At 45.7% G+C, this 71,786-nt stretch overlaps 1 protein-coding gene across 4 annotated transcripts; it reads right to left on the reverse strand.

The window, feature by feature from the left end:
* Positions 1 to 7,402: 7,402 nt before the first annotated feature.
* On the reverse strand, positions 7,403 to 58,866 carry LOC139385944 (high affinity cationic amino acid transporter 1-like). 4 transcript variants are annotated; one of them, XM_071131249.1, is made up of 12 exons: positions 58,674 to 58,866; positions 27,433 to 27,862; positions 26,045 to 26,203; positions 20,483 to 20,654; positions 20,215 to 20,348; positions 19,184 to 19,406; positions 18,178 to 18,317; positions 14,099 to 14,201; positions 13,039 to 13,244; positions 12,769 to 12,920; positions 12,030 to 12,138; positions 7,403 to 8,572 (listed from the first exon to the last, which is right to left on the reverse strand). In XM_071131249.1, the coding sequence occupies exons 2-12, from the start codon at positions 27,800 to 27,802 to the stop codon at positions 8,379 to 8,381; spliced, it is 1,962 nt and encodes a 653-aa protein (XP_070987350.1). In that variant the 5' UTR covers positions 27,803 to 27,862; positions 58,674 to 58,866; the 3' UTR covers positions 7,403 to 8,378. The 4 variants fall into 4 exon arrangements, with proteins under 4 accessions (XP_070987350.1, XP_070987351.1, XP_070987349.1 ...); XM_071131250.1 differs by lacking the exons at positions 18,178 to 18,317; positions 58,674 to 58,866 and adding exons at positions 15,135 to 15,271; positions 34,573 to 34,808; XM_071131248.1 differs by lacking the exon at positions 58,674 to 58,866 and adding an exon at positions 34,573 to 34,808.
* Between the last annotated feature and the right edge of the window lie 12,920 nt (positions 58,867 to 71,786).

A 71,786-nucleotide genomic window follows, 5' to 3' on the forward strand; every position in this document is an offset into this window, starting at 1 on the left:
GTGCCATTTTTGGACGCGCAAACAAACTGTCATATAGCAGCTGGCAATGACATCATCTCTCTCCTTTCTTCTGTCCCAGTCAAACAATGGTCATCTAGCTTAAACCACAGATGTTCTGTGATGATAGAGATACTTAGGGTTGTTTTCGTGTTTTGAAGGTTTAACCGTCTCGTCGCCATGTGACAGTGCATTGCGAGTGACAAATAAAAAAAAACTGGAATTGGTTTCTCTGTTATTGTTCCCGGTGCTGCAATAATCTGTTTGAAAAGAACGAATCAAACAAGTACATTCACAAACCCACGTAGAGTATTGTTCACAAAGGCAGATGTTTGATAGCTGATAGCTTTCTATATGGTAAAGAAGGAAACACAGGACATCCAGCTCTAACATCTAGTAAAGTTTCTGTAAAAATAAATAAATACTGTCATTGTTAAAGGTAAGAACACTTTAGTTACCCAGGTTGATCCCACACAATGAAATACACGCTATCCTAAGGAGGTTGGAACTACAACAGCATATTAGCAAATTGCACATTCAACCTTTATTGTAACAAACAAACAGCAACAAACGACATCACTTCCTGGTACGGCCTTCTGCTCGACCTCCGACCCCCAAGGCACTACAGGCGGTAGTGAGAACGCTCCCAGTGATGTACTTTTTTTGTTTTGTTTTGTTTCTTATCCGTTTTTTAAATTTTATTAAAATATTATCATTATTTTATTTTTATTGTTGGTTAGGGGCTCGTAAGTAAGCATTTCACTGTAAGGTCTACTACACCTGTTGTATTCAGCATTTCACTGTAAGGTCTACTACACCTGTTGTATTCAGCATTTCACTGTGAGGTCTACTACACCTGTTGTATTCGGCATTTCACTGTAAGGTCTACTACACCTGTTGTATTCAGCATTTCACTGTAAGGTCTACTACACCTGTTGTATTCAGCATTTCACTGTAAGGTCTACTACACCTGTTGTATTCGGCATTTCACTGTGAGGTCTACTACACCTGTTGTATTCGGCATTTCACTGTGAGGTCTACTACACCTGCTGTATTCGGCATTTCACTGTAAGGTCTACTACACCTGCTGTATTCGGCATTTCACTGTAAGGTCTATTACACCTGCTGTATTCGGCATTTCACTGTAAGGTCTACTACACCTGCTGTATTCGGCATTTCACTGTAAGGTCTACTACACCTGTTGTATTCGGCATTTCACTGTGAGGTCTACTACACCTGTTGTATTCAGCATTTCACTGTGAGGTCTACTACACCTGTTGTATTCGGCATTTCACTGTGAGGTCTACTACACCTGTTGTATTCAGCATTTCACTGTGAGGTCTACTACACCTGTTGTATTCGGCATTTCACTGTAAGGTCTACTACACCTGTTGTATTCAGCATTTCACTGTAAGGTCTACTACACCTGTTGTATTCAGCATTTCACTGTGAGGTCTACTACACCTGTTGTATTCAGCATTTCACTGTGAGGTCTACTACACCTGTTGTATTCGGCATTTCACTGTAAGGTCTACTACACCTGTTGTATTCAGCATTTCACTGTAAGGTCTACTACACCTGTTGTATTCAGCATTTCACTGTAAGGTCTACTACACCTGTTGTATTCAGCATTTCACTGTAAGGTCTACTACACCTGTTGTATTCGGCATTTCACTGTGAGGTCTACTACACCTGTTGTATTCAGCATTTCACTGTAAGGTCTACTACGCCTGTTGTATTCAGCATTTCACTGTAAGGTCTACTACACCTGCTGTATTCAGCATTTCACTGTAAGGTCTACTACACCTGCTGTATTCAGCATTTCACTGTAAGGTCTACTACATCTGTTGTATTCAGCATTTCACTGTAAGGTCTACTACGCCTGTTGTATTCAGCATTTCACTGTAAGGTCTACTACACCTGCTGTATTCAGCATTTCACTGTAAGGTCTACTACACCTGCTGTATTCAGCATTTCACTGTAAGGTCTACTACACCTGTTGTATTCAGCATTTCACTGTAAGGTCTACTACACCTGTTGTATTCGGCACATGTGACTCATTAAATTGGATTTGATTTCTACCTAGTTTGCTGGTGGTAGTCTATCTAAATGGGATCTTTGCAAAGGTGTGAAAGTAGCCCACCTCCACTAGGTTATAGGGCCTGGCATTTAGTTCACAGTCATTATATTTAACACTCAACCCTATCTAATAGCCATGTTTTCTATGTCAAAATGGCTGTGTTATTCCCTATATAGTGTACAACCTTTTGGGACTGACAGACAAATGGGTTTGTATGAAAACCTTCGATAAAGACAGAATGAGTGACAATAGGCACGTCTGATTTAAATTCATGACATTGAGAAACACACACACACACACACACACACCTCTACCCTCCATAGCCATGAACGAGACAGCAGCACATCTCTTGGGATTCAACCATATAATCCTCTCTTCTGTGTAACCCGTCTGGAGAAAACTGTATCAAGGAAGATTAATTTGTTACATAACAAAATATAAAGACAAATTCATAATATGGTGTCCCACATAGCACCCTATTCCATACAGGGGACTACATTTAGGGCTCCGGCCCAAGTGTACACTACGTAATACATAGGGAACCCATTAGAGATACTGCTCATATCATAAAGATAACGGAACAAAACATACTGAAATTCAAGATCATTTTCTGGAATGAGGACGTGTCTTGGTTTATAGAATAAAAAAATAATGAACAACGAGACATAAACGTTTTAAAGTTGGTTTTATTTACAGCAGCTGTTAAACAGATGGCAGAAGCCAGACGATTCATTACAGTATCAAAATACAGTAATAGACCTGACACAGTTTGTCTAGGGACTCAATCCAAGGCGCGTTATAGTACAGCCCACTAGAACAGACATGTAGCAAAGGTCATGGACGCTTAAGCCGAAATGCACAGCGATCTCAGCGAACGCTGTGGAAAAGGTGAATTGTGTAGTGAGACACACTACAATACGTCTTGCATTGAATACCGGCCTTCAAATGAATGGTCAAAAAAAAAACAGACACAAGCAGATTAAAAAACAAACAGATTCAGAGATTTGCCTCTCCTCTATGAAACCTGAACTCACAGCCATATCTATAAACGTCTATGACTCTTCCTGAATCGAACCCTTACGTAGAGTCCCAAATTGAACCCTATCCCCTATATAGTGCACTACTTTTGACCAAAGTCCTATGGAGCCTGGTAAAGTAGTGCACTATGTAGGCAATAGGATGCCATTTGGGATGCAGATTAGATTGTCAGTAGCCTGTGGATCCAGCAGGGTAAAGCTAGCTCTGGGACACACATTTCAAAAGGCCAGAACAATTACATCCATATGTCTAGGATTCAGATTTAGGACGGAGAACCTGGTTTTCAAAGCTTCTTTAAACTTTCTTTGTTTTTAGCACACATTAAAATAAATACTTATAGCAATACACAGCCTCCAAATATACACCTACAATAATACACAACTATATTTCAATTCAACCAATTCACCATTATTTCATCAGAGCACTGCCCTCTACTGGCAGACTGTTGTCATTACTAGAACACTGCCCTCTACTGGCAGACTGTTGTCATTACCAGAACACTGCCCTCTACTGGCAGACTGTTGTCATTACTACAACGCTGCCCTCTACTGGCAGACTGTTGTCATTACTACAACACTGCCCTCTACTGCCAGACTGTTGTCATTGCTAGAACACTGCCCTCTACTGGCAGACTGTTGTCATTGCTAGAACACTGCCCTCTACTGCCAGACTGTTGTCATTACCAGAACACTGCCCTCTACTGCCAGACTGTTGTCATTACCAGAACACTGCCCTCTACAGCCAGACTGTTGTCATTACTCAAATGCAATGTACAGTAGCTGTATTTCATATTAGCACCGAAAAGACAAAAACGCTGGCAGCACTCAGCCATGAAAACACACACAGTGATGACAGTAACGATCACAGTTCCAACAGGAAACACAACATTGTGCTAATAAGTTAACTCAAAGCACAGCTGAAAAAACAGACATACATATTGGCTACGTGTCCAACTTGACTTTTCGGGGGACGTATATGACAGTAACTTGCCTGTATTGGACATTTAAGAGGCACACAAAGCACCATGTCCTACATTACTTCAAATCTACGGTCATTTACACATCTGTCTGGCATCGGGCATGCATACATAGTGTTGTTTAACTAGCCTGGACCCAGATCTGGTTGTGTCGTATCGCCTCTGTGACACAATGACCATAGGAGTTGTCAAGACAGCACAGAGGTGGGACCAAGGTATTGTCCAACAAGACGTCTTAAGAGTGCATCCCAAACGGCACCCGATTCCTTATTTAGTGCACACATTTTGACCAGGGCACACTGAAGGGGAATTAGGGTGCCATTTGAGATACAACCTTAGCGGAAGAGGAAATGAGTAGCCTGGTTTAAACCAGTGTGAATGCTACATTTACCATAGTGAGTACTTCATTCAGTTTGGTTTAACCAGGCTAGGAGAGTAGCAGTCTCTTTATCTTATAAAGAGGCATACCAATGTGTTTGTAGCAGGACTGAGCAGCGTACACACATGCACAGATCTGGCTTCATAGGAGTACAAACGGACCATAAATCTACAACAAAAGGACCCAATATTTACAGAATGAATGAGGGTTGACAGGGGATTGATTGTATCATAAGTCACTAAACATTCAGAAATTAAACAAAAAAAATAACATTTCAAAGACGCTATAGTTCACGGCAATAAATGTTGTGGCGAATTTGGGGGGGTCTGATTTGGACGTGAACCGAGTTGTTTCACCAACAGGTCATTAAATATGTTGGAGACAATGAATAATTGTGGTCTTGTTCTATGAATAAACATGTTTTGGTGCACCGTCTTTGAGGAAGAAAAAAAGGATTCCACATTTCTTTTGAGGAAAATCACACAATGAAATTACTAGACAACACATTTGGCCAAACACATTATAATACTATAAATAGCAAATCACACAAGATACCATCATAATAAAAGTGGTAAGGTGGAGAAATAGTTAATCCCCAACAACAACTGTTCCCTAGACGATGGCAGCCCCTTGCACCTCTCAGATGTTGTTAAAATTTAACGAGGCAAGTCGGTTAAGAACAAATTCTTATTTACAATGACGGCCTACCAGGGAACAGTGGGTTAACTGCCTTGTTCAGGGGCAGAACGACTGATTTCGGTTCCTTGCCCAACGTTCTAACCACTAGGCTACCCAGCCACCCCTGATTCAGAGGGGGTTGGGTTAAATGCGGAAGACACATTTCAGTTCAATGCATTCAGTTGTGCAACTGACTTAGGTCTCCCCCCTTTTACCTATGTTGACTAGTCATCATTTAACATTTCATTAGGGTGATCATGATCGTCTGGCTGACAAAGTAGGCACTTAAAAGTTAACTCCTGAAGTGACTTGGGAAGCATCCCAAATAGTACCCTGTTCCTTATATAGTGCACTACTTTTAAACCGGGCCCAAAGGGCTCTGGTCAACAGTAGTACAGTATACAGGGAACAGGATGCCATTTGGGACGTAACCTAACTCAATTCCCTCACTCGTTCAGGATGTGCTCATTTATACATTTAACTTATTTTAATTTACAGTAACTGTACATGCAATATTGTACTATATTAGATGATAAACTGGGTGGTTCGAGCCCTAAATGCTGATTGGCTGACAGCCATGGTATATCAGACCCTATACCGTGGGTATAGGTTTTAACTGCTCTAGTTACGTTGGTAACCAGTTTATAATAGCAATAAGGCACCTCGGGGAGGTTGTGGTATATGGCCAATACAGGTATAGCACGGCTAAGGGCTGTATCCAGGAACTCCGCAATGCGTCGTGCACACGGACAGTCCTTAGCCGTGGTATATTGGGCCTTATTACTTAAGTTGGACATACATGTGCATTGTTTTTTTGATGCAATCAAAAAGTTGACTACGAGGAAGTTGACATAGTTGACTATGAAGAACTCTCATAGTGTGCAATAAGAAGAAGGAAGAGAAGGAGAAGAAGGAAGAGAAGAAGGAAGAGAAGAAGAAGGAAGAGAAGAAGAAGGAAGAGAAGGAGAAGAAGGAGAAGAAGGAAGAGAAGAAGAAGAAGAAGAAAGAGGAGAAGGAAGAGAAGAAGGAGGAAGAGAAGGAGAAGGAAGAGAAGAAGAAGGAGAAGAAGGAAGAGAAGAAGGAGGAAGAGAAGGAGAAGGAAGAGAAGAAGAAGGAGAAGAAGGAAGAGAAGAAGAAGAAGGAAGAGAAGAAGGAGGAAGAGAAGGAAGAGAAGAAGAAGAAGGAAGAGAAGAAGGAGGAAGAGAAGGAGAAGGAAGAGAAGAAGAAGGAGAAGAAGGAAGAGAAGAAGAAGAAGGAAGAGAGGAAGAGAAGAAGGAAGAGAAGAAGGAAGAGAAGAAGAAGGAAGAGAAGAAGAAGAAGGAAAAGGAGAAGAAGGAAGAGAAGGAGAAGGAAGAGAAGGAGAAGGAAGAGAAGAAGGAGGAAGAGAAGGAGAAGGAAGAGAAGAAGAAGGAGAAGAAGGAAGAGAAGAAGAAGAAGGAAGAGAAGAAGGAGGAAGAGAAGGAGAAGGAAGAGAAGAAGAAGGAGAAGAAGGAAGAGAAGAAGAAGAAGGAAGAGAGGAAGAGAAGAAGGAAGAGAGGAAGAGAAGAAGAAGGAAGAGAAGAAGAAGAAGGAAAAGGAGAAGAAGAAGGAAGAGAAGAAGAAGAAGGAAGAGAAGGAGAAGAAGGAAGAAAGGAAGAGAAGAAGGAAGAGAAGAAGGAAGAGAAGAAGAAGGAAGAGAAGGAAGAGAAGAAGAAGGAAGAGAAGAAGAAGGAAGAGAAGAAGAAGGAAAAGGAGAAGAAGAAGGAAGAGAAGGAGAAGGAGAAGAAGGAAGAGAAGAAGGAAGAGAAGGAGAAGAAGGAAGAGAGGAAGAGAAGAAGGAAGATAAGAAGGAAGAGAAGAAGAAGGAAGAGAAGAAGAAGAAGGAAAAGGAGAAGAAGAAGGAAGAGAAGGAGAAGGAAGAGAAGGAGAAGGAGAAGAAGGAAGAGAAGAAGAAGAAGGAAGAGAAGGAGAAGAAGGAAGAGAGGAAGAGAAGAAGGAAGAGAAGAAGGAAGAGAAGAAGAAGGAAGAGAAGGAAGAGAAGAAGAAGGAAGAGAAGAAGAAGGAAGAGAAGAAGAAGGAAAAGGAGAAGAAGAAGGAAGAGAAGGAGAAGGAGAAGAAGGAAGAGAAGAAGAAGAAGGAAGAGAAGGAGAAGAAGGAAGAGAGGAAGAGAAGAAGGAAGAGAAGAAGGAAGAGAAGAAGAAGGAAGAGAAGAAGGAAGAGAAGAAGAAGGAAGAGAAGAAGAAGAAGGAAAAGGAGAAGAAGAAGGAAGAGAAGGAGAAGAAGAAAAAGGAGGAGAAGGAGGAGGAGAAGAAGAAGGTGAAGAAGAAGGCTCGTGCAACATTCCGTAAATCATCACTCCTCTACAATGGAGGTTGGAACAATGCCAGCTTATTACCTTAAACACTCACCTCAATTCATACTGTAGTTGTAATCAATTATAATTCATTACATCCTGAATATGATGTTCAATCAAACAAGGAAGTGCAGCTGTATTGTCTCAGAGATGGCTCTGCACATATGAATGAAAAAACATCACTTGTTGTCATCAATAAGTCAATATATTTGTAGATAAGAAGCAGAGTATGTTAATTAACATTGTAAGTAATGAAATTGGGGAGGATGATGTTGACTTGACTAGTAGAGGGGACACAGCAACCAGCACTGTGCCCACTATGGTTCCTGGTCAAAAGTAGTGCACTATATAGAGAATAGGGTGCCCATGTGACACATCCTCTATCAGCATCTATCATGCAGTGACACCAGGACTCCAGCAGAGGGCGATAGACTGCATGGTAATCAACCAGTAATGCTAGTACTAGGGATGAGCCCTGCTCTTCAGAGTGAAATTCTAGACTATTCAGTATTTCCAACAAATTTCAATAAAATGTTAAGGTCCACAGATCCTTTCAAGCCCCTTTTCTTCTTCCAAGAGAAGTGTGATAGTCGTCCTGCTTTGTGCTAACAATGACAGACGGACTGGTTGGTTTGGTGCTTACTACTGACATCACTAACAGAGTCATGAGCAGTGGACGTGGAACTGGTATGGTGGACCACTGCCCAATGTGAAGAGACCCGTGTCTGGTTTGGTACTACGCATTACGAGATCCTAATAGAGCTCGTTCTGATTGTACATGATTGTCCCACTTCACGTGAAGATATTTCTGACAGTATATGGCACTAATCTGACAGTTAAAAGATAGATAAAGTAATCGGATAGTAGCATTAGGGAAGTGCACTGCACCTCCCAACCTCTAGAGGTCCCCGTCCTCCTCGTCCACTGTGTTGTCCAGGTCCAGGCCGTTGTGTAGGAACACTTCCTTCTCGATGTCCATTGGCTGCCCGCTGAGAGTGCAGTCTGGCTTGTATCTGTGCAGGTTACCGTCAGTATTGGCTAAAGCAGCTTCTACACTGTTACGGATCCCATAGCCAAAGTAGATGATGAAACCTGGGAGAAGGGTTCCAAAGGTGAAGCTAGTTGAGAGAACGCCAAGAGTGTGCAAAGCTGTGATCAAGGCGAAGGGTGGCTACTTTGAGGAATCTCAAATACAAAAAATATATTTTTATTTGTTGAACACTTTTCTGGTTACTACATGACTCCATATGTGTTATTTCATCGTGTTGATGTCTTCACTATTATTCTACAATGTAGATAATAGTAAAAAAACTAAATAAAAACCCTGGAATGAGTAGCTGTGTCCCAACTATTGTATCTATAGGTCAGATTTAATCTATAATACAGATAAATGTAGTGTATATCTATAGTACAGATAAATGTAGTGTATATATATATATAGATAGTACAGATAAATGTAGTGTATATATATATATAGTACCGATAAATGTAGTGTATATATATATATAGATAAATGTAGTGTATATATATATATATAGTACAGATAAATGTAGTGTATATCTATAGTACAGATAAATGTAGTGTATATATATATATAGATAGTACAGATAAATGTAGTGTATATATATATATAGTACCGATAAATGTAGTGTATATCTATAGTACAGAAAAATGTAGTATATATATATATATATATATATTACAGATAAATGTAGTGTATACAGTGCCTTGCGAAAGTATTCGGCCCCCTTGAACTTTGCGACCTTTTGCCACATTTCAGGCTTCAAACATAAAGATATAAAACTGTATTTTTTTGTGAAGAATCAACAACAAGTGGGACACAATCATGAAGTGGAACGACATTTATTGGATATTTCAAACTTTTTTAACAAATCAAAAACTGAAAAATTGGGCGTGCAAAATTATTCAGCCCCTTTACTTTCAGTGCAGCAAACTCTCTCCAGAAGTTCAGTGAGGATCTCTGAATGATCCAATGTTGACCTAAATGACTAATGATGATAAATACAATCCACCTGTGTGTAATCAAGTCTCCGTATAAAGGCACCTGCACTGTGATAGTCTCAGAGGTCCGTTAAAAGCGCAGAGAGCATCATGAAGAACAAGGAACACACCAGGCAGGTCCGAGATACTGTTGTGAAGAAGTTTAAAGCCGGATTTGGATACAAAAAGATTTCCCAAGCTTTAAACATCCCAAGGAGCACTGTGCAAGCGATAATATTGAAATGGAAGGAGTATCAGACCACTGCAAATCTACCAAGACCTGGCCGTCCCTCTAAACCTTCAGCTCATACAAGGAGAAGACTGATCAGAGATGCAGCCAAGAGGCCCATGATCACTCTGGATGAACTGCAGAGATCTACAGCTGAGGTGGGAGACTCTGTCCATAGGACAACAATCAGTCGTATATTGCACAAATCTGGCCTTTATGGAAGAGTGGCAAGAAGAAAGACATTTCTTAAAGATATCCATCAAAAGTGTCGTTTAAAGTTTGCCACAAGCCACCTGGGAGACACACCAAACATGTGGAAGAAGGTGCTCTGGTCAGATGAAACCAAAATTGAACTTTTTGGCAACAATGCAAAACGTTATGTTTGGCGTAAAAGCAACACAGCTCATCACCCTGAACACACCATCCCCACTGTCAAACATGGTGGTGGCAGCATCATGGTTTGGGCCTGCTTTTCTTCAGCAGGGACAAGGAAGATGGTTAAAATTGATGGGAAGATGGATGGAGCCAAATACAGGACCATTCTGGAAGAAAACCTGATGGAGTCTGCAAAAGACCTGAGACTGGGACGGAGATTTGTCTTCCAACAAGACAATGATCCAAAACATAAAGCAAAATCTACAATGGAATGGTTAAAAAATAAACATATCCAGGTGTTAGAATGGCCAAGTCAAAGTCCAGACCTGAATCCAATCGAGAATCTGTGGAAAGAACTGAAAACTGCTGTTCACAAATGCTCTCCATCCAACCTCACTGAGCTCGAGCTGTTTTGCAAGGAGGAATGGGAAAAAATGTCAGTCTCTCGATGTGCAAAACTGATAGAGACATACCCCAAGCGACTTACAGTTGTAATCGCAGCAAAAGGTGGCGCTACAAAGTATTAACTTAAGGGGGCTGAATAATTTTGCACGCCCAATTTTTTTGTTTTTGATTTGTTAAAAAAGTTTGAAATATCCGATAAATGTCGTTCCACTTCATGATTGTGTCCCACTTGTTGTTGATTCTTCACAAAAAAATACAGTTTTATATCTTTATGTTTGAAGCCTGAAATGTGGCAAAAGGTCGCAAAGTTCAAGGGGGCCGAATACTTTCGCAAGGCACTGTATATATAGTACAGATAAATGTGTATATACATATATATATATATATAGTACAGATAAATGTAGTGTACATATCAATAGTACAGATAAATGTAGTGTATAAATATATATATATATAGTACAGATAAATGTAGTGTATAAATATATATATATATAGTACAGATAAATGTAGTGTGTGTATATATATATATATATATATAGTACAGATAAATGTAGTGTATAAATATATCTATAGTACAGATAAATGTAGTGTATATATAGTACAGATAAATGTAGTGTATATATATATATATATATATATATATATATATATATATATATATAGTACAGATAAATGTAGTGTATATATATAGTACATATAAATATATATATATAGTACAGATAAATGTAGGGTATATCAGTGTATATATATAGTACAGTAAATGTAGTATATATATATAGTACAGATAAATGTAGTGTGTATATATATATATAAATAGTACAGATAAATGTAGTGTATATATATATATATAGTACAGATAAATGTGTGTATATATATATATATATATATATATATAGTACAGATAAATGTGTGTATATATATATATATATAGTACAGATAAATGTAGTGTACATATATATAGTACAGATAAATGTAGTGTATAAATATATCTATAGTACAGATAAATGTAGTATATATATATATATATATATATATATATATATATATATATAGTATAGATAAATGTAGCGTATATATAGTATAGATAAATGTAGTGTATATATATAGTACAGATAAATGTAGGGTATATCAGTGTATATAAATAGTACAGATAAATCTAGTGTATATATATAGTACAGATAAATGTAGTGTATATATAGTACAGATAAATGTAGTGTATATATATAGTACAGATAAATGTAGTGTATATATATATATATATATAGTACAGATAAATGTAGTGTATATATAGTACAGATAAATGTAGTGTATCTATAGGTCATATTTAATCTATAATACAGATTAACGTGGTGTATATCTATAGTACAGCTAAATGTAGTGTATATCTATAGTACAGATAAATGTAGTGTATATACATATATATATAGTACAGATAAATGTAGTGTATATATATATAGTACAGATAAATGTAGTGTATATATATATATATATATATATATATATATATATATAGAGATAGTACAGATAAATGTAGTGTACCTATGATCATCCAGAAAGAGAAGCGTATCCAGGTTCCTCGGCCCAGCTGACACATCAGGAAGATGTTGATAAACATACTGGCCACTGGGAGGAAGGGAAGCAGGGGCACCTGGGAGGAGAGGAGAGGTGGCATGAGGAGAGGAGGAGAGGAGGCGTGAGGAGAGGGGAGGAGGCGTGAGGAGAGGAGGAGAAGGGAGGAGTGGAGGCATGAGGAGTGAGGAGAGGGGAGGAGGGATTAGGAGAGGAGGCGTGAGGAGAGGAGGAGAGGGGAGGAGGCGTGAGGAGAGGATAAGAGGAGGCGTGAGGAGAAGAGGAGAGGGGAGGAGGCATGAGGAGAGGAGGGGAGGAGACGTGAAGAGAGGAGGTGTGAGGAGAGGAGGAGAGGGGGAGGCATGAGGAGAGGGGAGGAGGCGTGAGGAGAGGAGGAGAGGGGGAGGCATGAGGAGAGGAGGATAGGGGAGGAGAGGAGGCGTGAGGAGAGGAGGCGTGAGGAGAGGAGGCGTGAGGAGAGGGGAGGAGAGGAGGAGAGGGGAGGAGGCGTGAGGAGAGGCGAGGAGGCGTGAGGAGAGGAGGAGAGGAGGTGAGAGGAGGAGAGGGGAGGAGGCATGAGGAGAGGAGGCGTGAGGAGAGGAAGAGAAGAGAGAAGGGAGAAGAGGAGAGGGGAGAAGGAGAAGATTTCTAAACATACTGGCCCCTGGGAGGAAATGTCCCTGACCTGAGTACAGCTGAGTGAACATACCTTGAAAGAGAGATTGGTCTTGCTCTCAGGCTGTCTCCAGACCAGTAGAGTGACTGCCAGACAGGCTGTAAATATGAGGCTCAGTAGAGAGACAGACCAGGAAGCAAAGCCTCCCTGCACTGCTACCACACAGAAGATACACACCAACACTCCTGCAGGGAGAGAGACAGACAGAGACAGTAAGGACGAGACGGAGGTGACCAGAGCTAACACTCCTGCAGGGACAAAACTGAATAGGTGTGTGTGTGTGTCTGCCTGTGTGTGTCTTACCTAATGTACTGGTACAGATGTTGACTACGAAGCCAGACAGGTTGTTGGGTTCTGTGTTGTGAGGGAACAACAGGTTTTTGGCACAGAACACCTCCTCTGCTCCCGGCAGGATCCCCACACTGCCCTCGTTAATGGACTCTAAGGTGTCTGGCTCGTCCAGCGTAGAAGCCATCCGATAGGCCATACTGGATTGCTCTGGCTGGTACCTGCAGGACAGAAAGAATAGCCACATTAAAGAGGCAAAACAGTAAGCTGCCACCTATTGAAGAAATGCAACCACTCTGAAGTTCAGACAGAGCTATGGATCCAAGAACTGATCATCCATGCAGATACTAACCTGAGTACTAGAACACAGGCTGCCACTAAGGTGTAGGCTAGGAGGGTGTAGTATTTAGGGTACTAACCTGAGTACTAGAACACAGGCTGCCACCAAGGTGTAGGCTAGCAGGGTGTAGTATGTAGGGTACTAACCTGAGTACGAGAACACAGGCTGCCACCAAGGTGTAGGCTAGCAGGGTGTAGTATGTAGGGTACTAACCTGAGTATGAGAACACAGGCTGCCACTAAGGTGTAGGCTAGCAGGGTGTAGTATGTAGGGTACTAACCTGAGTACGAGAACACAGGCTGCCACCAAGGTGTAGGCTAGCAGGGTGTAGTATGTAGGGTACTAACCTGAGTACGAGAACACAGGCTGCCACCAAGGTGTAGGCTAGCAGGGTGTAGTATGTAGGGTACTAACCTGAGTACGAGAACACAGGCTGCCACCAAGGTGTAGGCTAGCAGGGTGTAGGGTACTAACTTGAGTACTAGAACACAGGCTGCCACCAAGGTGTAGGCTAGCAGGGTGTAGTATGTAGGGTACTAACCTGAGTACGAGAACACAGGCTGCCACCAAGGTGTAGGCTAGCAGGGTGTAGTATGTAGGGTACTAACCTGAGTACGAGAACACAGGCTGCCACCAAGGTGTAGGCTAGCAGGGTGTAGGGTACTAACCTGAGTACTAGAACACAGGCTGCCACCAAGGTGTAGGCTAGCAGGGTGTAGTATGTAGGGTACTAACCTGAGTACGAGAACACAGGCTGCCACCAAGGTGTAGGCTAGCAGGGTGCCGATAGACATCAGATCAACCAGGTCTTTCAGGTCAAACAGGAAGGCCATCACCGCTGTAGGAAGGAGTCAAAGACCATTAAGAAATATGACAGGATCTATCCCAGAATAACCCTGTTTAAAATACAAGCCAATGCACACATTCATGGGCGGAGTTCCTGGACACAGATATTCCTGGACTAATAAACAAGCTCAAAGGAGAATCTCCATCTAAAATAAGTTGTTTTTCAGGACTAGGTTTAAATCTGTGTCTGGAAAACCACCAAAACAAATGCCATGATTGTATTTGATTCTGGCATTAGGCATCTGTACAGTAAGAACGAACATGATGATGACTCTACAACTGCCCGTTATGATTTCATTTCCTGTGAAACATGTTACACACAATATATTCACGTCACGGTACAGTATCACAGCAACCAGTAGGCTAGACATACAGTAGTCACTTTCAATTCACATACAGAAAATAATGAAGAGAAACGGCAGCATTTTTCAAACTTTTGAAGAGTCGAGACTAATTTCACATGATGTTTTAGTTGTTCTTAACTAAATCACAGTTCTCTTTAGTCCCTTCAACCTAAGGTCTCTGTCTGCTACATCTCTCTCTGCTCCTCAGGTCCCTTCAACCTAAAGTCTCTGTCTGCTACATCTCTCTCTGCTCCTCAGGTCCCTTCAACCTAAAGTCTCTGTCTGCTACATCTCTCTCTGCTCCTCAGGTCCCTTCAACCTAAAGTCTCTGTCTGCTACATCTCTCTCTGCTCCTCAGGTCCCTTCAACCTAAAGTCTCTGTCTGCTACATCTCTCTCTCCTCCTCAGGTCCGTTCAACCTAAGGTCTCTGTCTGCTACCCCCCTCTCTCCTCCTCAGGTCCCTTCAACCTAAGGTCTCTGTCTGCTACCCCCCTCTCTCCTCCTCAGGTGGGCATAGGCTTGTTACCGCCAGATACAGATCAGCTCTGAGCTTAACCCTTGACCTCTAACACAGTCTTACCGGACATGAAACCTGACGCAATGGTGGAGTTGATTGGCGACTTCCTCTCACTGACCTTGGCCAGAAAGGAGAAGAGGAGACCATCGCGGGCCATGGCAAAGATTATACGAGGTAGAGGAAACATGGAGCCTAGAAGGCTATAGGAGGGGAGGGGGAGAGGGAGGAGGAGGTGGAGGAAGAGGCCAGGAGTAGAAGAGAGGGAGGAGTAGAGGAGAGGGAGGAGTAGAGGAGAGGGAGGAGTAGAGGAGAGGGAGGAGGAGGTGGAGGAAGAGGCCAGGAGTAGAGGAGAGGGAGGAGTAGAGGAGAGGGAGGAGGAAGAGGAGAGGCCAGGGGTGGAGGAGGAGATGGAGGAAGAGGAGAGGCCAGGGGTGTAGGAGGAGGAGAGGTCAGGGGTGGAGGAGGAAGAGGAGAGGCCAGGGGTGGAGGAGGAGGAGGTGGAGGAAGAGGAGAGGCCAGGGGTGGAAGAGGAGGAGGTGGAGGAAGAGGAGAGGCCAGGGGTGGAGGAGGAGGAGATGGAGGAAGAGGAGAGGCCAGGGGTGGAGGAGGAGGTGGAGGAAGAGGAGAGGTCAGGGGTGGAAGAGGAAGAGGAGATGGAGGAGTAGAGGAGAGGGAGGAGGAAGAGGAGAGGCCAGGGGTGGACAAGGACGAGGTGGAGGAAGAGGAGAGGCCAGGGGTGGAGGAAGAGGAGAGGCCAGGGGTGGAGGAGGAGGTGGAGGAAGAGGAGAGGCCAGGGGAGGAGGAGGAGGTGGAGGAAGAGGAGAGGCCAGGGGTGGAGGATGAGGAGGAAGAGGAGAGGCCAGGGGTGGAGGATGAGGAGGAAGAGGAGAGGCCAGGGGTGGAGGAGGAGGAAGAGGCCAGAGGTGGAGGAGGATGAGGAGGAAGAGGAGGCCAGAGGAGGAAGAGGAGAGGCCAGTGGTGGAGGAGAAGGAGGAGAGAGAAGAGGAGGTGGAGGAAGAGGAGAGGCCAGGGGAGGAGGTGGAGGAAGAGGAGAGGCCAGGGGTGGAGGAGGAGGAGGAAGAGGAGAGGCCAGGGGTGGAGGAGGAGAAAGAGGCCAGAGGTGGAGGAGGATGAGGAGGAAGAGGAGAGGCCAGGGGTGGAAGAGGAGGAGGAAGAGAAGAGGCCAGGGGTGGAGGAGGAGGAGAAGAGGGAGGAGGAGGTGGAGGAAGAGGAGAGGCCAGGGGAGGAGGTGGAGGAAGAGGAGAGGCAGGGGGGGAGGAGGAGGAGGTGGAGAAAGAGGAGAGGCCAGGGGTGGAGGAAGAAGAGAGGCCAGGGGTGGAGGAAGAAGAGAGGCCAGGGGTGGAGGAGGAGGAGGAAGAGGAGAGGGAGGAGGTGGTGGAGGAAGAGGAGAGGCCAGGGGTGGAGGAGGAGGTGGAGGAAGAGGAGAGGCCAGGGGTGGAGGAAGAGGAGAGGCCAGGGGTGGAGGAGGAGGAGGAGGAAGAAGAGGAGAGGCCAGGGGTGGAGGAGGAGGAGGAGGAAGAAGAGGAGAGGCCAGGGGTGGAGGAGGAGGAGGAAGAGGAGAGGCCAGGGGTGGAGGAGGAGGAGGAAGGGGGCAAAGATTTATAACCCAAAAACACTCCAAGTCTCTCCATGAAGTCCAGACACATGGTTTCAACTGCTGCAGTTCCCAGTGCACCTCCCAGACACACAGAACCTCAGAGCCTTATGATCTGTCTGCCCGTAATAAACATGTAGAGCAGATAAGATGAGTGTCTCTCCCATAGATATAGAATCCCCTCAAATTCAAATTCTTCCCCTTTAATTAGGGACTGGTTTAGACATGGGACACCAGCATTCTTCCCCTTTAATTAGGGACTGGTTTAGACCTGGGACACCAGCATTCTTCCCCTTTAATTAGGGACTGGTTTAGACCTGGGACACCAGCATTCTTCCCCTTTAATTAGGGACTGGTTTAGACCTGAGACACCAGCATTCTTCCCCTTTAAATAGGGACTGGTTTAGACACGGGACACCAGCATTCTTCCCCTTTAATTAGGGACTGGTTTAGACACGGGACACCAGCATTCTTCCCCTTTAAATAGGGACTGGTTTAGACCTGGGACACCAGCATTCTTCCCCTTTAATTAGGGACTGGTTTAGACACGGGACACCAGCATTCTTCCCCGTTAATTAGGGACTGGTTTAGACACGGGACACCAGCATTCTTCCCCGTTAATTAGGGACTGGTTTAGACCTGGGACACCAGCATTCTTCCCCTTTAATTAGGGACTGGTTTAGACACGGGACACCAGCATTCTTCCCCTTTAAATAGGGACTGGTTTAGACACGGGACACCAGCATTCTTCCCCTTTAAATAGGGACTGGTTTAGACCTGGGACACCAGCATTCTTCCCCGTTAATTAGGGACTGGTTTAGACACGGGACACCAGCATTCTTCCCCTTTAAATAGGGACTGGTTTAGACACGGGACACCAGCATTCTTCCCCTTTAAATAGGGACTGGTTTAGACCTGGGACACCAGCATTCTTCCACTTTAATTAGGGACTGGTTTAGACACGGGACACCAGATGGGTGCAATAAATGATCAGGGTAGAACAGAAAATCAGTAGTACTCCGTACCCCCAGGGTAATAATATCAGTAGTACTCCGTACCCCCAGGGTAATAATATCAGTAGTACTCCGTACCCCCAGGGTAATAATATCAGTAGTACTCCGTACTCCCAGGGTAATAATATCAGTAGTACTCCGTACCCCCAGGGTAATAATATCAATAATATCAGTAGTACTCCGTACCCCCAGGGTAATAATATCAGTAGTACTCCGTACCCCCAGGGTAATAAAATCTGTCATATTCCGTACCCCAAGGGTAAGATTTGAATACCCCTGGTCTATCCACAGTTTTTCTAGGTTTGGTCAGGTCTTCTAAACAGGTGCACTGTGAACAGTAGCATGTTGAGGTAACCAGGGAAACAGAGCTAGCATTGGTTGGTTCCTGTAGGGAGGGAGCTGTAAAGGGGGGGCGGGGGGGGGGGAGGTTAGCAGCCCTGTTAGTGGTTTAACTGGTTAGAAAGGGTTCTAGTCTCACCTGCCACCATTCCAGAGGTTACTGTAGCGACTAGAGGGGTTTTGGTTCGGTCGCTGATCTGGGCCAGACTCTTGAAGAGGAGTCCGTCCTGAGCCATGGCCCAGATGACACGAGGCATGGGGAACATGGAGCCTAGCAGGCTAGTAGGGAGATAGGAGAGCCGTGCCACGCGGGGAGATACACAGGGAGATACAGCGTTAAACACACACAAAGCTACTGGACACGGGAGAATGCAACACAAGACTACACTTTCCTTTGTGTACTTAATGTATTATTCACACATATTATTATATTAGCATCATTATCATCTGGAACAGTAACAACGATCAGCATCTATTCATCTAAGGCCTAGCCCATTAATCTAATAATCTAAGGCGTAGCCCATTAGTCTAATAATCTAAGGCCTAGCCCATTAATCTAATAATCTAAGGTATAGCCCATTAATCTAATAATCTAAGGCCTAGCCCATTAATCTAATAATCTAAGGTATAGCCCATTAATCTAATAATCTAAGGCCTAGCCCATTAATCTAATAATCTAAGGTATAGCCCATTAATCTAATAATCTAAGGCCTAGCCCATTAATCTAATAATCTAAGGTATAGCCCATTAATCTAATAATCTAAGGCGTAGCCCATTAGTCTAATAATCTAAGGTATAGTCCATTAATCTAATAATCTAAGGCATAACCCATGAATCTAATAATCTAAAGAATAACCCATTAATGGGGCGGCAGTGTAACCTAGTGGTTAGAGCGTTGGACTAGTAACCGAAAGGTTGCAAATTCAAATCCCCGAGCTGACAAGGTACAAATCTCCCTAAACAGGCTGTCATTGAAAATAAGAATTTGTTCTTAACTGACTTGCCTAGGTAAATTAAAAATAATCTAATAATCACAAACATATCCCGTTAATCTAGCCTAACCTGATTGTTAGGGCTTCCTCCAACTCTTGTTAAAGTCCAGGAACATAAATTGTGTGAAGCACAAACACTGTAGGCCAGCTTACCTGGTGGACAGAGCACACAGTGACCCTACAGCCACAGCGTAGGTGGCTCCCTCCCAGCCTACGTGTTTAAAGGCTACAGGCAGAGGACTGTTCTTATCCAACATATAGTAGGGCATCATCATGGTGAGGGCACCAGACACTCCGAAGTAGGCCACGAAACAGATGAGGAGAGAGGCTACGATGCCTATTGGGATGGCTCTCTGAGGGTTCTTTACCTCCTCACCTATAGGGGTTAAAGGAAACAGATGAGGAGAGAGGCTATGATGCCTATTGGGATGGCTCTCTGAGGGTTCTTTACCTCCTCACCTATAGGGGTTAAAGGAAACAGATGAGGAGAGAGGCTACGATGCCTATTGGGATGGCTCTCTGAGGGTTCTTTACCTCCTCACCTATAGGGGTTAAAGGTCAGGGGTTAAAGGAAACAGATGAGGAGAGAGGCTACGATGCCTATTGGGATGGCTCTCGGAGGGTTCTTCACCTCCTCACCTATAGGGGTTAAAGGTCAGGGGTTAAAGGAAACAGATGAGGAGAGAGGCTACGATGCCTATTGGGATGGCTCTCTGAGGGTTCTTTACCTCCTCACCTATAGGGGTTAAAGGAAACAGATGAGGAGAGAGGCTACGATGCCTATTGGGATGGCTCTCGGAGGGTTATTTACCTCCTCACCTATAGGGGTTAAAGGTCAGGGGTTAAAGGAAACATATGAGCAGAGAGGCTACGATGCCTATTGGGATGGCTCTCTGAGGGTTCTTTACCTCCTCACCTATAGGGGTTAAAGGTCAGGGGTTAAAGGAAACAGATGAAGAGAGAGTTTATGATGCCGATGGCTCTCTGAGGGTTCTCCACCTCCTCCCCTACAGGGAGAGACAGAGAGTACTGCAAACTTCTGGTAATTTTCCCCAAAATTCCCTGATATTCCTGAAATTCTGGTTGGAAGATTCCTGGATTCTGGACGGGGAAAAAAAGCAGGACATTCAGAGGTTAATGAAGACATGATGAATTCTTTATAAAGCCTTGATAAGTGTACTGACCGGTGGTGGCGATACAGTCAAAGCCCACAAAGGCATAGAAACAGGTTGCTGCTCCAGACAGGACCCCAGTAAAGCCAAACGGCATGAAGCCTCCCTGACCCAGACTCTCCTTCGATGGCAAGGACTCTGTCATACTGGAGGAGAGGAGCGCACGCACACAACCACACACACACACAACCACACACACCATCAACATGTGTGCTCAGAAGACTATCTAAAGCAAACACACAGGCATAATTGAGCAGCTGTTCCCTGATCCCTGACTCACTTCAGTGTTGCGTTGACAGTGATGTTGAGGATTTCATCAGGGTTCAGATGCCAGTTCTTTACAGTTCCTTTGACCAGCCCTGAGATGACCACGAACACCAGCACTAGAACATTAATACAAGTGAACACCTTGTTCACCATGGCTGACTCCTTCACTCCAAACGCTAGTAGGCCTGGAGGAAGTGAGGGAGAGAGAGAAATAGAGAGAGAGAGAGAGAGAGAGAGAAATAGAGAGAGAGAGAGAAATAGAGAGAGAGAAATAGAGAGAGAGAGAGAAATAGAGAGATAGAGAAATAGAGAGAGAGAAATAGAAAGAGAGAGAGAGAGAAATAGAGAGAGAGAGAGAAATAGAGAGAGAGAAATAGAGAGAGAGAGAGAGAGAAATAGAGAAATAGAGAGAGAGAGAGAGAAATAGAGAGAGAGAGAGAGAAATAGAGAGAGAGAGAGAAATAGAGAGAGAGAGAGAAATAGAGAGAGAGAGAGAGAAATAGAGAGAGAGAGAGAGAGAGAGAGAGAGAGAGAGAAAATAGAGAGAGAGAGAGAGAGAAATAGAGAGATAGAGAAATAGAGAGAGAGAAATAGAGAGAGAGAGAGAGAGAAATAGAGAAATAGAGAGAGAGAGAAATAGAGAGAGAGAGAAATAGAGAGAGAGAGAAATAGAGAGAGAGAAATAGAGAGAGAGAGAGAGAGAGAGAAATAGAGAAATAGAGAGAGAGAGAGAGAAATAGAGAGAGAGAGAAATAGAGAGAGAGAGAGAGAAATAGAGAGAGAGAGAGAGAAATAGAGAGAGAGAGAGAAATAGAGAGAGAGAGAGAGAGAGAGAGAGAGAAATAGAGAGATAGAGAAATAGAGAGAGAGAAATAGAAAGAGAGAGAGAGAGAAATAGAGAGAGAGAGAGAAATAGAGAGAGAGAAATAGAGAGAGAGAGAGAGAGAAATAGAGATATAGAGAGAGAGAGAGAGAAATAGAGAGAGAGAGAGAGAAATAGAGAGAGAGAGAGAAATAGAGAGAGAGAGAGAAATAGAGAGAGAGAGAGAGAAATAGAGAGAGAGAGAGAGAGAGAGAGAGAGAGAGAGAGAAATAGAGAGAGAGAGAGAGAGAAATAGAGAGATAGAGAAATAGAGAGAGAGAAATAGAGAGAGAGAGAGAGAGAGATAGAGAAATAGAGAGAGAGAGAAATAGAGAGAGAGAGAAATAGAGAGAGAGAGAAATAGAGAGAGAGAAATAGAGAGAGAGAGAGAGAGAGAGAAATAGAGAAATAGAGAGAGAGAGAGAGAAATAGAGAGAGAGAGAAATAGAGAGAGAGAGAGAAAATAGAGAGAGAGAGAGAGAAATAGAGAGAGAGAGAGATAGAGAGAGAGAGAGAGAGAGAGAGAGAGAAATAGAGAGAGAGAGAGAGAGAGAAATAGAGAGAGAGAGAAATAGAGAGAGAGAGAAATAGAGAGATAGAAATAGAGAGAGAGAAATAGAGAGAGAGAAATAGAGAGAGAGAAATAGAAAGAGAGAGAGAGAGAAATAGAGAGAGAGAGAAATAGAGAGAGAGAAATAGAGAGAGAGAAATAGAAAGAGAGAGAGAGAGAAATAGAGAGAGAGAGAGAGAAATAGAGAGAGAGAAATAGAGAGAGAGAAATAGAGAGAGAGAGAGAGAGAGAGAGAAATAGAGAAATAGAGAGAGAGAGAAATAGAGAGAGAGAGAGAGAAATAGAGAGAGAGAGAGAGAAATAGAGAGAGAGAGAGAAATAGAGAGAGAGAGAAAATAGAGAGAGAGAGAGAGAAATAGAGAGAGAGAGAGAAATAGAGAGAGAGAGAGAGAAATAGAGAGAGAGAGAAATAGAGAGAGAGAGAGAGAGAGAGAGAGAGAGAGAGAGAGAGAGAGAAATAGAGAGAGAGAGAGAAAGAGAGAGAGAGAGAGAAATAGAGAGAGAGAGAAATAGAGAGAGAGAGAAATAGAGAGATAGAAATAGAGAGAGAGAAATAGAGAGAGAGAAATAGAAAGAGAGAGAGAGAGAAATAGAGAGAGAGAGAGAGAGAGAGAGAGAAGATAGAGAGAGAGAGAGAGAGAAATAGAGAGAGAGAGAAATAGAGAGAGAGAAATAGAGAGAGAGAAATAGAGAGAGAGAAATAGAAAGAGAGAGAGAGAGAAATAGAGAGAGAGAGAGAGAAATAGAGAGAGAGAAATAGAGAGAGAGAGAGAGAAATAGAGAGAGAGAAATAGAGAAATAGAGAGAGAGAGAAATAGAGAGAGAGAGAGAGAAATAGAGAGAGAGAGAGAGAAATAGAGAGAGAGAAATAGAGAGAGAGAGAGAAATAGAGAGAGAGAGAGAGAAATAGAGAGAGAGAGAGAAATAGAGAGAGAGAGAGAGAAATAGAGAGAGAGAGAAATAGAGAGAGAGAGAGAGAGAGAGAGAGAGAGAGAGAGAGAGAAATAGAGAGAGAGAGAGAAAGAGAGAGAGAGAGAGAAATAGAGAGAGAGAGAAATAGAGAGAGAGAGAAATAGAGAGATAGAAATAGAGAGAGAGAAATAGAGAGAGAGAAATAGAAAGAGAGAGAGAGAGAAATAGAGAGAGAGAGAGAGAGAGAGAGAGAAATAGAGAGAGAGAGAGAGAAATAGAGAGAGAGAGAGAAATTTTTCAACATGGTTTTAACTTCTGGCTACTTCCCTGATGTCTGGAACCAGGGGCTCATCTCCCCTATCCACAAAAGTGGAGACAAATCAGACCCCAATAACTACAGGGGAATTTGCGTCAACAGTAACTTGGGAAAGATTTTCTGTAGCATTTTGAATTCAAGAATTCAAACCTTTCTTCAAGAAAAAGTAAATGTCAAATTGGCTTTCTTCCTAACCATCGCACTACTGACCATATATACACCTTACACACACTAATTAATAAACACGTCCACCAAAAAAAAGAGGGCAAAATCTTTGCTTGCTTTATTAACTTTAAAAAAGCATTTGATTCGATTTGGCACGAAGGGCTATTCTACAAAATTCTACAAAGTGGGCTTGGTGGTAAGGTGTATGACTTAATAAAATGTATGTACACAGAAAACAAGTGTGCAATAAAAATCAAAAACCAAAGAACATAATTTTTTTCACAATGTCGAGGTGTGAGACAAGGCTGCAATTTGAGTCCAAATCTTTTCAACATTTAAATGAATTAGCAGACATGTTGGACCAATCTCCAGCCCCAGGACTCACACTATTTGACACAGAGGTGAAATACCTGCTATATGCTGATGACTTGAAACTTCTATCACCAACCAAAGAAGGTCTTCAACAAAACATTAATATTCTGGAGCAATATTGCCATAATTGGGCCCTGGCAGTAAATTTCCAAAAAACTAAAATCATGATTTTCCAAAAAAAACCCAGATGTCAGAAACACAAAATGTAAATTCACCTTGAACAACACCTTAATTGAACACACAAAACATTACACCTACCTTGGTCTGACCATATCTGCATCGGGGAACTTTAATATGGCAGTGAAGGCACTCAAAGAAAAAGCCCGCAGAGCAATGTATGCAATAAAAATGAAATTATTCAAAATCAACATCCCAATTAGAATTTGGACTAAAATATTTGACAGTGTAATCCTACCAATAGCACTTTATGGAAGTGAGGTTTGGGGGCCACTCAATAAACTGGATTTTAAAATGTGGGACAAACATCCAATTGAAGCCCTACATGCAGAATTCTGTCGGAAAATTCTACAAGTCCAGAGAAATACAACAACTAATGCATGTAGGGCAGAATTGGGCCGTTTTCCAGTAATAATGAAAATACAGAAAAGATCATTAAAATTTTGGCTACATCTAAATTCAAGTCCAAATTCGAGTCTGCAATTTAAAGCACTTCAAACCCAAGAGCTGAGCCCAGAAACGAGCCCTCTCAGTCAGCTGGTGTTGGACCTCACCAACCAAGCTGACACCAGCACTGCTTCAAAAGAAAGAATTCCAATAAGCAAAATCATGAACCAATCAAAGGAATCATATTTACAATACTGGAAAAACTAAACAAAATCCCAAAGCCGACTAAATTGCTATCTGACCCTAAACAGAGAATATGAATTGGCTGATTATCTCTACTCTGTCAGAGATACGAAGCAGAGACAGATCCTTACCAAGTACAGGCTGAGTGACCACCGATTGGCAATAGAAACCGGCAGACATAAAAAGACATGGCTACCCAAAGAGGAGCGTGTATGTGGTCACTGCATGACAGGGGAGGTAGAGACAGAGATGCACCTTCTCCTTTACTGTGATAAATATTCCTCACAAAGAGATTCATTATTCACAGAAATGACTACATATATTCCAAATTTTTACAAATTGAACCCAGAGGAAAAACTAAGAATACTCATGGGCGAAGGAGCAATGGCTCCTCTTGCAGCCAAATATGTATTTTCCTGCCATAGCCTGAGGGACACTGAATAATAACATCTGCATAGTAAACAGTAACTTACTTATTATTACTATTATTGTTATTACTATAATTATTAATGTTTATCATTCCAAATATGGGTGGTAATGGTAGTGATAACAGTTTAGTGATGGTAGTAGTAGTCGTAGTAATGATGATTGTAGTTGTAGTACTGATATAAAGAAGAAGATGACCGTTATTTAGTTATAAGTTAGTTATAGTTTCATTTTCCATAATTTGATTTTATATTTATTGCATTTCTACTATTGACTGTTACCATTTTATTGTTATTATTTTTGTAGTTAATTTTGTATTATTATTTACTACCATTTTATATTATTATTTGCTATCATTTATAATTTTGTTACAATGTATATTGTATACATTGTTGCTTTGGCAATATTGACACAATGTTTTTCATGCCAATAAAGCAGCTTGAATTTGAATTTGAGAGAGAAATAGAGAGAGAGAGAGAAATAGAGAGAGAGAGAGAGAGAAATAGAGAGAGAGAGAGAAATAGAGAGAGAGAGAGTGAAATAGAGAGAGAGAGAGAGAGAAATAGAGAGAGAGAGAGAAATAGAGAGAGAGAGAGAGAGAGAGAAATAGAGAGAGAGAGAGAGAGAGAGAGAGAGAAAGATAGAGAGAGAGAGAGAAATAGAGAGAGAGAGAGAAATAGAGAGAGAGAGAGAAATAGAGAGAGAGAGAGAGAGAGAGAGAGAGAGAGAGAGAGAGAGAGAGAAATAGAGAGAGAGAGAGAAATAGAGAGAAATAGAGAGAGAGAGAGAAATAGAGAGAGAGAGAGAAATAGAGAGAGAGAGAGAAATAGAGAGAGAGAGAGAAATAGAGAGAAATAGAGATAAATAGAGAGAGAGAGAGAGAGAGAGAGAGAGAGAGAGAGAGAGAGAGAGAGAGAGAGAGAGAGAGAGAGAGAGAGAGAGAGAGAGAGAGAGAGAGAGAGAGAGAAATATAGAGAGAGAAATAGAGAGAGAGAAATAGAGAGAGAGAGAGAGAGAGAGAGAAATATTATTCAAGTTATTTCAAATATTGTGATTCCAGGTCTGTTTTCCCACAGCACCATGCTCCAGAGAAAAGGTCCAAAAACAGACATGTAAATATATTTCTTTATGGAGCAATGCCCACCTGTGAGAATGATGATGATGATGACAGCGAACATGTCTGGGTATTCAGCCAGGATCCCTGGGGCCTTCATCGCCATGTGGACCCGGCACCACTGCTCGATGTGTCGACCAATCAGCTCATCAAACGTGGCGCTCCATGCCCGAGCCACGCTAGAGGTTCCTGTTAGGAGATAACCAGATCATGTGGATCCAGGATCAACACAGCTAAATTATGATCCAAGATCAACACAGCTAAATTATGATCCAAGATCAACACAGCTAAATTATGATCCAAGATCAACACAGCTAAATTATGGTCTAGGATCAACACAGCTAAATTATGATCCAAGATCAACACAGCTAAATTATGATCCAAGATCAACACAGCTAAATTATGATCCAAGATCAACACAGCTAAATTATGATCCAAGATCAACACAGCTAAATTATGATCTAGGATCAACACAGCTAAATTATGATCTAAGATCAACACAGCTAAATTATGATCCAAGATCAACACAGCTAAATTATGATCCAAGATCAACACAGCTAAATTATGATCCAAGATCAACACAGCTAAATTATGATCCAAGATCAACACAGCTAAATTATGATCCAAGATCAACACAGCTAAATTATGATCCAAGATCAACACAGCTAAATTATGATCCAAGATCAACACAGCTAAATTATGATCTAGGATCAACACAGCTAAATTATGATCTAAGATCAACACAGCTAAATTATGATCCAAGATCAACACAGCTAAATTATGATCCAAGATCAACACAGCTAAATTATGATCCAAGATCAACACAGCTAAATTATGATCAACGATCAACACAGCTAAATTATGAACCAAGATCAACACAGCTAAACTATGGTCTAGGATCAACACAGCTAAATTATGATCTAAGATCAACACAGCTAAATTATGATCTAAGATCAACACAGCTAAATTATGATCCAAGATCAACACAGCTAAATTATGATCCAAGATCAACACAGCTAAATTATGGTCTAGGATCAACACAGCTAAATTATGATCTAAGATCAACACAGCTAAATTATGGTCTAGGATCAACACAGCTAAATTATGATCTAAGATCAACACAGCTAAATTATGGTCTAGGATCCACACAGCTAAATGATCCAGGATCAACACAGCTAAATTATGATCTAAGATCAACACAGCTAAATTATGGTCTAGGATCAACACAGGTAAATGATCCAGGATCAACAATCATTATGTTATATTATATATGTTGAAGAGGCATGAAAATGCAATGCAATGCATCACATAAATATCTATTGTCTGCATTATGACAGTATCTTTCTAACGTTCCTCTCTGAACATACATGTGTGAGGAGGAAGGTATGTGTGTGTGTGTGTGTTTGTGGCCCTCTCACCTATAATGTAAGAGAGGATGAGGTTCCATCCGGTGATGAAGGCCCAGAGCTCCCCAACAGTGACATAACTATACAGGTAGGCCGAGCCCGTCTTGGGGACTCGGGCCCCAAACTCAGCGTAACACAGACCAGCCAGCACCGAGGCCATCGCTGCGATGAGGAAGGACAGGACAATGGCTGGACCAGAGTTCTCTCTGGCCACGGCCCCGGCCAGGACGTACACCCCAGCTCCCAGAGTACTGCCTACCCCGAGAGCCACCAGGTCGAAGGTGTTGAGACATCGGGAGAGACGTGAGTCCTCGGTGTTGTAGTCCACCACCTTGACACGCAGCAGCTGCTTCCCGAAGCCCTTCAGCGTGGCCAGAATCATCCTGGCTCTTTGTCACTCCCTCCAGATCACACTCTGCCTGTCAGATAACACTTCACCTCTCTGTAGCACAATAGGGGAACAGAGAGAGCATCAGGACCTTTCCGACAACTGTGTGTGTGTGTCTGACAGTCTCTCAGATCACTCTTCTTAGCCTCTCTGTATGGGGTTAAAGCACCTGGAGTCAAAACAGAGAGAGCGTCAGAGGTTTTCTACGACTGTGTGTGTGTGTGTGTGTGTGTGTGTGTACCATACACACACCGTGAGGCCAAACAAGGGTTAGAGGGGGTTGAGTAAAATTGTACAAAACATATGATGTTTACTGTTTTGGTTTTGTTCGCTAAACAGCACTGAAAAGGTTTTTTTAATTTTATTTTTAAACTATTAACAGCAGGTCAGGATTCATCTACAAACCAGTTTTATAATTGTGTAAAAACCAAACTAAATGAATCACAAGCTGGAGAACAAACAAAACAAAGTTATCCTGCACCGCTGAAGGAAGTCCGGGATTTTAAAACTTCATGTTAGATGGTTCCTCACATCAGAATGGCGCCGACAGAGATGGTCGCTTCGCTTCAGGTTACGGGACAGTGAGCTAGGTTACGGGACAGTGAGCTAGCTGAAGGAAGTCCGGGATTTTAAAACTTCATGTTAGATGGTTCCTCACATCAGAATGGCGCCGACAGAGATGGTCGCTTCGCTTCAGGTTACGGGACAGTGAGCTAGGTTACGGGACAGTGAGCTAGGTTACGGGACAGTGAGCTAGGTTACGGGACAGTGAGCTAGGTTACGGGACAGTGAGCTAGGTTACGGGACAGTGAGCTAGGTTACGGGACAGTGAGCTAGGTTACGGGACAGTGAGCTAGCTGAAGGAAGTCCGGGATTTTAAAACTTCATGTTAGATGGTTCCTCACATCAGAATGGCGCCGACAGAGATGGTCGCTTCGCTTCAGGTTACGGGACAGTGAGCTAGGTTACGGGACAGTGAGCTAGCTGAAGGAAGTCCGGGATTTTAAAACTTCATGTTAGATGGTTCCTCACATCAGAATGGCGCCGACAGAGATGGTCGCTTCGCTTCAGGTTACGGGACAGTGAGCTAGGTTACGGGACAGTGAGCTAGCTGAAGGAAGTCCGGGATTTTAAAACTTCATGTTAGATGGTTCCTCACATCAGAATGGCGCCGACAGAGATGGTCGCTTCGCTTCAGGTTACGGGACAGTGAGCTAGGTTACGGGACAGTGAGCTAGGTTACGGGACAGTGAGCTAGGTTACGGGACAGTGAGCTAGGTTACGGGACAGTGAGCTAGGTTACGGGACAGTGAGCTAGGTTACGGGACAGTGAGCTAGGTTACGGGACAGTGAGCTAGGTTACGGGACAGTGAGCTAGCTGAAGGAAGTCCGGGATTTTAAAACTTCATGTTAGATGGTTCCTCACATCAGAATGGCGCCGACAGAGATGGTCGCCTCGCTTCAGGTCACACAAGCATTCCGCTACACTCGCATTAACTTCTGCTAACCATGTCTATGTGACCGATAACATGTGATTTTGATTTGACACTGAAAGTAGTCTCTAGGCCAGGAGGAAGTGGAATTAGAATCCATGGTTTTATTTTCTTTAAACCTTTCCACACCCACCCACTCCTTTCCTTTCCACACACCCACTCCTTTCCTTTCCACACACCCACTCATTTCCTTTCCACACACCCACTCCTTTCCTTTCCACACACCCACTCCTTTCCTTTCCACACACCCACTCCTTTCCTTTCCACACACCAACTACTTTCCTTTCCACACACCAACTCCTTTCCTTTCCACCCACCCACTCCTTTCCTTTCCACACACCCACCCACTCCTTTCCTTTCCACACACCCACCCACTCCTTTCCTTTCCACACACCCACCCACTCCTTTCCTTTCCACACACCCACCCACTCCTTTCCTTTCCACCCACCAACTCCTTTCCTTTCCACACCCACTCCTTTCCACCCACCAACTCCTTTCCTTTCCACACACCCACTCCTTTCCTATCCACACACCCACTCCTTTCCTATCCACACACCCACTCCTTTCCTCACACCCACTCCTTTCCTTTCCACACACCCACCCACTCCTTTCCTTTCCACACACCCACTCCTTTCCACACACCCACCCACTCCTTTCCTTTCCACACACACACCCACTCCTTTCCTTTCCACACACCAACTAATTTCCTTTCCACACACCCACTCCTTTCCTTTCCACACACCCACTCCTTTCCTTTCCACACACCCACCCACTCCTTTCCACACACACCAACTCCTTTCCTTTCCACACACCCACCCACTCCTTTCCTTTCCACACACCCACCCACTCCTTTCCTTTCCACACACCCACCACTCCTTTCCTTTCCACACACCCACTCCTTTCCTTTCCACACACCAACTCCTTTCCTTTCCACACACCCACTCCTTTCCTTTCCACCCACCCACTCCTTTCCTTTCCACACACCCACCCACTCCTTTCCTTTCCACACACCCACCCACTCCTTTCCTTTCCACACACCAACTCCTTTCCTTTCCACACACCCACCCACTCCTTTCCTTTCCACACACCCACCCACTCCTTTCCTTTCCACACACCCACTCACTCCTTTCCACACACCCACTCCTTTCCTTTTTTTACTCATTTTGTACATAATGTTGCCGCTAACGTCTCTTATGACCGAAAATAACTTCTAGACATCAGGACTTCGATTAGTCACCACAGACTAGCAGAATCCTTCTTTTCCTTTCATGACTCTGACGAGCTCGATGCGAAGGATACACTGCTTCCTCGGGATCAGGCCGCGATCCTCGTGATCCTCGTGAAGAGGAGGCGGAGAAAGAGGGGACAAAGAGCGGGCTGAGAATTCATTGGTGATCGAATAAACCCCACTTCCCTCCATTCTGCTAGCAAACGTGAAATATTTTGAGAATAAAATCGACGAGCTACGCGGAAGATGAAACTACCAATGGGACATTAAAAACTGTAACATCTTATGCTTCACGGAGTCGTGGCTGAATTGCTCGGCTGAGGTAGAGTATCTCATGATAAGCTGTAGACCACACGATCTATCACACGACCACACTGTGTACAAACTACCAGAGCCATAGGCTGGCACTAAGACAGCATTGAATGAGCTGTATTCCGCTATAAGCAAACAAGAAAATGCCCACCAAGAGGCGGCGCTCCTTGTAGCTGGGGACTTTATTGCAGGGAAACATAAATCTGTTTTACAAAATTTCTATCAGCATGTTAAATGTGCAACCGGAGGGAAAAAAACTCTAGACCACCTATACTCCATACACAGAGAGACACATACAAAGCTCTCCCTCGCCCTCCATTTGTCAAATCTGACCATAATTTTACCCTCCTGATTCCTACTTACAAGCAAAAATTAAAGCAGGAAGCACCAGTGACTCTGTCTATAAAAAAGTGGTCAGATGAAGCAGATGCTAAGCTACAGGACGGTTTTGCTAGAACAGACTGGAACATATTCCGGGATTCCTCCGATGGCATTGAGGAGTACACCACATCAGCCATTGGCTTCATCAATAAGTACATTGATGACGTCGTCCCCAGAGTGACCGTACGTACATACCTCAACCAGAAGCCATGGATTACAGGCAGCATCCGCACTGAGCTAAAGGCTAGAGCTGCCGATTTCAAGGAGAGGGACTCTAACCTGGAAGCTTATAAGAAATCCCGCTATGCCCTGCGACAAACCATCAAACAGGCAAAGCTTCAATACGAATCCTACTACACCGGCTCCAACGCATGTCGGATGGGCTTGCAAACTATTACAGACTACAAAGGGAAACACAGCCGAGAGCTGCCCAGTGACACAAGCCTACCAGGCGAGCTAAACTCCTCTGCTCGCTTCCAGGCAAATAACACTGAAACATTGCATGAGAGCATCAGCTGTTCCAGAAGACTGAGTGATCACGCTCTCCGTAGCCGATGTGAGTAAGACCTTCAAACAGGTCAACATTCTCAAGGCCGCAGGGCCAGACTGATTACCAGGACGTGTACTGTGATCACGCTCTCCGTAGCCGATGTGAGTAAGACCTTTAAACAGGTCAACATTCTCAAGGCCGCAGGGCCAGACAGATTACCAGGACGTGTACTGTGAGCATGGGCTGACAAACTGGCAAGTGTCTTCACTGACATTTTCAACCTGTCCTTGTCTGTGTCTGTAATACCAACATGTTTTAAGCAGACCACCATAGTCCCTGTGCCCAAGAACACTAAGGTAACCTTCCTAAATGACTACTGACATGTGGCTCTCAAGTCTGTAGCCATGAAGCGCTTTGAAAGGCTGGTCATGGCTCACATCAACACCACCATCCCGGAAACCAGAGACCCACTCCAATTTGCATACCGTCCCAACAGATCCACAGATGATGCAATCTCTATTGAACTCTACACTGCCCTTTCCCATCTGGACAAAAGGAACACTTATGTGAGAATGCAATACATTGACTGCAGCTCAGTGTTCATCACCATAGGGCTCAAAGCTCATCACTAAGCTAAGGACCATGGGACTAAACTCTGCAACTGGATCCTGGACTTCCTGACAGGCCGCCCCCAGGTGGTAAGGGTAGGTAACAACACATCCACCACACTGATCCTCAACACAGGGGCCCCTCAGGGATTCGTGCTCAGTCCCCTCCTGTACTCCCTGTTCACTCATGCACGGCCAGGCATGACTCCAACACCATCATAACATTTTCCGATGACAACAGTGGTAGGCCTGATCACCGACAACGATGAGACAGCCTATAGGGAGGAGGTCAGAGTCCTGGCTGTGTGGTGCAAGGACAACAACCTCTCCCTCAACGGGATCAAGACAAAGGAGATGATTGTGGACTACAGGAAAAGGAGGACAGAGCACGCCCCCATTCTCATCGATGGGGCTGTAGTGGAGCAGGTTGAGAGCTTCAAGTTCCTTGGTGTCCACATCACCAACAAACTAACATGATCCAAGCACACCAAGACCGTCGTGAAGAGGGCACGACAAAACCTATTCCCCCTCAGGAGACTGAAAACATTTGGCATGGGTCCTCAGATCCTCAAAAGGTTCTACAGCTGCACCATCGAAGCATCCTTACTAGTTGCATCACCGCCTGGTATGGCAACTGCTTGGCCTCCGGCCGCAAGGCACTACAGAGGGTAGTGCGTACGGCCCAGTACATCACTGGGGCCAAGCTACCTGCCATCCAGGACCTCTATACCAGGCGATGTCAGAGGAAGGCCCTAAAAATTGTCAATGACTCCAGCCACCCTAGTCAGACTGTTCTCTCTGCTACCGCACGGCAAGCGGTACCGGAGCGCCAAGTCTAGATCCAAAAGGCTTCTAAATAGCTTCTACCCCCAAGCCATAAGACTCCTGAACGCTTAATCAAGTGGCCACCCAGACTATTTGCATTGCCCCCCCTTTACACTGCTGCTACTCTCTGTTATTATCTATGCATAATCACTTTAATAACTCTACCTACATGTACATACTACCTCAACTAACCAGTGCACCCACACATCGACTCTGTACCGGTACCAAACCTGTATATAGTCTCGCTATTGTTATTTTAGTGCTGCTCTTTAATTACTTGTTACTTTTATCTCTTATTCTTATCGGTTCCTTTTAAAACTGCATCGATGTCAGTAGGCATTTCACTGTAAGGTCTACTACACCTGTTGTATTCAGCATTTCACTGTAAGGTCTACTACACCTGTTGTATTCGGCATTTCACTGTAAGGTCTACTACACCTGTTGTATTCAGCGTTTCACTGTAAGGTCTACTACACCTGTTGTATTCAGCATTTCACTGTAAGGTCTACTAGACCTGTTGTATTCAGCATTTCACTGTAAGGTCTACCTACACCTGTTGTATTCAGCATTTCACTGTAAGGTCTACTACACCTGTTGTATTCAGCATTTCACTGTAAGGTCTACTACACCTGTTGTATTCAGTATTTCACTGTAAGGTCTACTACACCTGTTGTATTCAGCATTTCACTGTAAGGTCTACTACACCTGTTGTATTCAGCATTTCACTGTAAGGTCTACCTACACCTGTTGTATTCAGCATTTCACTGTAAGGTCTACTACACCTGTTGTATTCGGCATTTCACTGTAAGGTCTACTACACCTGTTGTATTCAGCATTTCACTGTAAGGTCTACTACACCTGTTGTATTCGGCATTTCACTGTGAGGTCTACTACACCTGTTGTATTCGGCATTTCACTGTGAGGTCTACTACACCTGTTGTATTCAGCATTTCACTGTAAGGTCTACTACACCTGTTGTATTCGGCACATGTGACTCACAGAATTTGATTTGATTTGGTCTAGGCAGGCTAAGCGAATGCTAAAAGTATTTGTAAAGACTTCAGATAGTATTTGAAGCCAGGTCTGCTCTCCTCCTGCCTGCTGCTCCCACCCCTCATATGGAGAGGACCTGACACCTGGCGTGCCTTCTCCCTGCAGTGGAGAGCTCTGGCTGGACACACTGGGAAACAGATCATGTCATAATGTCGTATACAGAAACCATTAAAGCATGAGGGTGATCTAAGAACTGCTGTGTCTAATATCAAGTGACTACCAAAGAGAATATACATACAATATACAATCTCAATACTCAGTGTAAACCTTTAGCAAGCTCTGTAACATTCTGGACAGGTCCCAGGTTGGTTAGGCCCAGCAGTAAATCGTTTAGATTATACAACACGAACACAAAAGTCCGAGTAAGTACTCACAAGATGTCAGAAAAGTCGTCTGGCTCCGTTTATAAGTTCCCGGAAACGTTCAATCCCAAAACGAATGTTTCTCCGTATACTGGCAAATTATTTTTTATTTCTGAACAATTGTCCTATTTTAAAGTAACACGACTTTCTCCATGCATCGTCTATGTGTGCCACCTCTCTCTGCCCGCCTGTCTGTCTGACACAGATAAATAGAAGGAGTAAGAGGTGTCACTGTTGAGTTAGACCACCATTCAGAGGGAGAGTAACAACCCATTCAGATGGCTGGGACACAAATAGAACCGTGACACATCATATGACCGACCAGCTGTGATGACAGAACACACCTCTCTCTCTCTCCCCCGCTCTCACTCTTTCTCTCTCCCCCTCTCTCTCTTTCCCCCTCCATCCCTCTCTCCCTCTCCTTGACCGACAGTAGCCCATTCCTGTCGGGATACCTTGACTTCACACACACACACACACACTACAGGACACACAGACATCATTCCCACGTTTCACTGAAACAAGCTAACCATTAAAACGGGAAAAGGGAGATACACTGGGTGAGTCCCAAAAAAAAAAAGGTTCCTTTCTCCTGAAGTGTACACTGATTCACTACTTCCCATGAATCAGAAAGCAGTGTGAAGGGTTTTTCCACCATACTTCTTATACCAGTCATTTGATTTCAACTCAGTGAAGGGACGTGGACACACACTGGGAGAAAGGAGAGATAATTAGGACTTGGATCTCCACGTGGTGTTAAAATGTCTCTTATCCGTCCACCGTGTTCGCAATGTGACATAATTTCCTGATACCTTCCTGTAAATGCAAACGATTTGAGATATCCTTTCAAAAATAATATTGATTTATTTTAAGAAACTTATTGATGCCTTAAGTCGATGGTTTTAGACGGAGATATAACGACGATTTAAATGGTTTCACTGTCTTAGATCTGCGAACACTTGTAAGATATCCAGATAACAAATGGGTCTCTGACTGGAGGTGGGCAGGAAGATCACAACGCATGTTGTAATCGTCTTCGCCTGTCTATAAAACGTGGACACAATCAAATGTGGACAAGATTAGGGCAAAGGACGCATGTTAGAACCAAGTATAAAACGGGGGTTTCAAAAGGACGCATGTTAGAACCAGGTATAAGCGGGGCTTGCGATAGATCTGTATCCTAATTCCTCTAAGCTTCCAAATAATGACATCTAACCTCACCTCAACAGAAAAGTAGGATCAATTCAATCAACTGACATCTCATGAGGCCATAGGCTAAACCAAAAATGGGTACTATTTGGGGTGGTGAAATAGTCCCGTCTTATTTCCCCATTCCTATCAGCAAATACATAGACCTTTCACACATTATATACCTGCAATATTGGGCTGGCAGTGGAATGTATACAATGTGTCACTCAAAGCATTGTCCAACGTAATGGGTCCATCTGAAATCCACCTGACTTCGATGGCCGACAAAGTCCAGCTAAACTAAACTAGTTATCCACATCAATGTCCAGCATTCCAGCTCCTAGAGAGACAAAGTCTCCAGGGCTGAACGTTTGGCATTCTTTCACAAGGGCAGAAGGGACATGAACAGTGGAACAGGACAGTGTTCCAAAAGGGATATTTCCTATTGGCCCTTGTCAAAATTACTGCTCTACATATGGAACAGGGTGTCTCGAGAGAGACACAGACACAGACACAGAGACAGAGACAGAGACAGAGACAGAGACAGAGAGATATATATTTTACTTTTATATTATCTACCTCACTTGCTTTGGCAATGTTAACACATGTTTCCCATGCCAATAAAGCCCTTGAATTAAATTGAGAGAGAGACAGAGAGAGAGAGAGAGAGAGAGAGAGACGGCTGCACCACATGCCCTTGTGCCTCACATGCTGTGGTAAGGCTAAATAAAGAGGTTGGCCCGGGAAGGGCCCGGCCCCCTTCTCCACCAATCACATAGCAGGGCACCTGCCGCTGGCTGGCATATGGGGAACTTGGGTAAATTGGGATCGGCGGTGTGGGTGACTTTGGTCACATGCATGTGTTTCCAGCATTTACGTACAGTACCAGTCAAAAGTTTGGACACACCTACCCAGTCCAGGATTTTACATTGCAGAATAATAGTGAAGACATCAAACCTATGAAATTATCTTGTAACCAAAAAAGTGTTAAACACATCAAAGTTTATTTGAGATTTGAGATTTTTCAAAGTAGCCACCCTTTGCCTTGATGACAGCTTTGCACACTCTTGGCATTCTCTCAACCAGCTTCACCTGGAATGATTTTCCAACAGCCTTGAAGGAGTTCCCACATATGCCGAGCACTTGTTGGCTGCTTTTCCTTCACTCTGTAGTCCAACTCATCCCAAACCAGCTGAATTGTGTGCATCCAACGCAAACAGCGCGGAAAAAATGAACGTATCATTGGGTTTACTACAGAAAGGATTGGTGATCGACTGGAGATGCCTTGGCTGAACACTGCACTAGGTACTAGGTAGTACACTAGGTACATAGGGTGCCTGTTGGTGACCACTGCACTAGGTACATATGGTACTTGTTGGGACACAGACATTGACACTAGATTGGCAGCCAGAAACACGGAAGGTTACAAACAGGCTATAGATCCTCCAGCTGTTAGGCATGTGACACAAAACAAATGGTGTAATGCATTGAGTCAAGCTTAGCGTGTGACCCGCTTCACAACCCAAATAAATATTACTTAAACAACTGCTGTTAGCTGGACTCTGAACTTCTGAAGGACAACAGAACCCTGTCCATCCCCCTCTGCTCCACCCCTCCGACTCCTCTCCTCATTCCACCCCTCCTACTGCTCTCCCCCCTCCGCCCCTCTCCCCCTTCCCCCCCTCCGACTCCTCTCCCCCAATCTGCCCTTCTTCGCCTCATGACACTACTGGGCACGCTCAAAACAAAGTGCCATGTGAGGGGGAGGGGGGGGGGACTAAAGCGACAGCTCCATGAGCTATGAGGCCTTTCCTTTTCCTGGGATTCGGTCCATATTAACACTCAGCCTGCCTGGCTGCCTGGGGGCCGGACGGCTGTGCCCTTCCCACTTTATAGCTAAAGACAAAGAGGCCGAACACAGGACTAATGAGTACACTGACAACAGACATAGTAACATAGTAACATGGTATAGATCAGAACACTAAGTCCAGGACTAATGAACACAGAGACACTAAAACTGAACTCTGCCACAGACAAACAACCGTCTACAGTCTGTACATCAGTAGGAACACAGGTTATACTTGTATCTCTAGAATTCTATAGCTAAAGACATTAAGACAGTCGGGGTTAATGAACGTGGTGACTTAACTGCTCTGTGGGGTATCAAGTTGCCCTAGAGAACAGGCAATGTATCAGTTTTGATATATTACTGGGCTAGTTGATTGCAAGTTAGTTGACTGCTTTACCAGGTATGTTTCATCCTGATCAGACAGGTTTTTTACATGGACGATACATTGGAGATAATAAACGACCACTACTAGAAAAAAAATAGAACATCATGAAACATATAAGAAGCCAGGAATTGTATTTATAGCGGATTTTGAAAAGGCATTTGATAAAGTAAGACTGGATTTTATTTATAAATGCCTGGATTTTTTTTCAATTTCGGTAATTCTCTTATAAAATGGGTAAAAAAATAATGTATAGCAGGTGTAAAATAGTAAATAACGGCTACTTCGCAGAGAGTTTTGAATTGACAAGAGGAGTTAAACAATATGTCACCATATCTACCCATTATGGCCATCGAAATGCTATTAAAATCAGATCCAATAACAACGTTAGAGGATTAGAAATACAAGGCTTAAAAACAAGGGTGTCCTTGGGTGGGTTGAGATTATTAAATATAAAAACACTAAACCTCTCTCTAAAAGCTTCACTCATTCAAAATTTTAACTTGAACCCTAAATGGTTCTTAAGTAGATTAATAAGAAAAGCTCAATCATTGTTTCAAAATGGCCTTTTTTTGTCTTTGTGCAGATTGCCATGTCTCAGGTTTCGATTAATTGAAAATGATACTTTTTTCTAAGTATCTCTCTTTTTCAAACAAGCATTGCAGAGCAGGCTACAATTTCAATTCCATCCCACTATAAAGATAGAACAAATATTATGGCTGAACTCAAATGTGCTGGTTGATAAAATACCTGTATTTATGGGAAAGATGTTTGAAAAGGGAATTTTGTTCTTAAATGATATTCTAAATTGGAATGGTAGAGTTATGTCCTTCATGGAGTTATCAGAATTGTACGGGAAGGTCTGCTCACTCCAAGAGAACAACCAATTGATTACAGCATTACCCCAAAACTGGAGGAGGAGGGTGGCAGCGGGAGGAGGTAGGGAACTGGTCTGTCTGCCCAATATAAAGGATCAATACTGGAGGAGGAGGGTGGCAGTGGGAGGAGGTAGGGAACTGGTCTGTCTGCCCAATATAAATGATCAATACTGGAGGAGGAGGGTGGCAGTGGGAGGAGGTAGGGAACTGGTCTGTCTGCCCAATATAAAGGATCAATACTGGAGGAGGAGGGTGGCAGTGGGAGGAGGTAGGGAACTGGTCTGTCTGCCCAATATAAAGGATCACAACTGGAGGAGGGGGTGGCAGGGGGAGGAGGTGGGAACTGGTCTGTCTGCCCAATATAAAGGGTTGATACTCGAGGAGGAATAAAAATAGCATAAATAGGAAAGTATACCAGTTTCATTTGAGGACCAGAATGTTTTATAGCTGTGCCATACAGATTGCAAAATAGTTGGGAAGAGATTTTTGATTCCATGGTACAGGGTGTATGAGTTGATATTTAAAACAACGCAAGATTCAAGACTTCGTGCTTTTCAGCTAAAATTATTATATATAATTCTTGCCACCAACAAAATGTTGAATATTTGGGGCATAAAATCATCGAAGCTCTACAGATTTTGTTGTGAGGATACAGAATCAACAGACCATTTATTTTGGTATTGCCCTCAGGTAGCCTGTTTCTGGTCTCAGGTTCAGGAATAGCTGTAAATGTAGAACATTGATCTAAAATTGACCCTAGAAATAGTACTGTTAGGAGATCTGGAGAGACCGGGTCAGTCAATTACTAATATACTAATACTCTTAGTAAAAGTATTTATCTTCAACACGCAATCTGTGGATTCTATCCGATTAGATAGATTGAAATTGTACGTTAAACATCATAGCATAGTTGAAAGATATGTGTTGAGTAGAAACACAAAGTGGGTGGCCAGCAGAGATAGATGGGATGGGCTGAGGGAAGCTGAGGGTTGGGCTGAGGGAAGCTGAGGGTTGGGATGGGATGGGCTGAGGGAAGCTGAGGGTTGGGCTGATGGAAGCTGAGGGTTGGGATGGGATGGGCTGAGGGAAGCTGGGGGTTGGGCTGAGGGAAGCTGAGGGTTGGGATGGGATGGGGGAAGCTGAGGGTTGGGATGGGATGGGGGAAGCTGAGGGTTGGAATGGGATGGGCTGAGGGAAGCTGAGGGTTGGGATGGGATGGGCTGAGGGAAGCTGAGGGTTGGGATGGGATGGGCTGAGGGAAGCTGAGGGTTGGTATGTGGAATTGGAGACAAGTGGGAGTGGAGTTGCTGTGTGAGAGATAGAATGATGGTCAAAAGATCAAGGAGAAAAAAAAGTCAAAATAAAACATAATAAAAGTACATTTGAATGACACTAAGTGGCAGTGTTTTTACAACTAATGCAGGTTTGCCTGAGGCTGAAGCCGTGCAGGTGTTTGTACACATGCATATACACACACTTTCATTCAAATAAACACATACAAGAACACACACATACATGTAATAGTGCCAGACACGCACACAAACATATACAGTTGGCATTGCTGTTATGATTTCACTTGTCCTTGATGTCCTTTGTTTTAGATGTTGTTGTTTTTGTGCATTGTTTGTTTTCTTCTGTCTTTTCCTTGTTTCTCTTTAGTTCCTTCTCTTGGTTGTTGGTGCATTGGGGGGTTCTTGGGGGTGGGGAATGGAATTCATTGTATTTATATATATATTTTGGGGGGGGGGGGGGGGGGGGGATCTTGGAGGGTTTGGGATTCACAAGATTGTGATCATGAAAAAGGAAACTATGACATATAGTTTATATCACTATCATGCACACGCACCCTCACACATAATGATGGCTCTGCTGCAGAAAGACTGATACATGTTTGATAGTAGTAGTTGACACCCTCACACATAAGGACGGCTCTGTTGTAGAAAGACTGATACATGTTTGATAGTAGTAGTAGACATCCTCACACATAAGGACGGCTCTGTTGTAGAAAGACTGATACATGTTTGATAGTAGTAGTAGACACCCTCACACATAAGGATGGCTCTGCTGCAGAAAGACTGATACGTTTTAAAGTGTCTTGATGCTGTAGTGTTTGATAGTGTCTTGATGCTGTAGTGTTTGATAGTGTCTTGATGCTGTAGTGTTTGATAGTGTCTTGATGCTGTAGTGTTTGATAGTGTCTTGATGCTGTAGTGTGTGATAGTGTCTTGATGCTGTAGTGGTTGATAGTGTCTTGATGCTGTAGTGTTTGATAGTGTCTTGATGCAGTAGTGTTTGATAGTGTCTTGATGCTGTAGTGTTTGATAGTGTCTTGATGCTGTAGTGTTTGATAGTGTCTTGATGCTGTAGTGTTTGATAGTGTCTTGATGCTGTATTGTTTGATAGTGTCTTGATGCTGTAGTGTTTGATAGTGTCTTGATGCTGTAGTGTTTGATAGTGTCTTGATGCTGTATTGTTTGATAGTGTCTTGATGCTGTAGTGTTTGATAGTGTCTTGATGCTGTAGTGGTTGATAGTGTCTTGATGCTGTAGTGGTTGATAGTGTCTTGATGCTGTAGTGTTTGATAGTGTCTTGATGCTGTAGTGTTTGATAGTGTCTTGATGCTGTAGTGTTTGATAGTGTCTTGATGCTGTAGTGTTTGATAGTGTCTTGATGCTGTAGTGTTTGATAGTGTCTTGATGCTGTAGTGTTTGATAGTGTCTTGATGCTGTAGTGTTTGATAGTGTCTTGATGCTGTAGTGTTTGATAGTGTCTTGATGCTGTAGTGTTTGATAGTGTCTTGATGCTGTAGTGTTTGATAGTGTCTTGATGCTGTAGTGTTTGATAGTGTCTTGATGCTGTAGTGTTTGATAGTGTCTTGATGCTGTAGTGTTTGATAGTGTCTTGATGCTGTAGTGGTTGATAGTGTCTTGATGCTGTAGTGGTTGATAGTGTCTTGATGCTGTAGTGTTTGATAGTGTCTTGATGCTGTAGTGTTTGATAGTGTCTTGATGCTGTAGTGTTTGATAGTGTCTTGATGCTGTAGTGTTTGATAGTGTCTTGATGCTGTAGTGTTTGATAGTGTCTTGATGCTGTAGTGTTTGATAGTGTCTTGATGCTGTAGTGTTTGATAGTGTCTTGATGCTGTAGTGTTTGATAGTGTCTTGATGCTGTAGTGTTTGATAGTGTCTTGATGCTGTAGTGTTTGATAGTGTCTTGATGCTGTAGTGTTTGATAGTGTCTTGATGCTGTAGTGTTTGATAGTGTCTTGATGCTGTAGTGTTTGATAGTGTCTTGATGCTGTAGTGTTTGATAGTGTCTTGATGCTGTAGTGTTTGATAGTGTCTTGATGCTGTAGTGTTTGATAGTGTCTTGATGCTGTAGTGTTTGATAGTGTCTTGATGCTGTAGTGTTTGATAGTGTCTTGATGCTGTAGTGTTTGATAGTGTCTTGATGCTGTAGTGTTTGATAGTGTCTTGATGCTGTAGTGTTTGATAGTGTCTTGATGCTGTAGTGTTTGATAGTGTCTTGATGCTGTAGTGTTTGATAGTGTCTTGATGCTGTAGTGTTTGATAGTGTCTTGATGCTGTAGTGTTTGATAGTGTCTTGATGCTGTAGTGTTTGATAGTGTCTTGATGCTGTAGTGTTTAATAGTGTCTTGATGCTGTAGTGGTTGATAGTGTCTTGATGCTGTAGTGGTTGATAGTGTCTTGATGCTGTAGTGGTTGATAGTGTCTTGATGCTGTAGTGGTTGATAGTGTCTTGATGCTGTAGTGGTTGATAGTGTCTTGATGCTGTAGTGTTTGATAGTGTCTTGATGCTGTAGTGGTTGATAGTGTCTTGATGCTGTAGTGGTTAATAGTGTCTTGATGCTGTAGTGTTTGATAGTGTCTTGATGCTGTAGTGTTTGATAGTGTCTTGATGCTGTAGTGTTTGATAGTGTCTTGATGCTGTAGTGTTTGATAGTGTCTTGATGCTGTAGTGTTTGATAGTGTCTTGATGCTGTAGTGTTTGATAGTGTCTTGATGCTGTAGTGGTTGATAGTGTCTTGATGCTGTAGTGGTTGATAGTGTCTTGATGCTGTAGTGGTTGATAGTGTCTTGATGCTGTAGTGGTTGATAGTGTCTTGATGCTGTAGTGTTTGATAGTGTCTTGATGCTGTAGTGTTTGATAGTGTCTTGATGCTGTAGTGTTTGATAGTGTCTTGATGCTGTAGTGGTTGATAGTGTCTTGATGCTGTAGTGTTTGATAGTGTCTTGATGCTGTAGTGTTTGATAGTGTCTTGATGCTGTAGTGGTTGATTGTGTCTTGATGCTGTAGTGTTTGATAGTGTCTTGATGCTGTAGTGTTTGATAGTGTCTTGATGCTGTAGTGTTTGATAGTGTCTTGATGCTGTAGTGTTTGATAGTGTCTTGATGCTGTAGTGTTTGATAGTGTCTTGATGCTGTAGTGTTTGATAGTGTCTTGATGCTGTAGTGGTTGATAGTGTCTTGATGCTGTAGTGTTTGATAGTGTCTTGATGCTGTAGTGTTTGATAGTGTCTTGATGCTGTATTGTTTGATAGTGTCTTGATGCTGTAGTGTTTGATAGTGTCTTGATGCTGTATTGTTTGATAGTGTCTTGATGCTGTAGTGGTTGATAGTGTCTTGATGCTGTAGTGGTTGATAGTGTCTTGATGCTGTAGTGTTTGATAGTGTCTTGATGCTGTAGTGTTTGATAGTGTCTTGATGCTGTAGTGTTTGATAGTGTCTTGATGCTGTAGTGTTTGATAGTGTCTTGATGCTGTAGTGTTTGATAGTGTCTTGATGCTGTAGTGTTTGATAGTGTCTTGATGCTGTAGTGGTTGATAGTGTCTTGATGCTGTAGTGGTTGATAGTGTCTTGATGCTGTAGTGGTTGATAGTGTCTTGATGCTGTAGTGGTTGATAGTGTCTTGATGCTGTAGTGGTTGATAGTGTCTTGATGCTGTAGTGGTTGATAGTGTCTTGATGCTGTAGTGTTTGATAGTGTCTTGATGCTGTAGTGTTTGATAGTGTCTTGATGCTGTAGTGTTTGATAGTGTCTTGATGCTGTAGTGTTTGATAGTGTCTTGATGCTGTAGTGTTTGATAGTGTCTTGATGCTGTAGTGTTTGATAGTGTCTTGATGCTGTAGTGTTTGATAGTGTCTTGATGCTGTAGTGTTTGATAGTGTCTTGATGCTGTAGTGTTTGATAGTGTCTTGATGCTGTAGTGTTTTAGCGTGTCTTGATGCTGTAGTGTTTGGTAGTGTCTTGATGCTGTAGTGTTTGGTAGTGTCTTGATGCTGTAGTGTTTGATAGTGTCTTGATGCTGTAGTGTTTGATAGTGTCTTGATGCTGTAGTGTTTGATAGTGTCTTGATGCTGTAGTGTTTGATAGTGTCTTGATGCTGTAGTGTTTTAGCGTGTCTTGATGCTGTAGTGTTTGATAGTGTCTTGATGCTGTAGTGGTTGATAGTGTCTTGATGCTGTAGTGGTTGATAGTGTCTTGATGCTGTAGTGGTTGATAGTGTCTTGATGCTGTAGTGGTTGATAGTGTCTTGATGCTGTAGTGGTTGATAGTGTCTTGATGCTGTAGTGGTTGATAGTGTCTTGATGCTGTAGTGTTTGATAGTGTCTTGATGCTGTAGTGTTTGATAGTGTCTTGATGCTGTAGTGTTTGATAGTGTCTTGATGCTGTAGTGTTTGATAGTGTCTTGATGCTGTAGTGGTTGATAGTGTCTTGATGCTGTAGTGTTTGATAGTGTCTTGATGCTGTAGTGGTTGATAGTGTCTTGATGCTGTAGTGGTTGATAGTGTCTTGATGCTGTAGTGTTTGATAGTGTCTTGATGCTGTAGTGTTTGATAGTGTCTTGATGCTGTAGTGGTTGATAGTGTCTTGATGCTGTAGTGTTTGATAGTGTCTTGATGCTGTAGTGGTTGATAGTGTCTTGATGCTGTAGTGGTTGATAGTGTCTTGATGCTGTAGTGTTTGATAGTGTCTTGATGCTGTAGTGTTTGATAGTGTCTTGATGCTGTAGTGTTTGATAGTGTCTTGATGCTGTAGTGGTTGATAGTGTCTTGATGCTGTAGTGGTTGATAGTGTCTTGATGCTGTAGTGTTTGGTAGTGTCTTGATGCTGTAGTGTTTGATAGTGTCTTGATGCTGTAGTGTTTGATAGTGTCTTGATGCTGTAGTGTTTGATAGTGTCTTGATGCTGTAGTGTTTGATAGTGTCTTGATGCTGTAGTGTTTGATAGTGTCTTGATGCTGTAGTGTTTGATAGTGTCTTGATGCTGTAGTGTTTGATAGTGTCTTGATGCTGTAGTGTGTGATAGTGTCTTGATGCTGTAGTGGTTGATAGTGTCTTGATGCTGTAGTGTTTGATAGTGTCTTGATGCTGTAGTGGTTGATAGTGTCTTGATGCTGTAGTGTTTGATAGCGTCTTGATGCTGTAGTGGTTGATAGTGTCTTGATGCTGTAGTGGTTGATAGTGTCTTGATGCTGTAGTGGTTGATAGTGTCTTGATGCTGTAGTGTTTGATAGTGTCTTGATGCTGTAGTGTTTGATAGTGTCTTGATGCTGTAGTGTTTGATAGTGTCTTGATGCTGTAGTGGTTGATAGTGTCTTGATGCTGTAGTGTTTGATAGTGTCTTGATGCTGTAGTGGTTGATAGTGTCTTGATGCTGTAGTGTTTGATAGTGTCTTGATGCTGTAGTGTTTGATAGTGTCTTGATGCTGTAGTGGTTGATAGTGTCTTGATGCTGTAGTGTTTGATAGCGTCTTGATGCTGTAGTGGTTGATAGTGTCTTGATGCTGTAGTGGTTGATAGTGTCTTGATGCTGTAGTGGTTGATAGTGTCTTGATGCTGTAGTGTTTGATAGTGTCTTGATGCTGTAGTGTTTGATAGTGTCTTGATGCTGTAGTGTTTGATAGTGTCTTGATGCTGTAGTGGTTGATAGTGTCTTGATGCTGTAGTGTTTGATAGTGTCTTGATGCTGTAGTGTTTGATAGTGTCTTGATGCTGTAGTGGTTGATAGTGTCTTGATGCTGTAGTGGTTGATAGTGTCTTGATGCTGTAGTGGTTGATAGTGTCTTGATGCTGTAGTGGTTGATAGTGTCTTGATGCTGTAGTGGTTGATAGTGTCTTGATGCTGTAGTGGTTGATAGTGTCTTGATGCTGTAGTGGTTGATAGTGTCTTGATGCTGTAGTGTTTGTCCTTCATGTTCTAATACTTTAATGTTACCCCTTCCTTGTTTTTTGTAATACATAATTATATAAAATAAAATGCTAAGTTAGTTGACCGCTAGTTAGTTGACCGCTAGTTAGTTGACCGCTAGTTAGTTGACCGCTAGTTAGTTGACCGCTAGTTAGTTGACCGCTAGTTAGTTGACCGCTAGTTAGTTGACCGCTAGTTAGTTGATTGCTAAGTTAGTTGACCGCTAGTTAGTTGACCGCTAGTTAGTTGACCGCTAGTTAGTTGACCGCTAGTTAGTTGATTGCTAAGTTAGTTGACCGCAAGTTAGTTGACCGCTAGTTAGTTGACCGCTAGTTAGTTGACCGCTAGTTAGTTGATTGCTAAGTTAGTTGATTGCTAAGTTAGTTGACTGCTAAGTTAGTTGACTGCTAAGTTAGTTGACTGCTATTTAGTTGACTGCTATTTAGTTGACTGCTATTTAGTTGACTGCTATTTAGTTGACTGCTATTTAGTTGATTGCTAAGTTAGTTGACTGCTAAGTTAGTTGACTGCTAAGTTAGTTGACTGCTAAGTTAGTTGATTGCTATTTAGTTGATTGCAATTTAGTTGATTGCTAAGTTAGTTGAGTTGATTGCTAAGTTAGTTGAGTTGACTGCTAAGTTAGTTGACTGCTAAGTTAGTTGACTGCTAAGCAGTCAACTAACTTAGCAGTCAACTAACTTAGCAGTCAACTAACTTAGCAGTCAACTCAACTAACTTAGCAGTCAACTCAACTAACTTAGCAATCAACTCAACTAACTTAGCAATCAACTCAACTAACTTAGCAATCAACTCAACTAACTTAGCAATCAACTCAACTAACTTAGCAGTCAACTCAACTAACTTAGCAGTCAACTCAACTAACTTAGCAGTCAACTCAACTAACTTAGCAGTCAACTAACTTAGCAGTCAACTAAGTTAGTTGAGTTGATTGCTAAGTTAGTTGAGTTGACTGCTAAGTTAGTTGACTGCTAAGTTAGTTGAATAACAAACTAGGGCCAAGTTATTTTTGCTCAGCTCTCATGGAAGAACTCCTTGCCCAGCCCAGGTGGTACATGTCACAACACAGACTCATATACAAGTGTTGCTATTGGGTCCTCAATAACAGTGTTATGTTCCTTAGTGAGTGCTGTTCTATTGGCTCCTCAATAACAGTGTTATGTTCCTTAGTGAGTGCTGTGCTATTGGGTCCTCAATAACAGTGTTATGTTCCTTAGTGAGTGCTGTTCTATTGGCTCCTCAATAACAGTGTTATGTTCCTTAGTGGGTGCTGTATATCTTGGTGCAATCGTAGGAAGGTACTACCTAGCTGAACCAAAACTAATGTTTTTGTCCCGTTGGAGATTCGGGAGACAGACGAAGGAATGCGTAAACGTTCAAAAAAGAAAGAAATTAAGCCCAAATTACGGCGTGCCGTGTATAGGCACGGGGACGAAGACCAAACAAAAGAGTACCTCGAATAAATAACAAAACACGCATTTTTATTTTATTTAACTAGGCAAGTCAGTTAAGAACAAATTCTTATTTTCAATGAAGGTCTAGAAACAGTGGGTTAACTGCCTTGTTCAGGGACAGAATGACATATTTTTTACCTTGTCAGCTCGGGGGATTCAATCTTGAAACCTTTCGGTTACAAGTCCAACGCTCTAACCACTAGGCTACCTGCCTCCTCTAACCACTAGGCTACCTGCCTCCTCTAACCACTAGGCTACCTGCCTCCTCTAACCACTAGGCTACCTGCCGCCTCTAACCACTAGGCTACCTGCCGCCTCTAACCACTAGGCTACCTGCCGCCTCTAACCACTAGGCTACCTGCCGCCTCTAACCACTAGGCTACCTGCCGCCTCTAACCACTAGGCTACCTGCCGCCTCTAACCACTAGGCTACCTGCCGCCTCTAACCACTAGGCTACCTGCCGCCTCTAACCACTAGGCTACCTGCCGCCTCTAACCACTAGGCTACCTGCCGCCTCTAACCACTAGGCTACCTGCCTCCTCTAACCACTAGGCTACCTGCCTCCTCTAACCACTAGGCTACCTGCCTCCTCTAACCACTAGGCTACCTGCCTCCTCTAACCACTAGGCTACCTGCCTCCTCTAACAACTAGGCTACCTGCCGCCTCTAACCACTAGGCTACCTGCCGCCTCTAACCACTAGGCTACCTGCCTCCTCTAGCCACTAGGCTACCTGCCTCCTCTAGCCACTAGGCTACCTGCCTCCTCTAGCCACTAGGCTACCTGCCTCCTCTAGCCACTAGGCTACCTGCCTCCTCTAGCCACTAGGCTACCTGCCTCCTCTAGCCACTAGGCTACCTGCCTCCTCTAGCCACTAGGCTACCTGCCTCCTCTAGCCACTAGGCTACCTGCCTCCTCTACCTGCCGCCTCTAACCACTAGGCTACCTGCCGCCTCTAACCACTAGGCTACCTGCCTCCTCTAGCCACTAGGCTACCTGCCTCCTCTAGCCACTAGGCTACCTGCCTCCTCTAGCCACTAGGCTACCTGCCTCCTCTAGCCACTAGGCTACCTGCCTCCTCTAGCCACTAGGCTACCTGCCTCCTCTAGCCACTAGGCTACCTGCCTCCTCTAGCCACTAGGCTACCTGCCTCCTCTAGCCACTAGGCTACCTGCCTCCTCTAGCCACTAGGCTACCTGCCTCCTCTAGCCACTAGGCTACCTGCCTCCTCTAGCCACTAGGCTACCTGCCTCCTCTAGCCACTAGGCTACCTGCCTCCTCTAGCCACTAGGCTACCTGCCTCCTCTAACCACTAGGCTACCTGCCTCCTCTAACCACTAGGTTACCTGCCTCCTCTAACCACTAGGCTACCTGCCTCCTCTAACCACTAGGCTACCTGCCTCCTCTAACCACTAGGCTACCTGCCTCCTCTAACCACTAGGCTACCTGCCTCCTCTAACCACTAGGCTACCTGCCTCCTCTAACCACTAGGCTACCTGCCTCCTCTAGCCACTAGGCTACCTGCCGCCTCTAGCCACTAGGCTACCTGCCTCCTCTAGCCACTAGGCTACCTGCCGCCTCTAACCACTAGGCTACCTGCCTCCTCTAACCACTAGGCTACCTGCCTCCTCTAACCACTAGGCTACCTGCCTCCTCTAACCACTAGGCTACCTGCCTCCTCTAACCACTAGGCTACCTGCCTCCTCTAACCACTAGGCTACCTGCCTCCTCTAACCACTAGGCTACCTGCCTCCTCTAACCACTAGGCTACCTGCCTCCTCTAACCACTATGCTACCTGCCTCCTCTAACCACTATGCTACCTGCCGCCCCATGATTAACACACGGGTCTGCGACCTCCACCATGGCACGAAAGCCCAAATCACACAGCACAGGTACTCACAAGCACCAACGGACATTGTAAAAATAACGGGACAGCTCAATGGAAACCGAAGGGCACACTTACACAAGTACTTATCCGTGGGAACAGGGGACAGGTGTGCGTAATGAAAGTTCCGGAGGGATCCGTGACAGATTTTTCCCATTCCCATTCCATAACATTTTACGACGCATGTGTACCCTCCTGAACATGGCCTTGGTGGTTAGTGTATATTTTGGCGTTTCGCTGCTGTACAGATTCCCAGAGCTGTGAGGGTGTGGGCAGTCTGCTGTGGCCTGATAAACACAAAGAAACAAACCCAGCTCTGGGGAGTTTAGAAAAATGTCCTACTCTGTGGTCTTACGCTCATTGTCAAATCACGCTGGACAAACAAAGCGTAAACAACAGAAAGGACACTGAATTAGGCTCCCAATTAAACACCTTTAATGACCAACTCGAAAGGGGCATTTTTCAGAAAGAAAAATGCGTCTTGCTTCAGCTGTCCAAACATATTTTTATGTGCGTGGAAGTGTTGAAAAAAATGAACATATTATAGTAATAATTGTATTAAAAATATTAGTGGGGATGGTAACGTTTAATGACTGTTGCCCAGAAGTAGTAGCAGTGGTGGTAGTGGTAGTAACAGTAGTCGTAGGAGTACTGGTAGTAGTAGCATCAGTAGCAGTGGTAGTAGCAGTAGTAGTAGTAACAGTAACAGTAGTAGTAGCATCAGTAGCAGCAGTAGTAGTGGTGGTAGTAGCAGTAGTAGTAACAGTAACAGTAGTAGTAGTAGTAGTAGTAGTAGTAGTAACAGTAACAGCAGTAGTAGTAGCAGTAGCAGCAACAGTAGTAGTAGTAGTAGCACAGTAGCAATAGCAGTAGAAGTAGCAGTAGTAACAGTAGCAGTAGTAGCACAGTACTAGTAGAAGTAGTAGTAGTAGTAGTAGTAGTAGTAGCAGCAGCAGTAGTAGTAACAGTACTAGTAGTAGTAGTAGCAGTAGTAGTAACAGTACTAGTAGTAGCAGCAGTAGCAGTAGTAATAGCAGTAGAAGTAGTAGCAGTAGTAGTAGTAACAGTAGTAGTAGTAACAGTAGTAGTAACAGTACTAGTAGTAGTAGCAGCAGTAGTAGAGGTAGCAGCAGTAGTAGTAACAGTAGTAGTAGTAACAGTACTAGTAGTAACATCAGTAGTAGAGGTAGCAGTAGTAGTAGTAACAGTAGTAGTAGTAGTAGTAGCAGTAGTAACAGTAGTAGTACTAGTAGCAGCAGCAGTAGTAGTAGTAGTAGTAGTAGTAGTAGTAGTAGAAGTAGCAGCAGCATTAGAAGTAGTAGTAGTAGAAGTAGATATATTTTTTTACGTGGTTGCATCATATTTCTTTGCATACTTCCGCTGAAGCTTGCATCGATGCATGCTTGAAAATATGTACAAACGGGAGTACGCTTTCGAGAAGTACCCTCCGTGCTCGGTTTCGCGTGTCTTGATTTGGACTCTTTCTCCAACCCTCCAGTGCTCCAATTTGAATAGTACACATTTAGAGAAACAGCCACCGTTTTAGAATGTCCGGGAGCTTTATTATGTTGAAAAAAATCCCAATAAAGAGGTTTATTAGGAGGACAAGAAGCTTAATAGTTTAAAAAGTATAACATCTGAGAAGAAAAAAAAGTATCTAAGCACACTATTCCAGACCGGTCTACAAGTTTCAAAGTTTGAATGGCGTTTTCAGCTGAAACGTAAGAGTAGCGTTCCATAATAATATATCGGTCACGTGTGCTCCCTCACCAGTCTGCTCGTCATGGCGCACACCTGTCACCATTGTAACGCGTAATTACGCATCGTGACACTCATCTGGACTCCATCACCTCCTTGATTACCTGCCCTACATGTCACTCCATTTGGTTCCTTCCCCAGTCGTCATGGTTTCTGTTTCTGACCGGTGCGCTGTTTGTTTCATTGATTCATTAAAACGTATTCACTTCCTGAACTTGCTTCCCGACTCTCAGCGCACATATATGTTATATACGATTTAAAGTGTGACTGCTGAATATAAAGTGTGCAGGTCATTCTTTTCTTTTCATTCATTTATTTCCTCTCATATGATTAAATATTGATGGTATTTTTTATGTTGTGGTCATATGCATTTTACTATTGAGAATACCACTTGAGGGCTCTACGCAGTCAACACAAACGGAGCCGATGGAGGTCCGTTCGATGCGAGCGTTCAAATTCTGCCCCACAAATGGACACAGGACTACGTAGAGAGCGACGCAAACAAACCTCTGTCAGCACGTTTGCGGAAACTGTGTATAGCCCTTAAGTAGGGAATGAGAACTGTCAAAAGGTTGAACATACATATATTAGGATCGTAAGAAAATCCATACATGAAACTAAACAGAAAACGTTAAATTAGATCTGTAAACGTACAAACCTTATGTTACGACTATGAATGAACATTTAAACGTTCCGATTTTTACTTTACATCTCTCTCTTGACTCGGTTACAGATCATTTTTATACATACAAACTTTTGTCTGTAATGTGGCATCTGCAAAGGACATACTGGTATTGGAAGCAACTTTTAGCTCAGACGTTACAGACGCCTTTTGTAGCTTCCGGTTTCATTTCCCAAATAAAAGTCTGGATCTTTTTATAGAACTGCTACAATACGGATATTGATGCAGTTTATGGCGTAATAAAGGCTTGGGCCTTCAGCAAATGACGTGTGTGATAATGATAAAGACAGAGAAGAGCCTTGTCTAGATAAACCACCTGAGCTGCATTTGATTTAGGGCCTATTTCGCTCTCTGAATATACCATGCTCTCAGCCTACGTTTAACCTCTCCCCTTGTTCATATCAAAGTCCATGTGTTCATGACCCGACTCATATAAATCTGTAACGATGTGCGCTGGGGGTCGGGAAGCAAGTTCAGGGAGTGAGTGTTTTTATAAAAATAAATGAACCATAATACAAAACAAGAAACACGAACAGCACACAGACATGAAACAGAAACAATGACACCTGGGGAAGGAACCAAAGAGAGTGAAGGTAATCAAGGAGGTGATGGAATCCAGGTGAGGGTCATAATGCGATTATGCGTGTAACAATGGTGACAGGTGTGCACCATAACGAGCTGCCCGGTGACCTAGAGGCCCAGAAAGGGAGCACATATGACAAAATCACCTCAAATTATTTTAAAGTTCATATTAAACCCTCCTACAGAATATGCGTTGGCAAGATTTTGAGTGATGAAATAACTATCCAAATATGATATAAAAAATAACTATATTTTTAGTGGCAGACTCCAGAAATCCATTACATTAACTACCTAAATATGAAGTAAAATAGACTGAAGAGTAATAGAGAATGAAGACTTTTAACTTGAAAACGGGCAGGATACCTCTTTCCCGGGTTTCCCCGACTTCCGTTTTCAATACTTGGTTATTCTAGTTCGCGTAGCACTCCTCACAGGCCGTTTGGTGTACAGTCATGGCCAAAAGTTTTGAGAATGACACAAATATTAATTTCCACAAAGTTTGCTGCTTCAGTGTCTTTAGATATTTGTGTCAGATGTTACTATGGAATACTGAAGTATAATTACAAGCATTTCATAAGTGTCAAAGGCTTTTATTGACAATTACATGAAGTTGATGCAGAGACTCAATATTTGCAGTGTTGACCCTTCTTTTTCAAGACCTCTGCAATCCGCCCTGGCATGCTGTCAATTAACTTCTGGGCCACATCCTGACTGATGGCAGCACATTCTTGCATAATCAATGCTTGGAGTTTGTCAGAATTTGTGGGTTTTTGTTTGTCCACCCGCCTCTTGAGGATTGAACACAAGTTCTCAATGGCATTAAGGAGGGGGGAATTTCCTGGTCATGGACCCAAAATATCGATGTTTTGTTCCCCGAGCCACTTAGTTATTACTTTTGCCTTATGGCAAGGTGCTCCATCATACTGGAAAAGGCATTGTTCATCACCAAACTGTTCCTGGGTGGTTGGGAGAAGTTGCTATAGGAGGATGTGTTGGTATCATTCATTATTCATGGCTGTGTTCTTAGGCAAAATTGTGAGTGAGCCCACTCCCTTGGCTGAGAAGCAACCCCACACATGAATGGTCTCAGTATGCTTTACTGTTGGCATGACACTGGACTGATGGTTGCGCTCAACTGGTCTTCTCCGGACAAGCTTTTTTCCCAGATGCCCCAAACAATTGGAAAGGGGATTCATCAGAGAAAATGACTTTACCCCAGTCCTCAGCAGTCCAATCCCTGTACCTTTTTCAGAATATCAGTCTGTCTTTGACACCAGGCCAGCCTCCAAAAGTCTTTGCCTCACTGTGCGTGCAGATGCACTCACACCTGCCTGCTGCACTCACACCTGCCTGCTGCCATTCCTGAGCAAGCTTTGTACTGATGGTGCCCCGATCCCGCAGCTGAGTCAACTTTAGGTGACGGTCCTGATGCTTTCTGGATTTTCTTGGGCGCCCTGAAGCCTTCTTCACAACAATTGAACCGCTCTCCATGAAGTTCTTGATGATCCGATAAATGGTTGATTTAGGTGCAATCTTATTGGCAGCAATATCCCAGCCTGTGAAGCCCTTTTTGTGCAAAGCAATGATGACGGCACGTTTCCTTGCAGGTAACCATGGTTGACAGAGGAAGAACAATGATTCCAAGCACCAGCCTCCTTTTTAAGCTTCCAGTCTGTTATTCGAACTCAATCAGCATGACAGAGTGATCTCCAGCCTTGTTCTCGTCAACACTCACACCTGTGTTAACGAGAAAATCACTGACATGATGTCAGCTGGTCCTTTTGTGGCAGGGCTGAAATGCAAATGAACTGAATCCCCCAAAAACATTCCCACAGCATGGCAAAGAAGGACTTTGCAATTAATTGCAATTCATCTGATCTGTCACGACTTCCGCCGAAGTTGGCTCCCCTGCCTGTTCGGGCGGTGCTCGGCGGTCGTCGTCACCGTCCTATTAGCCGCCACCGATCCCTTTTTTGTTTGTCTGTTTGTTTTGTCTTATTAGTTTCACCTGTGTTTCTGTTGTTTGGTTTAATGAGCTTCCCTATTTTAATAGGTAGACCCGCCTTTGTTTTGTGCGGGATTGTCTTTATGTTACGTGTGTGCATGTTAGTTAGTGGTGGATTTTCTTTTCTTAAACTTGGCACCCTGTGTCTTTTGGGTTGTCACGTTGTTGTCCGCGCACTGTATTGTTGGGCTTATCGTTTTGTGTGCCGAAGTAAAGAGCTCTTTACCCCAGTGGAACTCTCTGCGTGATTCCTTCGCCCACCTAGTCCCGCGTGACATGATCGCTCTTCATAACATTCTGGAGTGTATCTGTAACAGTATAACTTTAGACCGTCCCCTCGCCCATACCCGGGCGCGAACCAGGGACCCTCTGCACACATCAACAACAGTCACCCACGAAGCATCGTTACCCATCGCTCCACAAGAGCCGCGGCCCTTGCAGAGCAAGGGGAACTACTACTTCAAGGTCTCAGAGAAAGTGACATCACCGATTGAAACGCTATTTAGCGCGCACCGCTAACTAAGCTAGCCGTTTCACATCCGTTACACCAGCACCACCGCTAACTAAGCTAGCCGTTTCACATTCGTTACACCAGCACCACCGCTAACTAAGCTAGCCGTTTCACATCCGTTACACCAGCACCACCGCTAACTAAGCTAGCCGTTTCACATCCGTTACACCAGCACCACCGCTAACTAAGCTAGCCGTTTCACATCCGTTACATATGCAAATTGCCATCATACAAACTGAGGCAGCAGAATTTGTGAAAATTAATATTTGTGTCATTTTTAAAACTTTTGGCCAGGACTGTACGTTTTTTGTTTGTTGGTGAGATGAAACTGCCAAAACTCTGAAGGGGTGTACGTCAGAATCGCAACACAAGATTTGTTCGAACCTAAAATGTTAGTCCGTAATCCTAACCCTGGTGTGTGTACGTCCACAGATTAAATTTCACGTTTCACGCATGACTTTTATTACAATCATCAACAATTTCGTACGGATTTTCTTACGATCCTAACCTATACGTACGTTCAACCTTTTGGCAGGTATCTGGCTCCATACTTAAGACTCCACAGTCGTATTTCCTGTTTCCAACTGGCTGTAGTGTTATAGTCAAGCCTAGGCTTGTTCTTTTTTGTTTTGAAGGTTACGGTACACCTGTCTGTTAAAGGGAGTCAGTACCTAACCCCTTTGCCCCTGTCCTAAATGGCACCCAAATCCCTTTATAGGGCAATACTTTTGACCAGGGCCCATAGGGTAGTAGTGCACTACAATATATGGAATATGGTGCCATTTGGGATGTACACAGTACCCCTGGCCTGTCAGAAGTCAGTTAGCCCCACACCTGACTGTCCCAGATCTTTCAGATAGCTGCCCTATATAGTGCACTACTACCCTATGGGCCCTGGTCAAAAGTAGTTCCCTATAAAATGGATTTGGGTGGAGAATGATGGAGGCCACTGTGTTCTTGGGGACCTTCAAAGCTGCAGACATTTTTTGGGGTATCCTTCCCCGGATCTGTGCCTCTACAAAATCCTGTCTCGGCGTTCCAAGGACAGTTCCTTCGACCTCATGGCTTGGTTTCTGCTCTGACATGCACTGTCAACTGTGGGACCTTTTTATATAGACAGGTGTGTGCCTTTCCAAATCATGTCCAGGAAATTGCATTTACCACAGGTGGATTCCAATCCAGTTATAGAAACATCTCAAGGATGATCAATGGAAACAGGATGCACCTGAGCTCAATTTCCAGTCTCATAGCGAAGGATCTGAATACTTATGTAAATAAGGTATCACTGTATTTTATATTTAATACATTTGCAAACATTACTAAAAACAAGTTGTTTCTTTGTACCATTATGGTGTACCGTGTGTAGATTGATGAGGTAAAAAATGTATTTTAATCCATTTGAGAATAAGGCTGTAACGTAACAAAATGTGGAAAAGGTGAAGGGGTCTTAGTACTTACCGAATGCACTGTATATAGATCCTACAGAGCATTCCCAACCCCACTTTCCCAACCCCACATTCCCAACCCCACATTCCCAACCCCGCATTCCCAACCCCGCATTCCCAACCCCACTTTCCCCAACCCCACTTTCCCCAACCCCACTTTCCCCAACCCCGCATTCCCCAACCCCGCATTCCCCAACCCCGCTTTCCCAACCCCACTTCCCCCAACCCCACTTCCCCCAACCCCACATTCCCCAACCCCACATTCCCCAACCCCACCTTCCCCAACCCCACTTCCCCCAACGCCACTTCCCCCAACGCCACATTCCCCCAACCCCACATTCCCCCAACCCCACATTCCCCAACCCCACATTCCCCAACCCCACCTTCCCCAACCCCACATTCCCCAACCCCACTTCCCCCAACGCCACTTCCCCCAACGCCACATTCCCCCAACCCCACTTCCCCCAACCCCACATTCCCCCAACCCCACATTCCCCCAACCCCACATTCCCCCAACCCCACATTCCCCAACCCCACATTCCCCAACCCCACATTCCCCAACCCCACATTCCCCAACCCCACATTCACATCAGAATAAATTTTATATTTTTTCACTATAAGCCCAATACTGTCAACATACCAGTTTGAACATTGTATTTGTTTTAATAGTTAATCATTCATATCTTGCATTTGCTTATAAGCACAATAGAGTACTGCTGTAGGAGTAATAATACCCATAAAACCTAGCGATCGAACAGGGAAATGGTTCCAAACGTTTTTAAACCATTTATTTTTTCCCATAGGGGTGATTTTTGAAAACACTTCAAATAAGGGCTGTGTTTCGTGTAGGTTTACACTGGTGTGATATTTTGATAATTATGTAAATATCTCTTGAACAAGGTGACTTGTATTAATATATGTATTTACCCCCCACAAAATGTAATGCTAATTAGCTGCTAATGTGGCTATCATAAAGAACCATGATGATCCGGACCAGACTGCCGAATCGAGGCTAAGGTACGAATCTCTGGATGAACTAAAAGTTAGTCACGAATTAAATTGTCTACATTTCCTTAAATTGACAATTCTGTGAACTCTTGGGCAAGTTTAACATTTACACAATACCTATGATCAAAGGTGTCCGCTAGAGATGACATACAAGAGGAGCTTGCAGGGTATTTGTAGTCCAGCATGATGTCTACTTTGATGCGAATTAACATTTTCAAATCTGAGAGTAAATAGAGCTAATATCCTAGAGAGATTTACACGGTTATCAAAACGTCACGCCAGGGTAAACCTACACCCAAACGCAGCCCTTATTTGAAGTATTTCTAAAATCCCCGTTGGAAAAAGAAATAGTGGAAAAACGATTGGAAGCATGTCCCTGTCTGACCGCGAGGGTTTATTACACACCCACTGTGGGGCTCTGTACAAATGGTCATTGATTCAAATGTTATATATTTTGAATTAGTTATCCACCTTGCAATGTTTTGAACTGCGGGCTATTATTTTAAAAAGTGTCCTCGTTACCATGGTACATGCACTTCATCGTTCGTGCTGCTAGCAAAAATAGTAGTAGAATGTAGGTGGTTTTAATATATACTATGGTATGTAGCCAGAACAATCCAACTATGAGTATGGCGTGGTGGCTTTGGGACGGAAAAGACGAAAAAAAACATGAGGTCGCGGTCAACTTGACATGACAGGCTGCCTACTTCAGCCCTCTACAATAACATTGTAACCTCGATCTATTGTAAAAGGTACATTGTTTATCAGTATGGGGTGTATAGGAAGCTCGATGAGCACAAATTGTTACATTGTACAGCCTGCGGACCGCGGAGCGCACCCAGAAAGAAGCATGCGCCCAGCGCTATAAAAGGAAATGTATTCAGTGGTTGTTACCAGCTACTACTACAACTGTACTACACTACTACTAAACTTCCTCATGTATTTCCTGCTCTAAATTAACAATGGTCATTTCCATGTTATGTGCGCAAATGCAGCGTATTATTTACTAGTAATACATTTTGCGGTTTTACAACCCAGTCATACAACTGATTAGAATGTTGCATCAGCTCAAACACGGATCCTACAAGATCATGTGCATCGCCCTAACCTTCCGGTGACTTTAGTAGTAACTTCATGTACGGAAAAAAATGCACTGGCTACAAAATTAAAACTTACACACAAAAAAAAAAGCAATTTCTCACAATTAAAAAAAAAGTAATAATATGGGCTTTAATTTATAATGTAAAAGTTGTTACCTTGCAGTTGCCGCTGAAAGAAAAACAATCCTAGGGTAGCTTCTTTACGATATAGACTAATTATGTTAGCTACACAGATTTGAACTGAAGGACGAGATCAAGCCACTTTCGCTGCAGCTTTGTGATAAATGGCGAGGACAACTTCATCTTCGTTAGGAAGGAGCACTTCAACCTTGAATGGCAACTTTTCTAACTCCGCCCTGTAGTTGCCATTGGACTGTTCCGTTCTGAAACTGGCCTCCTGTTCTGCCAACACCCCAGTACTGTATTATTCACGGGGTAGGAGGCGCCTGTTGGCCCGCCTATATACAATTCAGAGGAGCAAATTAGGCCTAGTGACGAAATAGATGTGTCAGACACCTTTTCCGTGTCAAATGGCACCATATTCCCAATATGAAGCCCTGCATTTGACCATAGCCCTATGGGCCCTGGTCAAAAGTAGTCGACTGATAGTGATGGACAATCCGTCTCTTTTCAGTGAACCGGGGCTCGTTCGGTTCAGCTCACCAAAAAGAGCCGACTCTTTTGGCTCCCAAAAGGCTCTTTAAAAAAACGTTTTGTATTTTTTTTCAAGTCAAACAGTTTGAGATAGTTTGACTATGATTGGTGTTAAAACAATTCTAATTAAATTATTAAATGAAATCATACTCTACCTTAACCACAATGTATTTAAAAATGCATTAGATTGTTATGAAAAATAATGCTATTAAACATTTGCATTTAAAGTATAACTGTTTAATGTATGTAAACAAAGTGCATATAGATATAACAATTCAAAACTAATACAATCTAAACAGCGTAATAGAATATTGCACCATATCAACGGAAAATAAATAACAATGTGCAAAACTGCAACATCCCAGTTAAAACATTAAACTGGTCTCTCTTTTCTCTCTCTTCTTTGTTGCCATGTTATAACCAGCAGCACACAGCAACGCTGACCATATGTTGCTTTTATGAGAGATTTGCATTCAGAAATTCAAGCTGCCTCACTTTCGAGGGGCTGATGCGGTTTCTTCTCTCAGCAGTTATTTGTCCCGTTTTCGAGAAGACCCTCTCAGAGGGAACGGATGTGGTCACTATGCAGACTCCCTGTCATGACTTTAGTAAGCCGTGGGTAGACAGAGGCCTTGTTCTTCCACCAGCTCAGAGGATCTGCAGATCTTTGGAGGGGCTCCTCCAAATAGGATCGGACCTCCATTATGACATCTGCTGAGGGATTCCTTCGTGCTGCATCCCCAGTTGCTCTCTCGTCAAACAGCATCCGAACAGCAGACGTTTGTGGCACTACTGCTGGTGCTTCTGCTCCATCTGATCCCTCTTCTTCCTGTTGCCCTGGTGCCTGAGCCAGCTGACTACTGGGGCTGTCCCTCCCTCTTCTCCCTGTTGCCCTGGTGCCTGAGCCAGCTGACTGCTGGGGCTGTCCCTCCCTCTTCTCCCTGTTGCCCTGGTGCCTGAACCAGCTGACTACTGGGGCTGTCCCTCCCTCTTCTCCCTAGTGCCTGAGCCAGCTGACTACTGGGGCTGTCCCTCCCTCTTCTTCCTGTTGCCCTAGTGCCTGAGCCAGCTGACTACTGGGGCCGTCCCTCCCTCTTCTTCCTGTTGCCCTGGTGCCTGAACCAGCTGACTACTGGGGCTGTCCCTCCCTCTTCTCCCTAGTGCCTGAGCCAGCTGACTACTGGGGCTGTCCCTCCCTCTTCTTCCTGTTGCCCTAGTGCCTGAGCCAGCTGACTACTGGGGCCGTCCCTCCCTCTTCTCCCTAGTGCCTGAGCCAGCTGACTACTGGGGCTGTCCCTCCCTCTTCTTCCTGTTGCCCTGGTGCCTGAGCCAGCTGACTGCGGGGGCTGTCCCTCCCTCTTCTCCCTAGTGCCTGAGCCAGCTGACTACTGGGGCTGTCCCTCCCTCTTCTTCCTGTTGCCCTGGTGCCTGAGCCAGCTGACTACTGGGGCCGTCCCTCCCTCTTCTTCCTGTTGCCCTGGTGCCTGAGCCAGCTGACTACTGGGGCCGTCCCTCCCTCTTCTTCCTGTTGCCCTGGTGCCTGAGCCAGCTGACTGCTGGGGCTGTCCCTCCCTCTTCTTCCTGTTGCCCTGGTGCCTGAGCCAGCTGACTACTGGGGCCGTCCCTCCCTCTTCTCCCTGGTGCCTGAGCCAGCTTACTACTGGGGTCGTCCCTCCCCCTTCTTCCTGTTGCCCTGGTGCCTGAGCCAGCTGACTACGGGGGCCGTCCCTCCCTCTTCTTCCTGTTGCCCTGGTGCCTGAGCCAGCTGACTACTAGGGCTGTCCCTCCCTCTTCTCCCTAGTGCCTGAGCCAACTGACTACTGGGGCCGTCCCTCCCTCTTCTTCCTGTTGCCCTGGTGCCTGAGCCAGCTGACTACGGGGGCCGTCCCTCCCTCTTCTTCCTGTTGCCCTGGTGCCTGATCCAGCTGACTACTGGGGTTGTCCCTGCCTCTTCTCCCTGGCGCCTGAGCCAGCTGACTACTGGGGCCGTCCCTCCCTCTTCTTCGTGTTGCCTTAGTGCCTGAGCCAGCTGACTGCTGGGGCTGTCCCTCCCTCTTCTCCCTAGTGCCTGAGCCAGCTGACTACGGGGGCCGTCCCTCCCTCTTCTTCCTGTTGCCCTGGTGCCTGATCCAGCTGACTACTGGGGCTGTCCCTCCCTCTTCTTCCTGTTGCCCTAGTGCCTGATCCAGCTGACTACTGGGGCTGTCTCTTCCTCTTCTCCCTAGTGCCTGAGACAGCTGACTACTGGGGCCGTCCCTCCCTCTTCTTCCTGTTGCCCTGGTGCCTGATCCAGCTGACTACTGGGGCTGTCCCTCCCTCTTCTTCCTGTTGCCCTAGTGCCTGATCCAGCTGACTACTGGGGCCGTCCCTCCCTCTTCTTCCTGTTGCCCTGGTGCCTGATCCAGCTGACTACTGGGGCTGTCCCTCCCTCTTCTTCCTGTTGCCCTAGTGCCTGATCCAGCTGACTACTGGGGCCGTCCCTCCCTCTTCTTCCTGTTGCCCTGGTGCCTGATCCAGCTGACTACTGGGGCTGTCCCTCATTCTTCTTCCTCTTGCCCTAGTGCCTGATCCAGCTGACTACTGGGGCCGTCCCTCCCTCTTCTCCCTGGCGCCTGAGCCAGCTGACTACTGGGGCCGTCCCTCCCTCTTCTCCCTATTGCCTGAGCCAGCTGACTACTGGGGCCGTCCCTCCCTCTTCTTCCTGTTGCCCTGGCGCCTGAGCCAGCTGACTACTGGGGCCGTCCCTCCCTCTTCTCCCTAGTGCCTGAGCCAGCTGACTACTGGGGCTGTCCCTCCCTCTTCTCCCTAGTGCCTGAGCCAGCTGACTGCTGGGGCTGTCCCTCCCTCTTCTTCCTGTTGCCTGATCCAGCTGACTACTGGGGCTGTCCCTCCCTCTTCTCCCTAGTGCCTGAGCCAGCTGACTGCTGGGGCTGTCCCTCCCTCTTCTTCCTGTTGCCCTAGTGCCTGATCCAGCTGACTACTGGGGCCGTCCCTCCCTCTTCTTCCTGTTGCCTGATCCAGCTGACTGCTGGGGCTGTCCCTCCCTCTTCTCCCTAGTGCCTGAGCCAGCTGACTGCTGGGGCTGTCCCTCCCTCTTCTTCCTGTTGCCCTAGTGCCTGATCCAGCTGACTACTGGGGCCGTCCCTCCCTCTTCTTCCTGTTGCCCTGGTGCCTGATCCAGCTGACTACTGGGGCCGTCCCTCCCTCTTCTTCCTGTTGCCCTAGTGCCTGAGCCAGCTGACTGCTGGGGATGTCCCTCCCTCTTCTCCCTAGTGCCTGAGCCAGCTGACTACTGGGGCCGTCCCTTCCTCTTCTTCCTGTTGCCCTAGTGCCTGAGCCAGCTGACTACTGGGGCCGTCCCTCCCTCTTCTTCCTGTTGCCCTAGTGCCTGAGCCAGCTGACTGCTGGGGCTGTCCCTCCCTCTTCTCCCTAGTGCCTGAGCCAGCTGACTACTGGGGCCGTCCCTCCCTCTTCTCCCTAGTGCCTGAGCCAGCTGACTACTGGGGCCGTCCCTCCCTCTTCTCCCTAGTGCCTGAGCCAGCTGACTACTGGGGCTGTCCCTCCCTCTTCTTCCTGTTGCCCTAGTGCCTGAGCCAGCTGACTACTGGGGCTGTCCCTCCCTCTTCTTCCTGTTGCCCTAGTGCCTGAGCCAGCTGACTACTGGGGCCGTCCCTCCCTCTTCTCCCTAGTGCCTGAGCCAGCTGACTACTGGGGCTGTCCCTCCCTCTTCTTCCTGTTGCCCTGGTGCCTGAGCCAGCTGACTGCCGGGGCTGTCCCTCCCTCTTCTCCCTAGTGCCTGAGCCAGCTGACTACTGGGGCTGTCCCTCCCTCTTCTTCCTGTTGCCCTGGTGCCTGAGCCAGCTGACTACTGGGGCCGTCCCTCCCTCTTCTTCCTGTTGCCCTGGTGCCTGAGCCAGCTGACTACTGGGGCCGTCCCTCCCTCTTCTTCCTGTTGCCCTGGTGCCTGAGCCAGCTGACTGCTGGGGCTGTCCCTCCCTCTTCTTCCTGTTGCCCTGGTGCCTGAGCCAGCTGACTACTGGGGCCGTCCCTCCCTCTTCTCCCTGGTGCCTGAGCCAGCTTACTACTGGGGTCGTCCCTCCCCCTTCTTCCTGTTGCCCTGGTGCCTGAGCCAGCTGACTACGGGGGCCGTCCCTCCCTCTTCTTCCTGTTGCCCTGGTGCCTGAGCCAGCTGACTACTAGGGCTGTCCCTCCCTCTTCTCCCTAGTGCCTGAGCCAGCTGACTACTGGGGCCGTCCCTCCCTCTTCTTCCTGTTGCCCTGGTGCCTGAGCCAGCTGACTACGGGGGCCGTCCCTCCCTCTTCTTCCTGTTGCCCTGGTGCCTGATCCAGCTGACTACTGGGGTTGTCCCTGCCTCTTCTCCCTGGCGCCTGAGCCAGCTGACTACTGGGGCCGTCCCTCCCTCTTCTTCGTGTTGCCTTAGTGCCTGAGCCAGCTGACTGCTGGGGCTGTCCCTCCCTCTTCTCCCTAGTGCCTGAGCCAGCTGACTACGGGGGCCGTCCCTCTCTCTTCTTCCTGTTGCCCTGGTGCCTGATCCAGCTGACTACTGGGGCTGTCCCTCCCTCTTCTTCCTGTTGCCCTAGTGCCTGATCCAGCTGACTACTGGGGCTGTCCCTTCCTCTTCTCCCTAGTGCCTGAGACAGCTGACTACTGGGGCCGTCCCTCCCTCTTCTTCCTGTTGCCCTGGTGCCTGATCCAGCTGACTACTGGGGCTGTCCCTCCCTCTTCTTCCTGTTGCCCTAGTGCCTGATCCAGCTGACTACTGGGGCCGTCCCTCCCTCTTCTTCCTGTTGCCCTGGTGCCTGATCCAGCTGACTACTGGGGCTGTCCCTCCCTCTTCTTCCTGTTGCCCTAGTGCCTGATCCAGCTGACTACTGGGGCCATCCCTCCCTCTTCTTCCTGTTGCCCTGGTGCCTGATCCAGCTGACTACTGGGGCTGTCCCTCATTCTTCTTCCTCTTGCCCTAGTGCCTGATCCAGCTGACTACTGGGGCCGTCCCTCCCTCTTCTCCCTGGCGCCTGAGCCAGCTGACTACTGGGGCCGTCCCTCCCTCTTCTCCCTATTGCCTGAGCCAGCTGACTACTGGGGCCGTCCCTCCCTCTTCTTCCTGTTGCCCTGGCGCCTGAGCCAGCTGACTACTGGGGCCGTCCCTCCCTCTTCTCCCTAGTGCCTGAGCCAGCTGACTACTGGGGCTGTCCCTCCCTCTTCTCCCTAGTGCCTGAGCCAGCTGACTGCTGGGGCTGTCCCTCCCTCTTCTTCCTGTTGCCTGATCCAGCTGACTACTGGGGCTGTCCCTCCCTCTTCTCCCTAGTGCCTGAGCCAGCTGACTGCTGGGGCTGTCCCTCCCTCTTCTTCCTGTTGCCCTAGTGCCTGATCCAGCTGACTACTGGGGCCGTCCCTCCCTCTTCTTCCTGTTGCCTGATCCAGCTGACTGCTGGGGCTGTCCCTCCCTCTTCTCCCTAGTGCCTGAGCCAGCTGACTGCTGGGGCTGTCCCTCCCTCTTCTTCCTGTTGCCCTAGTGCCTGATCCAGCTGACTACTGGGGCCGTCCCTCCCTCTTCTTCCTGTTGCCCTGGTGCCTGATCCAGCTGACTACTGGGGCCGTCCCTCCCTCTTCTTCCTGTTGCCCTAGTGCCTGAGCCAGCTGACTGCTGGGGATGTCCCTCCCTCTTCTCCCTAGTGCCTGAGCCAGCTGACTACTGGGGCCGTCCCTTCCTCTTCTTCCTGTTGCCCTAGTGCCTGAGCCAGCTGACTACTGGGGCCGTCCCTCCCTCTTCTTCCTGTTGCCCTAGTGCCTGAGCCAGCTGACTGCTGGGGCTGTCCCTCCCTCTTCTCCCTAGTGCCTGAGCCAGCTGACTACTGGGGCCGTCCCTCCCTCTTCTCCCTAGTGCCTGAGCCAGCTGACTACTGGGGCCGTCCCTCCCTCTTCTCCCTAGTGCCTGAGCCAGCTGACTACTGGGGCTGTCCCTCCCTCTTCTCCCTAGTTCCTGAGCCAGCTGACTGCTGGGGCCGTCCCTTCCTCTTCTTCCTGTTGCCCTAGTGCCTGAGCCAGCTGACTACTGGGGCCGTCCCTTCCTCTTCTCCCTAGTGCCTGAGCCAGCTGACTACTAGGGCTGTCCCTCCCTCTTCTCCCTAGTGCCTGAGCCAGCTGACTGCTGGGGCTGTCCCTGCCTCTTCTCCCTAGTGCCTGAGCCAGCTGACTACTGGGGCCGTCCCTCCCTCTTCTTCCTGTTGCCCTGGCGCCTGAGCCAGCTGACTACTGGGGCCGTCCCTCCCTCTTCTCCCTAGTGCCTGAGCCAGCTGGCTACTGGGGCTGTCCCTCCCTCTTCTTCCTGTTGCCCTAGTGCCTGAGCCAGCTGACTACTGGGGCCGTCCCTCCCTCTTCTTCCTGTTGCCCTGGTGCCTGATCCAGCTGACTACTGGGGCTGTCCTTCCCTCTTCTCCCTAGTGCCTGAGCCAGCTGACTGCTGGGGCTGTCCCTCCCTCTTCTTCCTGTTGCCCTGGTGCCTGATCCAGCTGACTACTGGGGCTGTCCCTCCCTCTTCTCCCTAGTGCCTGAGCCAGCTGACTACTGGGGCCGTCCCTCCCTCTTCTTCCTGTTGCCTGATCCAGCTGACTACTGGGGCTGTCCCTCCCTCTTCTCCCTAGTGCCTGAGCCAGCTGACTGCTGGGGCTGTCCCTCCCTCTTCTTCCTGTTGTCCTAGTGCCTGATCCAGCTGACTACTGGGGTCGTCCCTCCCTCTTCTTCCTGTTGCCCTAGTGCCTGAGCCAGCTGACTGCTGGGGCTGTCCCTCCCTCTTCTCCCTAGTGCCTGAGCCAGCTGACTACTGGGGCCGTCCCTTCCTCTTCTTCCTGTTGCCCTAGTGCCTGAGCCAGCAGACTACTGGGGCCGTCCCTCCCTCTTCTTCCTGTTGCCCTAGTGCCTGAGCCAGCTGACTACTGGGGCCGTCCCTCCCTCTTCTCCCTAGTGCCTGAGCCAGCTGACTACTGGGGCCGTCCCTCCCTCTTCTCCCTAGTGCCTGAGCCAGCTGACTACTGGGGCTGTCCCTCCCTCTTCTCCCTAGTTCCTGAGCCAGCTGACTGCTGGGGCCGTCCCTTCCTCTTCTCCCTAGTGCCTGAGCCAGCTGACTACTAGGGCTGTCCCTCCCTCTTCTCCCTAGTGCCTGAGCCAGCTGACTGCTGGGGCTGTCCCTCCCTCTTCTTCCTGTTGCCCTATTGCCTGAGCCAGCTGACTACTGGGGCTGTCCCTTCCTCTTCTCCCTAGGGCCTGAGCCAGCTGACTACTAGGGCTGTCCCTCCCTCTTCTCCCTAGTGCCTGAGCCAGCTGACTGCTGGGGCTGTCCCTGCCTCTTCTCCCTGGTGCCTGAGCCAGCTGACTACTGGGGCCGTCCCTCCCTCTTCTCCCTGGTTCCTGAGCCAGCTGATTGCTGGGGCTGTCCCTCCCTCTTCTTCCTGTTGCCCTGGTGCCTGAGCCAGCTGACTACTAGGGCTGTCCCTCCCTCTTCTCCCTAGTGCCTGAGCCAGCTGACTACTAGGGCTGTCCCTCCCTCTTCTCCCTAGTGCCTGAGCCAGCTGACTTCTGGGGCTGTCCCTCCCTCTTCTTCCTGTTGCCCTGGTGCCTGATCCAGCTGACTACTGGGGCTGTCCCTCCCTCTTCTCCCTAGTGCCTGAGCCAGCTGACTGCTGGGGCTGTCCCTCCCTCTTCTTCCTGTTGCCCTGGTGCCTGATCCAGCTGACTACTGGGGCTGTCCCTCCCTCTTCTCCCTAGTGCCTGAGCCAGCTGACTACTAGGGCCGTCCCTCCCTCTTCTCCCTAGTGCCTGAGCCAGCTGACTGCTGGGGCTGTCCCTCCCTCTTCTTCCTGTTGCCCTGGTGCCTGATCCAGCTGACTACTGGGGCTGTCCCTCCCTCTTCTCCCTGGCGCCTGAGCCAGCTGACTACTAGGGCCGTCCATCCCTCTTCTCCCTAGTGCCTGAGCCAGCTGACTACTGGGGCTGTCCCTCCCTCTTCTCCCTGGCGCCTGAGCCAGCTGACTACTAGGGCCGTCCCTCCCTCTTCTCTCTAGTGCCTGAGCCAGCTGACTACTAGGGCCGTCCCTCCCTCTTCTCCCTAGTGCCTGAGCCTGCTGACTGCTGGGGCTGTCCCTCCCTCTTCTTCCTGTTGCCCTGGTGCCTGATCCAGCTGACTACTGGGGCTGTCCCTCACTCTTCTCCCTAATGCCTGAGCCAGCTGACTACTAGGGCCGTCCCTCCCTCTTCTCCCTAGTGCCTGAGCCAGCTGACTGCTGGGGCTGTCCCTCCCTCTTCTTCCTGTTGCCCTGGTGCCTGATCCAGCTGACTACTGGGGCTGTCCCTCCCTCTTCTCCCTGGCGCCTGAGCCAGCTGACTACTAGGGCCGTCCCTCCCTCTTCTCCCTAGTGCCTGAGCCAGCTGACTACTGGGGCTGTCCCTCCCTCTTCTCCCTGGCGCCTGAGCCAGCTGACTACTAGGGCCGTCCCTCCCTCTTCTCTCTAGTGCCTGAGCCAGCTGACTACTAGGGCCGTCCCTCCCTCTTCTCCCTAGTGCCTGAGCCTGCTGACTGCTGGGGCTGTCCCTCCCTCTTCTTCCTGTTGCCCTGGTGCCTGATCCAGCTGACTACTGGGGCTGTCCCTCCCTCTTCTCCCTAGTGCCTGAGCCAGCTGACTGCTGGGGCTGTCCCTCCCTCTTCTTCCTGTTGCCCTGGTGCCTGATCCAGCTGACTACTGGGGCTGTCCCTCCCTCTTCTCCCTAGTGTCTGAGCCAGCTGACTACTAGGGCCGTCCCTCCCTCTTCTCCCTAGTGCCTGAGCCAGCTGACTGCTGGGGCTGTCCCTCCCTCTTCTTCCTGTTGCCCTGGTGCCTGATCCAGCTGACTACTGGGGCTGTCCCTCCCTCTTCTCCCTAGTGTCTGAGCCAGCTGACTACTAGGGCCGTCCCTCCCTCTTCTCCCTAGTGCCTGAGCCAGCTGACTGCTGGGGCTGTCCCTCCCTGCTGCTGAGGTGATTCTTTGAAGAGCCTCATCATTCACTCTGGCATCACTGAAGGCTAACTTCTTAAACCTGGGGTCAAGTGCAGCGATTTCTGATAGCACGCGATTATATTCCCTTCTGTGGAACTTTCTATCCATTGATGAACATAGGGTGTTCACCAACTCTGTCACATGTCCTGTGGTTACATTTGCTTCTCTCTGGCGACTGGCTGTGATTGGCTGCAGACCCTTACACAGGAATATCATTTTTGAGGCTGTCACATAGCTGAAAAGAGAGAACAGTAACTTATTAGTTCAGGTTCATGTTTTGTCTACTGATACTACATTCTCATCTACTGCTCATATACATGTATAACACCTGATTAAATAATGATGCAGTAATATAAGTGCTTACTGTACCTCTCTCCACTGATCTCCACAGTGACCTGCTCAAAGGGTTCCAGGACTCCTCCTCCTCCACCACCTCCCATTCCTCTTGGGTCAGAGCATCAACAGGTGCGTTGACAATGGCCAGGGTAGAGATGATGGCATCCTTTGACTCAGGAAACCGCTTCCAACTTTTAAAATGTTGAATTCCACCTTGTAGTGCAGTCTTGTTTAGGCCTCAGCTCAGGCATCCCCATCTGGCGTTGTGTAGACTTTAGTTTTTCAGCACCTGCTGTGCTCCTGTGGAAATATTCCACAGCTACTTTCAATTTCACTCATCGCCTTCAGAGCATCTCTTACATTCAGGTTGATTGTGTGGGCTAAGACATGGAGGATGTGTCCATTTTAACATTTTCATGGCTTTGGTTATGTCAGCTGCAGACCACTTTTCCATCTTACTTGCCGTTCTCTGGCCACTCTCAACAGTTCCTCTGCCAAGTTCTCTGAGGTGTGTCTGTCGCTGAACTCAAAGCAGTCCAGAAGACAGCAGTCCAGAAGACAGCAGTCCAGAAGACAGCAGTCCAGAAGACAGCAGTCCAGAAGACAGCAGTCCAGAAGACAGCAGTCCAGAAGACAGCAGTCCAGAAGACAGCAGTCCAGAAGACAGCAGTCCAGAAGACAGCAGTCCAGAAGACAGCAGTCCAGAAGACAGCAGTCCAGAAGACAGCAGTCCAGAAGACAGCAGTCCAGAAGACAGCAGTCCAGAAGACAGCAGTCCAGAAGACAGCAGTCCAGAAGACAGCAGTCCAGAAGACAGCAGTCCAGAAGACAGCAGTCCAGAAGACAGCAGTCCAGAAGACAGCAGTCCAGAAGACAGCAGTCCAGAAGACAGCTAGACATCAAACCATCTTCAGTGAAGTGACATGTAACTGACATGGAAGAAGTGGTTACCCTTGATGTTCAACAGTCAGTGGGAAGGCAAACTGCAGTAGCTTTTCGGACTCTTTCCCGCACTGAAGCCTGTGTGTGTAACTCGTGTGAAACGGCTAGCTTAGTTAGCGGTGGTGCTGGTGTAGCGGATGTGAAACGGCTAGCTTAGTTAGCGGTGCGCGCTAAATAGCGTTTCAATCGGTGACGTCACTTGCTCTGAGACCTTGAAGTAGTGGTTCCCCTTTGCTCTGCAAGGGCCGAGGCTTTTGTGGAGCGATGGGTAACGATGCTTCAAGGGTGACTGTTGTTGATGTGTGCAGAGGGTCCCTGGTTCGCGCCTGGGTATGGGCGAGGAGACGGTCTAAAGTTATACTGTTACATGTGCTCTCGTACAGTTGTGGAATAAGTGATTTTGAAAGGGTTTTCCTGCTTGGAATTGTGTACATTGGATTTAGACTATTGCTATAATTTCTAAAAACCTCTGTCCTCCACGATCGAAAATGGCTGGAAATCGGTGGCAATCATTTAAGCCAATGCAATATCAATTTGGCCTTGTTTTGCTACAGACATAGACTTGGGCATAAACTGGTCCATAGAAGACTGCGTTGCTGTGGGTTGCGGAGTAGGCCTACTTGACTGAGTGGATACATCACCACGTGTGGAGGTGCTGGTTCCAACACTATCACTAGCAGGCCTACTTGACTGAGTGGATACATCACCACGTGTGGAGGTGCTGATTCCAACACTATCACTAGCAGGCCTACTTGACTGAGTGGATACATCTCCACGTGTGGAGGTGCTGGCTCCAACACTATCACTAGCAGGCCTACTTGACTGAGTGGATACATCTCCACATGTGGAGGTGCTGGCTCCACTATCACTAGTAGGCCTACTTGACTGAGTGGATACATCTCCACCACTACCACTAGCAGGCCTACTTGACTGAGTGGATACATCTCCACATGTGGAGGTGCTGGCTCCACTATCACTAGTAGGCCTACTTGACTGAGTGGATACATCTCCAACACTATCACTAGTAGGCCTACTTGACTGAGTGGATACATCTCCACATGTGGAGGTGCTGGCTCCAACACTATCACTAGCAGGCCTACTTGACTGAGTGGATACATCTCCACGTGTGGAGGTGCTGGCTCCAACACTATCACTAGCAGGCCTACTTGACTGAGTGGATACATCTCCACATGTGGAGGTGCTGGTTCCACCACTATCACTAGCAGGCCTGCTAGTTTCTCGAAGCTCCGCTACAGCTAGCTTCACAGTTGGCTGCACAGTCCACATATGCCGGTGTAGGTTGTGTGTATAACCCGCTTTATGTGAGATTTTGTTTTGGCTAATTCTACACTTTGCTGTAACATTGTCTACATTATTAAAATGCATCCAAATTCTACTTTGCTTCCGACTCATTTTCCAGCTGTTGTTTCCACAGCTGTCCTTCCTCTCTGTCCTCGGCTGTTAGGTGTGTGACTGAGAGTGAGTTGGCTCCGCCCTCCCTCCCTCAATGGTTCATTGGTTGACACCGCGTCTGATTGACAGGAACAACAGGTGAGGCTGTTACTCTGAGCAGACAGTCAGAACGAATGTGTGTGCGCTTGAGCATTTAGGCCTATATTATTTAAAATTAAAATAAAAATCGTTCTTTGAATTAGCTAATTCTAATTATTTAAATATTTAGATTATTCATATCTTATTTTTTTTTATATATATTTATAAATAGATTCGGCTCCTCTGATATGCGAGCCGGCTCCCAACGTTCACCTACAAGTGCCGGCTCCCAACGTTCACCTACAAGAGCCGGCTCCCAACGTTCACCTACAAGTGCCGGCTCCCAACGTTCACCTACAAGAGCCGGCTCCCAACGTTCACCTACAAGAGCCGGCTCCCAACGTTCACCTACAAGAGCCGGCTCTCAGAGGCGACTTGTTCGCGAACGACCCATCACTAGTCGACTACTTAGGAGATAGGGTCACTGCAAGGATATCAGTTCACTGCAATGATCAGTGAAGGTGAAATAGTCTAAGTGACGTTTATTTCACAGTCTATCATGATGAATGAACAAAACATGTAATTAACAGACATCCTGTGTCTATGTTCACTATATCATGGAAGTCTTCCTCATCAAAATGACTCGCATGTTGTGTCAAGAAGAGTGCTCACTACCAGGTCTAGGGTGTGTCCTTACTCACAAATGGCACCCTATTCCCGATATAGTGCACAACTTTTGATCAGGGCCCTATGGCACCCTATTCCCAATATAGTGCACTACTTTTGATCAGGGCC

This window comes from Oncorhynchus clarkii, chromosome 27, assembly GCF_045791955.1.
Source record: "Oncorhynchus clarkii lewisi isolate Uvic-CL-2024 chromosome 27, UVic_Ocla_1.0, whole genome shotgun sequence".
Lineage (NCBI taxonomy): Eukaryota > Metazoa > Chordata > Actinopteri > Salmoniformes > Salmonidae > Oncorhynchus > Oncorhynchus clarkii.

What these genes read in the sequence shown, in the direction of transcription:
- LOC139385944 (XM_071131249.1), bottom strand. Translation starts at nt 27,802, where the DNA reads ATGATTCTGGCCACGCTGAAGGGCTTCGGGAAGCAGCTGCTGCGTGTC. An exon ending in CTGTGTGCTCTGTCCACCAG is followed by an intron (nt 18,318 to 19,183) that starts GTAAGCTGGCCT and finishes TCTCCCTACTAG; the next exon opens with CCTGCTAGGCTCCATGTTCC. An exon ending in GCCTGTGTTCTCGTACTCAG is followed by an intron (nt 13,245 to 14,098) that starts GTTAGTACCCTA and finishes TCTGTCCTGCAG; the next exon opens with GTACCAGCCAGAGCAATCCA.